This window comes from Bubalus bubalis, chromosome 1 (assembly GCF_019923935.1).
Source record: "Bubalus bubalis isolate 160015118507 breed Murrah chromosome 1, NDDB_SH_1, whole genome shotgun sequence".
NCBI lineage: Eukaryota > Metazoa > Chordata > Mammalia > Artiodactyla > Bovidae > Bubalus > Bubalus bubalis.
The window spans coordinates 125,569,465-125,641,553 of NC_059157.1; the positions used below are offsets into that span (position 1 = coordinate 125,569,465).

The 72,089-nt window shown below is 42.9% G+C and overlaps 1 protein-coding gene and 1 long non-coding RNA gene across 3 annotated transcripts; one reads left to right on the top strand and one right to left on the bottom strand.

Annotated features, from left to right (window-relative positions):
- Positions 1–13,427: 13,427 nt before the first annotated feature.
- On the bottom strand, positions 13,428–48,070 carry ST6GAL1 (ST6 beta-galactoside alpha-2,6-sialyltransferase 1). Of its 2 annotated transcripts, XM_025286764.3 has the most exons (5): positions 47,473–48,070; positions 39,196–39,293; positions 17,726–17,824; positions 16,342–16,516; positions 13,428–14,005 (listed from the first exon to the last, which is right to left on the bottom strand). In XM_025286764.3, exons 1-5 carry the CDS (start codon positions 48,068–48,070, stop codon positions 13,758–13,760), a joined length of 1,218 nt encoding a protein of 405 aa, XP_025142549.3. In that variant the 3' UTR covers positions 13,428–13,757. The 2 variants fall into 2 exon arrangements, with proteins under 2 accessions (XP_025142549.3, XP_025142557.3); XM_025286772.3 differs by lacking the exon at positions 17,726–17,824.
- On the top strand, positions 40,057–48,135 carry LOC112585227. The gene is made up of 3 exons (XR_003109689.2): positions 40,057–40,209; positions 41,215–41,311; positions 48,000–48,135. It is a non-coding gene; the product is annotated as an uncharacterized LOC112585227 (long non-coding RNA).
- The last annotated feature ends 23,954 nt before the right edge of the window (positions 48,136–72,089 follow it).

Sequence of the window (72,089 nt, forward strand, 5' to 3'; positions counted from 1 at the left end):
CGGCATTTTGCATGATGTACTCTGCATATAAGTTAAATAAGCAGGGTGACAATATACAGCCTTGATGTACTCCTTTCCCAATTTGAAACCAGTCTGTTATTCCATGCCTGGTTCTAACTGTTGCTTCTTGACCTACATACAGATTTCTCAGGAGACAGTTCAGGTGGTATGGTATTCCTATTTCTTTAAAAATTTTCCACAATTTGTTGTGATCCACACAAAGGCTTTGGCATAGTCAATAAAGCAGAAGTAGATGTTTTTCTGGAACTCTCCTGATTTTTCTATGATCTAACGGATATTGGAAATTTGATCTCTGGTTCCTCTGCCTTTTAAATCCAGTTTGAACATCTGGAAGTTCTCGGTTCATGTACTGTTGAAGCCTGGCTTGGAGAATTTTGAGCATTACTTTGCTAGCATGTGAGATAAGTACAACTGCACGGTAATTTGAGCATTCCTTGGTATTGCCTTTCTTTGGGATTGGAATGAAAATTGACCTTTTCCAGTCCTGTGGCCACTGCTGAGTTTTCCAAATTTGCTGGCATATTGAGTGTACTTTAACAGAATCATCTTTTAGGACTTGAAATATCTCAGCTGGAATTCCATCACTTCCACTAGCTTTGTTCATACTGATGCTTCCTAAAGCCCACTTGTCTTCGGATTCTAGGATGTCTGGCTCTAGGTGAGTGATCACACTATCATGGTTATCTGGGTCATGAGATCTTTTTTGTATAGTTCTTCTATGTATTCTTGCCACCTCTTAATATCTTCGGCTTCTGTTAGGTCCATACCATTTCTGTCCTTTATTGTGCCCATCTTTGCATGAAATGTTCCCTTGGTATCTCTAATTTCCTTGAAGAGATCTCTAGTCTTTCCCATGCTATTGTTTTCCTCTGTTTCTTTGCATTGATCACTGAGGAAGGCTTTCTTATCTCTCCTTGCTATTCTTTGGAACTCTGAATTCAGGTGGGTATATCTTTCCTTTTCTCCTTTGCCTTTCACTTCTTTTCTCAGCTATTTGTAAGGCCTCCTCAGAAAACCATTTTTGCCTTTTTGTATTTCTTTTTCTTGGGAAAGCTCTTGATCACTGCCTCCTGTACAGTGTCACAAACTTTTGTCCATAGCTCTTCAGGCACTGTGTCTATCAGATCTAATCCCTTGAATCTGTTTGTCACTTCCACTATATAATTGTAAGGGATTCGATTTAGGTCATACCTGAATAGTCTAGTGTTTTTCCCTACTTTCTTCAATTTAAGTCTGAATTTGGCAATAAGGAGTTCATGATCTGAGCCACAGTCAGCTCCTGGTCTTGTTTTGCTGACTGTATAGAGCTTCTCCATCTTTGGCTGCAAAGAATATAATCAGTCTAATTCCGTGTTGAGCATCTGGTGATGTTCATGTGTAGAGTCGTCTCTTGTGATGTTCCATTGATCTATTTTTCTGTTTCTGTGCTGGTACTATACTGTTTTGATTATTGCAGCTTTGGGAACTGCTAATAGGAATTATATTTGGAAAAGATGAACTTTTTCCCCCTTCATGATTTTGTGTTTTGACAGTAAGTATTTGTAACTTTTATAATCAGAAAAGCATTTTCCTTAAAGAAATAAGGAGGAATCCTGCCTGTCAAGACAGTCTCAAGACTGTCACCCACTAAGATTCCACAAATTCCAGCCAAAATGAATCTTTCTTCTACAACTTCATTATTGTGCTTTTACCTTATATGATCATATTCCTTCATATTTGGCATTTGTATAGTATTTTTCTTCTATGCAGTTATAAATGCAAGCCTAACAACAATAACCATACTTTCATTTTCAGAAAATGGCAGCTCTCTTATCTCACTTGAACCTGATAATACTATACACCGACAGGGCAGATCCAGTCTCTCAGGCTCTGATTTCTTGGAGGGCGGGTGTTGGGAGTCTTTGTCACCGTCTCCCAGTGCCTCTCACAGTGGGTGCTCACTGTGCACTTGCTGGGCTGGATAGAATTCCTCTTCCTGGGCAGTCCTAAGATGGCGGAGGAATAGGACGGGGAGACCACTTTCTCCCCCACAAATTCATCGAAAGAACATTTGAGCGCCAAGCAAATTCCACAGAACAACTTCTGAATGCTGACAGAGGACATCAGGAACCCAGAAAAGCAGACCATTGTCTTCAAAAGGAGGTAGAACAAAATATAAAAGATAAAAAGAGCGACAAAAGAGTAGATCGGTCCCAGGAAGGGAGTCTGGAAAAAGAGAGAAGTTTCCAAACACCAGGAAACAGTCTCTCTGGTGGGTTTGTGGCGAGCCTTGGAATTTGAGAGGGCAAAATAACTGGGAGGAAAAATAAATAAATAATTGAAACCCACAGATTACATGCCTAACAGCAACTCCCAGCGATGCAACAGCCCAGACGTTCGCATCCCCCACTTGCAAGTGGGGGAGGGACAGGGAGGAGTCGGCGGCATTGCTTAGGATAAGAACCCGACCTGAATGCCCTGAGGGCAATCTGAGGGAACTAGCTTGAGATAGCAACTCAGACTGTGGGATAGCATCCCAGATCCCACGAAAAGCCCTAACCACTGCCAGGCATGCTCACAAAGCAAAGGACTGAGCAGAGCTAGCTGGCTACAGACTGGCCCATCCCTCACCAGAGACAGGCAGGCGAGGGCAGCTAGAGCCAGAAGGGGGCAATTGCCACCCCAGAGAGGCATCCTATACCAAACTGCAAGCAGACTTCATTGCTAACCAAGACTTCTTGGGATTCTGAACGGTCAACATCTGCCGGGAGGGTCGCAGTCAGAGATCAGCTTTCCAGAAGAGACACACAGCACACCTGAGAAGGTGCGCCCGTTGTACACCCAGAAAATCGAGCGGCTGGGACGGGGGAGGGGATAAGTCACAGCCTTCAACTGGGGGCAACTACACGCGCCAAGGTCCTGGTCATCTGAGCTGCTCGGACCTGAGATGGGCGCAAAACGCAGGCCCAACCAAGTCTGTGCCTTTGTGGAGTACCCAAGAATCTGAACCTGAGCGTCTTAGACCTGGGAAGTGCATGCAAACCAGGGCCCACATCAGACAGTTCCCAGCAGAGCAACCTAGAGTCTGAGCAGTGTAGACTGGGAAAGCACACACGCCGTGAGCAGGGGCAAACCCAGTGTGGCTGAATCACTGTGAACACACGCCAGTGATATTTGTTTGCAGTGTTCCTCCCTCCCCAAAGCACGACTGAACAAGCAAGCCTAAAATAAAGTGACCACCACCGTGCCCCTTGTGTCAGGATGGAAATTAGACACTGAAGAGACCAGCAAACAGAAAAAGCTAAAATAAACAGAGGGAACCGCTTTGGAAGTGACAGGTGCAATAGAGTAAAACCCTGTAGTTAGCACCGACTACACAAGAAGGGGCCTATAGACCATGAGAAGTACAAGCCGGACCAAGGAACTATCTGAAAATGAACTGACCCCACACTGTCTACAACAGCTCTAGAGAAAGTCTTAGATATATTTTTACTATTATCATTTTTTAAATTAAAAAAATTTTTTTAATTTTTTTTGGTTGTTATTTTTAAGTTCCCATTACTCCTTTAATTTTCATTTTTATAACCTACTATTACCTTGCAAAAAAAAAAGACCCTATTTTTAAAGCAAACTTCATATATATATATATATATATATATACACACACACACACACACACACACACACACACTTATAATTTCTGTGACTTTGTGTTTTTTTGTTTTGTTTTTTTTTTGGTGTTGTTTTTTTTTTAATATTATATTTTGAGACTCTAACCTCTACTCAAGATTTTTAATCTTTGCTTTTTGGTATTTGTTATCAACTTTGTACCTTTAAGAACCCAATCTTTAGTACCCATTTTTATTTGGGAGAGAGATCACTGGCCTGATTGCTCTCTCCCCCTTTTGACTCTCCTTTTTCTCCACCAGGTCGCCTCTATCTCCCCACTCCCTCTTTTCTTCTCTGCCCAACTCAGTGAATCTCTTTGTGTGTTCTGGGCTGTGGAGAACACTTAGGGAACTGATTACTGGATGAATCTGTCTCGCTCCTTTTGATTTCCCCTTTTGTCCTCCTGGCCACCTCTGTCTCCTTCATCCCTCTTCTCTTCTCTCTGTAACTCTGTGAACATCTCTGAGGGATCCAGACTGTGGAGAGTACATAGGGAAGTGATTACTGGCTAGCTTGCTCTCTTCCCTTTTGATTCCCCCTCTTCTCCTGGTCACCTCTATCTCCCTCCTCCCTCTTCTCTTTTCCATGTAACTCTGTGTACCTCTCTGGATGTCCCTCACTGTGGAGAAACTTTTCATCATTAACCTAGATGTTTTATCATTGGTGCAGTATAGATGGAGAAGTCTTGAGGCTAGTGCAAGAATAAGACTGAAAACCAGAGGCAGGAGGCTTAAGTCCAAATCCTGAGAACACCAAAGAACTCCTGAATCCAGGGAACATTAATCGATAGGAGCTCATCAAACGCCTCCATACCTACACTGAAACCAAGCACCACTCAAGGGCCAACAAGCTCCAGAGCAAGACATACCATGCAAATTCTCCAGCAACACAGGAACATAACCCTGAGCCTCAATATACAGGCTGACCAAAGTCACACCAAACCCACTGACATCTCAAAAGTTATTACTGGATGCTTCATTGTACTCCAGAAAGAAGAAAACCAGCTCCACCCACCAGAACACTGACACAAGCTTCCCTAACCAGAAAACCTTGACAAGCCACCCATCCAACCCCACCCACAGCAAGGAACCTCCACAATAAAGAGGAACCACCAACTGCCAGAATACAGAAAGACCACCCCAAACACAGCAATATAAACAAGATGAAAAGGCAGAGAAATACCCAGCAGGTAAAGGAATTGGATAAATGCCCACCAAACCAAACAAAAGAGGAAGAGATAGGGAATCTACCTGTAAAGAATTCTGAAAAATAATAGTGAAAATGATGCAAAATCTTGAAAACAAATTGGAGTTATGGATAAATAGCCTGGAGACAAGGATCGAGAAGATGCAAGAAAGGTTTAACAAGGACCTAAAAGAAATAAAAAAGAGTCAATATATAATGAATAATGCAATAAATGAGATCAAAAACACTCTGGAGGGAACCAACAGTAGAATAACGGAGGCAGAAGATAGGATAAGTGAGGTAGAAGACAGAATGGTAGAAATAAATGAAACAGAGGAAAACAGAATTAAAAGAAATGAGGACAACCTCAGGGACCTCTGGGACAATGTTAAACGCCCCAACATTCGAATCATAGGAATCCCAGAAGAAGAAGACAAAAATAAAGATCATGAGAAAATACTTCAGGAGATAATAGTTGAAAACTTCCCTAAAATGGGGAAGGAAATAATCACCCAAGTCCAAGAAACCCAGAGAGTCCCAAACAGGATCAACCCAAAGTGAAACACCCCAAGACACATATTAATCAAATTAACAAAGATCAAACACAAAGAACAAATATTAAAAGCAGCAAGGGAAAAACAGCAAATAACATACAAGGGGATTCCCATAAGGATAACAGATGATCTTTCAATAGAAACTCTTCAGGCCAGAAGGGAATGGCAGGACATTTTAAAGTGATGAAAGAAAATAACCTACTGCCCAGATTACTGTACCCAGCAAGGATCTCATTCCAATATGAAGGAGAAATCAAAAGCTTTACAGACAAGCAAAAGCTGAGAGAATTCAGCACCACCAAACCAGCTCTCCAGCAAATGCTAAAGGATCTTCTCTAGACAGGAAACACAGAAAGGGTGTATAAACTCAAACCCAAAACAATAAAATAAATGGCAACGGGACCATACTTATCAATAATTACCTTAAATGTAAATTGGTTGAATGCCCCAACCAAAAGACAAAAAATGGCTGAATGGATAGAAAAACAAGACCCCTATATATGTTGTCTACAAGAGACCCACCTCAAAACAAGGGACACATACAGACTGAAAGTGAAGGTCTGGAAAAAGATATTCCATGCAAATTGAGACCAAAAGAAAGCAGGAGTAGCAATACTCATATCAGATAAATAGACTTTAAAACAAAGGCTGTGAAAAGAGACAGCGACACTACATAATGATCAAAGGATCAATCCAAGAAGAAGATATAACAATCATAAGTATATATAAACCCAACATAGCACCACAATATGTAAGACAAATGCTAACAAGTATGAAAGGGGAAATTAACAATAACACAATAATAGTGGGAGACTTTAATAACCCACTCACACCTATGGATAGATCAACTAAGCAGAAAATTAAAAAGGAAACACAAACTTTAAATGATACAATAGACCAATTAGATCTAATTGATATCTATGGGACATTTCACCCCAAAACAATGAATTTCACCTTTTTCTCAAGTGCACATGGAACCTTTTCCAGAATAGATCACATCCTGGGCCATAAATCTAGCCTTGGTAAACTCAAAAAAATTGAAATCATTCCAAGCATCTTTTCTGACCACAATGCAGTAAGATTAGATCTCAATTACAGGAGAAAAACTATTAAAAATCCCAACATATGGAGGCTGAACAACATGCTGCTGAATACCCAACAAATCACAGAAGAAATCAAAAAAGAAATCAAAATATGCATAGAAACGAATGAAAATGAAAACACAACAACCCAAAACATATGGGACACTGTAAAAGCAGTCCTAAGGGGAAGGTTCATAGCAATACAGGATTACTGCAAGTAACAAGAAAAAAGTCAAATAAATAACCTAACTCTACACCTAAAGCAACTTGAAAAGGAAGAAATTATGAACTCCAGGGTTAGTTAGAAGGAAAGAAATCTTTAAAATTAGGGCAGAAATAAATGCAAAAGAAACAAAAGAGACCATAGCAAAAATCAACAAAACCAAAAGCTGGTTCTTTGAGAAGATAAATAAAATTGACAAACCGTTAGCCAGACTCATCAAGAAACAAAGGGAGAAAAATCAAATCAATAAAATTAGAAATGAAAATGGAGAGATCACAACAGACAACACAGAAATACAAAGGATCTCTCTTATGAGAGACTACTATCAACAATTATATGCCAATAAAATGGACAACGTGGAAGAAATGGAAAAATTCTTAGAAAAGTAGAGCTTTCCAAAATTGAACCAGGAAGAAATAGAAAATCTTAACAGACCCATCACAAGCACGGAAATTGAAACTGTAATCAGAAATCTTCCAACAAACAAAAGCCCAGGACCAGACGGCTTCACAACTGAATTCTACCAAAAATTTAGAGAAGAACTAATACCTATCCTACTCAAACTCCTCCAGAAAATTGCAGAGGAAGGTAAACTTCCAAACTCATTCTATGAGGCCACCATCACCCTAATACCAAAACCTGACAAAGATGCCACAAAAAAAGAAAACTACAGGCCAGTATCACTGATGAACATGGATGCAAAAATCCCTAACAAAATTCTAGCAAACAGAATCCAACAACATATTAAACAGATCATACATCATGACCAAGTGGGCTTTATCCCAGGGATGCAAGGATTCTTCAATATCTGCAAATCAATCAATGTAATACACCACATTAACATATTGAAAAATAAAAACCATATGATTATCTCAATAGATGCAGAGAAAGCCTTTGACAAAATTCAACATCCATTTATGATAAAGACCCTCCAGAAAGCAGGCATAGAAGGAACATACCTCAACATAATAAAAGCTATATATGACAAACCCTCAGCAAACATTATCCTCAATGGTGAAAAATTGAAAGCCTTTCCCCTAAAGTCAGGAACAAGACAAGGGTGCCCACTCTCACCACTACTATTCAACATAGATTTGGAAGTTTTGGCCACAGAAATCAGAGAAGAAAAATAAAAGGAATCCAGATTGGAAAAGAAGAAGTGAAACTCTCACTGTTTGCAGATGACATGATCCTCTACACAGAAAACCCTAAAGACTCCACCAGAAAATTACTAGAGCTAATCAATGAATATAGTAAAGTTGTAGGATATAAAATTAACACAGAGGAATCCCTTGCATTACTATACACTAACAATGAGAAAACAGAGAAATTAAGGAAACAATTTCATTCACCATTGCAATGAAAAGAATAAAATACTTAGGAATATATCTACCTAAAGAAATAAAAGACATATATATAGAAAACTATAAAACACTGGTGAAAGAAATCAAAGAGGACATAAATAGATGGAGAAATATACCGTGTTCATGGATCAGAAGAATCAATATAGTGAAAATGAGTATACTACCCAAAGCAATCTATAGATTCAATGCAATCCCTATCAAGCTACCAATGGTATTATTCAGAGAACTAGAACAAATAATTTCACAATTTGTATGGAAATACAAAAAACCTCGAATAGCCAAAGCAATCTTGAGAAAGAAGAATGGAACTGGAGGAATCAACCTGCCTGACTTTAGTCTCTACTACAAAGCCACAGTCACCAAGACAGTATGGTACTGGCACAAAGACATAAATATAGATCAATAGAACAAAATAGAAAGCCCAGAGATAAATACACGCACCTATGGTCGCCTTATATTTGACAAAGGAGGCAAGAATATACAATGGAGAAAAGACGATCTCTTTAACAAGTGGTGCTGGGAAAACTGGTCAACCACTTGTAAAAGAATGAAACTAGAACACTTTCTAACACCATACACAAAAATAAACTCAAAATGGGTTAAAGAGCTAAACATAAGACCAGAAACTATAAAACTCCTAGAGGAAAACAGGTAAAACACTCTCCGACATAAATCACAGCAGGATCCTCTATGACCCACCTCCCAGAATATTGGAAATAAAAGCAAAAATAAACAAATGGGACCTAATCAAAATTAAAAGCTTCTGCACAGCAAAGGAAACTACAAGCAAAGTGAAAAGACAGCCTTCAGAATGGGAGAAAATAATGGCAAATGAAGCAATGGACAAAGAATTCATCTCAAAAATATACAAGCAACTCCTGCAGCTCAATTCCAGAAAAATAAAAGACCCAATCAAAAAGTGGGCCAAAGAACTAAACAGACATTTCTCCAAAGAAGACATACAGATGGCTAACAAACAGATGAAAAGATGCTCAACATCACTCATTATCAGAGAAATGCAAATCAAAACCACAATGAGGTACCATTTCACGCCAGTCAGAATGGCTGCTATCCAAAAGTCTACAAGCAATAAATGCTGGAGAGGGTGTGGAGAAAAGGGAACCCTCTTACACTGTTGATGGGAATGCAAACTAGTACAGCCACTATGGAGAACAGTGTGGCGATTCCTTAAAAAACTGGAAATAGAACTGCCATATGACCCAGCAATCCCACTGCTGGGCGTACACACTGAGGAAACCAGAATCGAAAGAGACACATGTACCCCAATGTTCATCACAGCACTGTTTATAATAGCCAGGACATGGAAGCAACCTAGATGTCCATCAGCAGATGAATGGATAAGAAAGCAGTGGTACATATACACAATGGAATATTATTCAGCCATTAAAAAGAATACATTTGAATCAGTTCTAATGAGGTGGATGAAACTGGAGCCTATTATACAGTGATGTAAGCCAGAAAGAAAAACACCAATACAGTATACTAACACATATATATGGAATTTAGAAAGAAGGTAATGATAACCCTGTATATGAGACAGCAAAAGAGATGCAGATGTATTGAACGGTCTTTTGGGCTCTGTGGGAGAGGGCGAGGGCAGGATGATATGGGAGAATGGCATTGAAACATGTAAAATATCATATGTGACACAAATCGCCAGTCCAGGTTTGATGCATGATACAGGGTGCTTGGGGCTGGTGCACTGGGATGACCCAGAGGGATGGGATGGGGAAGGAGGTGGGAGGGGGATTCAGGATGGGGAACACATATGGTGGATTCAAGTCAATGTATGGCAAAACTAATACAATATTGTAAAGTAAAATAAATTAATTAAAGAATTAGAATTCCTCTTCCCATGATAAACTTGTTTCCAGTCAATCCTGACCTGAGAAGGACTGGATGGCAGCATAAATGCACCAGGTGATGGGATGTCATGGGTGCAGGTAAGGCCTTTTCTTCTCTCCTGAAACTGATGCCATTACGCCAGCCCATAGGGATGAATTTTCTGGGTTAGGGTGTTTCTGCCCCAGTTAGAGTGGTAAGTGTCCCTGGGGTCATAATGCACTCCCCATACATCACAGAACAAAGGCTGCCCCGAGGGTCACATGGGAAGTAGAAACCAAAGCCACACAGGGGGTAAGGAGCTGGGAATAGGTGAGGCGGCAGTCCCAGAGTACCCCCTTCTCCGCCTCTTGCTTCTAGCTGTGGAGCCATTACTGGTGTGAGTAAAGCATACTGCCAGGGTGTAAAGCATTCTATAAGAACAGACAGCCTGGAGTTGGGCTTAAAGGGTGCTATTGGTGGGGTGGGCATGGAGGTTTTAGGTGAGTACCACTCTCCCTCTATTGGTCTTTCTTTTTGTGATTTGTGTCTTTCTTCTGCTTAAATGGCTGATAAGGTAAAGAAGCCAGGTTCTCATTCTTCCTCCCGCATTCCTAACATACACACCTTAAAATAAGCAGCAGATACCAGAGTAGGACCCAAGGGAAAAGGCAACCTGTGGAGGTGGCAGAAGCTCCCCACAAGGTCCAAACAGAGAAGCCTGGTGCCACCCCAAAACCCAGCTCACCAGTTGAAAGGACCTAAAAGAGACTTAAGGCTATTGTAAATTTGGCAAGCACAGATCTCAGTTTCCAAACTAATTGAAATCTCTTTTTCTGTCGCTCCTCTTTTGAACTCCCTTTCTCCCAAGGTTTGGGCAGAAATTTCTGTATCTAAACAACTTGGCTATTCCCTTGGGTCATTGTTCCTTTAAGGGTTTTAGACTTTTGGAAACCAAGGTGAGAACTTCCTTTCATTCTGCTTTCTGTCCTCCTGCAGCCCTTCCTTGAGGTGTTGGATGAACAACAGCTTTGTCATTTGAATCCAAGCAAGAGCAAAAGGAAGAAAACAAACCAGTCGCTATCTCATAGATGATATCCTGCTGTGTAAGTAGTTCTTTTCGTGTAGAAGTGACAAGAGGCTAAGGCAGAGGAGCTCATGGGGGAGGGTTTGGGGGTTCAGGATTCCTGTCGTGTCTTCTTCGGAGACAAGAATTAACAATGAGCAGTTGTCCCCTTAACAAGAAAAGAGGGATACCATTTTTGAACAATCATTTATTTAAAAATTTTACATAATCTTTGGATAATTCAGAAATAGCTTAGGACATGATTCAGAAGTTTCTGAGACTGACATCTCAACTCCAGGCCAATATCAATAGCTTATTTGATTGAGATGGAAAGATTTGAGGACTTCATGATAGAGAATGAACAGATGGCTACTGAATAAAACAGAACAGCTTAGAGACAGTGGATTTCCTACAAGACACAGTCATAATTTTTAAATTGCCTGTCACAAATATAAAACATTTAACCAGACTAATGAGAATATCCACATCTTATTTGCAATCTACCCATTTCCAGGTTGAGAAAGCACAATTAAATTAACTTGATCTCTTAATATAACATATAAAAGCTAGCATCTACCCAGTGTAGTCTCAGTGTCCATACCAACATATCTCTCCTGGCGATAGAATGCCACCTCCCTCTGCACTCCATGCTCATGATTCAGTGACTCTCAGGAATTCTTGGGCCCACAGACATGGAAAAGCCTGGGGTCACAGTGGCCAGTGGCCCAAGTGCTCTGCCCTTCCCAGAGCGGATCAGGCCTGAGCAAGGACACGTTCTGCACCCTCCACTCCCTCGGATGGTTGCAAGGGTGTTCCAAGCAGGGTAGGTATTATTGTCTCCCAATAGGACATTACATTCCCTGAGGACAAAGCCCACTCTCTGGCCTGCTTCACAGCAGGATGCTGCCAGGTGTGGACACAGGGCAGGATCTTAGTAAAGGAAGGTAGGAATCCAGTGTGCACTGAGCACCTGCCTTCTCCCAGGTAACCCTCAGAGCACCTGTGAGGCAGGCTTACCACCCATTTTACAAATGTGGAAATAGGCTCAGAGAGGAGAATTTGCCCATGGTGGCATGGCGAGTAATAGGGGAGCATCACTTTGAAAAGCCAGGGCTTCTCACTCCAGAGCTCTTTCTACTGCCTGCACAAGCCGGCGGTTTGACCATGAATGAGTACTCAAGCTCCACAACAGCTGGTCTGGACCTCAAACGTTCAAGACCCATGAGCACATAGGGCTAGCGCAGGAGTCCAGAAGCCTGGTCCAGTCTAGTGTGGCTCCCCATCAGGGGAGGGGACTTAGCACAATGGTCCAGAGTGTGTGTGGATAGACCACAGCAGACAGGCCTCTGTCCAGAGGCTTTGATGTTGCTCCCTTGCAGGTGGGGTTGGGGCACAGTGCTCTGATACACCTGGTGAGAATTAGTCATGATCTCCAAGGTTCTGACCTCTGAAAGCGACTCTTAAGTCCTAGGAAACCACATTCCCACTCCCTGAGAGGCCTTTCACAAAAGGCCCATGAAGGTTAAAAAAAAAAAAGTCAGGAAATTTTGAAGTGTAAAATGCTTGAAAGTAATTTGGGAGTGGGAAGATTAAAGGGAAAAATAGGATGGCAGGAGGAGGTTTGGGGGTGGGCATCAAAAAGGAAGACTTGGATAGGCTGTGCACACCCAGCTGGTAGGCTAGGCTAGGCTCAGGCCAGGCGAGCCTGGGGAAATCAGGGTTTTGGCATCTGGCTTGCCTGGCATCTGTATGGGGCTTCAGTTGATGCCTCAGACATGAGAGGGGTTCCTCAAAAAGTACCTTGAGCCTGTAAACTCAGGCAGATCTTAAATACAGGTAATAAAGGCAGATAGGAACACACATCTCAGATGACTTAGACAAAATCTGCTTGACATGTTTCTCCTTTTCTAAAGGAAAAAGTGGATTTTACACTTCACAGTCCCCAGCTCCATGAAGCCCTCTATCACCCACTGACACGGGAAGGGTGTGGTCCCTCCTGGGTGCAAAAACAGCCATACAGCAAGCCCACACCCACAAGCCCCAGTGCATTAAGCACACTGAATCTATCTGGTCTCTCGCACTGATCTATAGGCAACTTGAGGATGGAGCTGCTGCTGCTAAGTCGCTTCAGTCATGTCCAAATCTGTGCGACCCCATAGATGGCAGCCCACCAGGCTCTCCCGTCCCTGGGATTCTCCAGGCACGAACACTGGAGTGGGTTGCCATTTCCTTCTCCAATGCATGAAAGTGAAAAGTGAGTGAAGTTGCTCAATCATGTCCGACTCTTCATGACCCCATGGACTGCAGCCTACCAGGCTCCTCCGTCCATGGGATTTTCTAGGCAAGAGTACTGGAGTGGGGTGCCATCACCTTCTCTGTGAGGATAGAGACTGTACCTTTTTTCCTGTTTCCCTGGTTCGCAATAACAACATCATTCTCGTGGGGAAAGCAGACCAGTTTTGGCAGCCCTGGTGGGAAAGGTGGATCTTGCATTTACCTAGGTTGGGGGCGGGAGGACCGTTTCTGGAGGGAATGCTAAATAGGTATATATATGAGTGAGACAGGAGGCTCTGGGTTCACAAACCCCCGTGACAACACGGCAGGCTGGGCTGGGAACCCTGCCCTTCAGTTTCTGAAGCCCCAGGGCTCTTGCTGCCTGAAGTGTGGGCTGTGATTATTCAGGAACACAGTCTTCCTTCCCAGGCCCGGGGTGGCCAGAAGACCAGCTGTAAAATGCCAGTGGGGAAGGGTGAGGAGGCCTGGCTGGGGAGCTTATGCTCCGCAGCGAATTGTCCGGAAGCCAGGCAGCGTGGCTTTTCCAAGCAGGTAGATGTCTTCGTCCGTGCCGAGGTTGAGGTGCTTCACCATGTTCTTCTCAAAGAGGAGTGGGTGGTAGGCGCCCATTGTGCAGGCGCTGTCGAAATACCTCTGATAGTAGTAGCACACGTCAGTCTTGCGCTTGGATGGGAGGAACTCGTAAATATCCACCTGGTCACACAGTGACATCATAATGGCAATGCCTGGAGAGGAGAGCAGAGCTGAGTCCTGTGCAACAACCCACCCTGGCTCCCCAGAGTTCTGCCCAGGGAGCCCCACAGCTCATGCCCTGAAAGCTGGAGAGGTATGTCTGGAATGTCTGTCCATGAGTGTGATTCCCAGTGTGAGTTGCTCTAGTAAGCCCATCCAACAGGCTGCTCCTCAGGGTGCAGGGCTCACGAACCTTCGTATGCTCAGCACCCAGGTCAGAGCCCGGTGCCCAGCAGGTCCTCCCTAAACATTAATGAATTGAAGGGCTCCACCATCAGTCAATGAACTGATCACTGTCAAGAAGCTCTATGAAGAGAGCGGGCAAGGTGACTGAGGAGACAGAACCATTCCATGCAGATATTACTTTCTCTCATGTCTGTCTCTTGGATGAGCCTCGTAGCTGGTTATTTGGAAGGTGTTTCTTACAGTAGTACCTGGTGAAACAGTGTGGGGAAGGAAAGCTTCGTGCCTCATATGAGAGGGGGACAGCTGTTACAGGAGCATGCGCTGGTCTGTATTGATGGGCTCAGTCAGACAGAAGAGAGGAGCTGAGAGTGTGTGGTGGGTGGTGCGCTCAGGGAGGGGTACAGAACACAGAGGCGCAGACCCAACAAGAGATGGGGGATGCCTCCCATCCCCCATGCTTGTCCCCACCTGGCTCAGTCATCTCCTGCAGGACACATCCCTCTAGGGGCCTCAGGTTCTCCCTGTCCCAAGGCGGCGATCTACCCACTCTCCCTACCACATAGGCTACTGTTCAGATGCAATAAGATCATGGCTCTAAGACTGCTCTTGTCAACCATAAATATAGGGAACCTTTATGATGAACAGTTCTTACTAACAGCAAAATTGTAAACTGCTAGCAGCAGCTCTGTTCCAGAAGAATTAGACATGGGGAAAGCCCTGTTAACCCCCTCTGGCTGTCCCCACCCTGCTATGATGGGCGAGAAAAGACATATGCAACTAAGTGATGATGGCCCAGCAGTCGTGCTTCCAGATGAGGGGAGGGAGGCTTCTATGAGAGCGAGCTCTCATGAGCCCCCCGGAGCACTGGTGTCGGGGCTGGCAAGGGCGCTGGCCATGCGGGATGGGCAAGGGGGAAGGACTGCTGGTGGAGGGGACAGCACAAGCAAAGGCAGGAAGTAGGGCAACAGGAGAGTGTCCCTAGGATGCTCTCCATCTACTCCTGCTCAAAAGGGGTCCAGGAAGCACCCCCAAGGCACCTATCCAAAAGCTGAAGAGAAAGGCATAAAGCAGATGGGATACTGGAAGCACCTTCATCTCTATCAGGAAATGCCTCTGATAATAAAGCATTTGTTCATTTACTCAAAGAACATTTACCTCAGGCCCATCCTGTGCCCCCACAAGGAAGAGGCAAACACAGTTCCGCCCTGAGGGAGCTGCAGTCTAATAGGGAAGGCAGGTAGGCGATGCCAGTGCCAGGGGGCATCTGGCAGAAAGTGCCTGTGGTCCAGCTGGACTCAGTGAGAGGCAGCGAGGGGCAGACAGGCCGTGAGGGCAGAGGGCTGTGGAGTAAGTCCAAGAAGAAGTCTGCAGCCAGCACTCAGGGCCCTCGGCACTCTGACCCTGGCCCACCCCCACATCGGCACCCACAACTCCATTTGTGACCCCCAAACTAAGTGCAGCTTCACCACTCAGTCTTCTCTCAGGGCCACAGATAGGGTGGTCACTAGGTGAAATTCTGAATGTTATTGATTCTTCCTTTTTCTTCAGATTCTAATATGGCTCAGGACAATAATGGCATTATTACTGATCCTTTATCTAAAATTTTAATATCTTGTCTATCATGAAATTTTTCACTGTGATTTTTTTAAAGACACTATTAAGATATCATTTGTTTCTGAATTTCGTGGCAGCTCCTTAAATTGTACATCTGAAGTAGGTGCCTGGCTGGCCTCACCCAAGTCCCAGCCCTCCTCCTGCCTCATCTTTTCTCTGCTTCCCTTTTTACTCCACATCCACTTGCCAAATCTCCCATTTCCCAGGTCTGGTCCTGTTCTCCACAAAGTTCTCAGGCTGTCTCCCTAGAAGGGGTCCTCTCTCCTATGGCACCAAGCTGGTCACGCTTTCCTGGCACAAACTGAATGTTGCCTCAGACACCTGACCGAATGCTCCCACTGGACACCCTGAAGTTAAGGAAGAAGATTCTATTGTATTGATCTCTGTGTCTTAGTTGGAATTTGCCTCAGCATAAAAATATAGCAAAAACTAGCAACTGTTTGGCAAATGAACAAACGAATGAGACCCCAGAAGAAAGCTACTCTATTGTAGAGACAAGCACCAGAGGTCTTCTCAGACATGGACTCACCGAGCATCCCAGAGGATGGGGGGTTTGGCTGGATCAGCTCCGAGGAGATTTCTTGAATGATGTCCCACAGCTCCCAAGGCATCTGGGGCTTGAGGATGTAAAAGGGCTGATCAGGATGCAGCTTACGATAACTCTTGAAGTTATTGAAGAAACTGTAGTCGGGATTCCTGTACCACTGAAAAAGAAGGAAGAGGTCTCCTCAAGGAGAGCAATGGGCTGGTCTGCTGCCACCCCGGCGTTCATCATCCTCTGAGGACTAGGGGAGGTGGGGAGGGACCACTCCTGGCAGACTCCTGAGAGACATCCCTTCATCGAGATAGACTCCATGCTTCTCCATATCACAGCTCTCACCTGATAGCAGGGCACCCAGCACATAGCCTGTGCTCACAGGGACATTTGATCTTGGTGACCATGGAACAGCTTCAGATCTCAGGATCATAGACTGGGAAAGAGATCAGAGCTGAGAGGGGCTCTTGGCCCTATCTAACCCCACCTCTCTTTTTTAAAGGGGTGAAAACTGGGACCCAGATTGCCACAGCTGTGGACTCACAGTCCTTGACCTGACCCAGGCAAATTTAAGTTCTAAGTGAGATCAGTGCAAAACTGTAAACTGAGGTAGGTAGAGGAGGGTGCCAGGGATCACCAGAGCCTGTCAGATACCGGTGTGTCCAGCATGAGAATTGAGTCTACCAAGGAGAGTGCTCTCTGTCCCTCCTCCTCAAAGCCTTTCTCCTGTGGCCATTGCAGCCCATGCCAGGGAGAGGCCAGCTGACTTGTGTGACAAACAGTGAGAGGCCAGAGAAGCTAGAGCCCAGCAGGACTGAGACTGTCTCCTGCCCTGGAAAAGCTGATGTTGCAGATCTGGGCCCTCTGCTTAGCAAATCGAGTCCCAGGCAGATAACCCTACCACCACCACCACATTGTTTTCCTCATCTGTAAAATGGGAATAACCATGCTTCTGCCTACTTCCTTCTGTTGCTATAAGAGTGAAATGAAAAGTGTCTGGAAACTGAAGTGTGGGACAAGTAATATTATGGTAATATTGTGTATAGGAGAGAGAGTAACAACTGTCTATGCCTGCTACTGCTCATCAGAAATTATCACAAGAACACAGTCCACCCCAGATGGTGGGAAATCCAGCCACTACTACTCCTGATACAGACCATAGTTGGGAGACAAATACATGGCAATGCAGGGCGGGCATGGAAAGCACTAGTATAGAGGAATCCTCCTGAACAACTAATCCAAAAGTGAGGTGCCCTGAAATGGAACCAGTCAGCCCTCAAGGTGGCTAGGTCAACCACAACTTTAAAAACCCAGTACGTCAGGGAAATGTATAGAAAACAGGTGACCCAATCCCAATTTCCCATGGACATCCACTTACCTTTGGGATATCTGAATGGTAAACAGATGGGTCCCACACAATTAGGATTCCTTCATTGTACAAACTGTCTTTGAGGAAGCCCGCTTCTGTGGTGACCAACTGCAGGAAGACACAGACAGGCTGTCACCTGGACATTTACATGTGAGTGTTGGCTTGTAGAACCACCTGTCACATCATAAGTGCCACCTGAGGCCCTAGAGCCCAGTGAAGTGTAAGTTTTGGGGCAGAACTTGTGAGAAGAAGGCAAAGATGACAGCTGGAACTGTGTGGACCTTAAAGGACATTTTGTCATAACCCATCAGCCACATAGCACAAAGGGTTCCACTCAGACTTTTGAGATTATTGGAGAAAGGGTACAGTGAACATGGCTTGGGGTAGAGAGTCCTCTGTGGTCATGCCTCGTATGGAGGTCAGGGGGCTGAGGTTTAAAGTCAGAATCACATATAACCAAAATGATCTCTGAAAAGCCTTTCAGTCACCTATCAAGCCCGGCATGTAGTAGTTACTATTACAAAGCATGCTGGAGACAGGCACGGGACATCTGAGAGTCCAATACAGGCGCTGGTTTCTGCCACATTGGACTGGATGGCAGAATCTGTGCTTGAGCACCAAAGTAGTTGGCCCATGTGGAGGGGCCATCAGTTCAGTTCAGTTCAGTCGCTCAGTCATGTCTGACTCTTTGTGACTCCATGAATCGCAGCACACCAGGCCTCCCTGTCCATCACCAACTCCTGGAGTTCACTCAAACTCACGTCCATCGAGTCAGTGATGCCATCCAGCCATCTCATCCTCTGTCATCCCCTTTCCCTCCTGCCCCCAATCCCTTCCAGCATCAGAGTCTCTTCCAATGAGTCCACTCTTCGCATGAGGTGGCCAAAGCACTGGAGGGGCCATGGCATACACTTAAACATGAGACTCCCCCCAGGCTGGGGGGAGGCTCACATGCGCCTCGCTGAGGAACCAGCCAGCCCCTCTCCTCCCCACACTCTCAGGCTCCCCAACTCTTGGACTAGCCTGGGCAAAATGTGACTGTGATAAGGCTCCACAGGACATCCCTGCTGGATCAATTTTGCAAAACACATTAACAGCCTTCTTAAAAAGTATATTTATACACCTTGACTCAGTAATTTCACATTTTGCCTTTTATCCTAGGAGACTCTAAATTTGGGAAGAAATTATGCACAGAAATGTTAATTAAAGTACTTAATAATATGAAGTGTGGCAGCAGAAGGTGAAAGCTACTACACTTATTACAGAAAGACCCGGCTCAGTTCTTGGCTTTGCCACATGTCCGATGACTGCGAGCAAGTCAGGCGGTCACTTAGGTCCTCATGTCTCATCTGTGAGTGCAGGTAACACTGCCCTCCTATCTCAGGAGCTGTCCTGAGGACCCAGTGGGGGCACTGCAGGGAGTGAGAAAGACCAAGGAGGGACCTGAAGGCTTAGCAATGAAAGAAGTTGTGTCCCTCTTAAGGGACAAAGCTGATACGCGAGACCAGCTGTCAGTCACCTTAAAAGGCATGTGGGAGATACTGCCCAGGTTTAAAATGAGAGAAACAAATGGCAAAAATCAAATCAAGAACTGACTGGAATTGAAAGCAAGAATCACAACAGTAACCCCTCTCCACATCGATCGCTCACCATCACGAAGGCTGAGATCTGAACAGTGTCCCACTGTGGGAAGATGGGTTGTCTCTACAACCAAGAGCGGCAGTCTGCCATGAGCCTTTAAGATCATTCAGCTACCCCATCGCTATACTTTCCCCCCAGATGTAGGAAGGTCCTGGGAGCCTGAAGAACATAATCCCATTTCTTCAGTGTATCTTTGAAAGAAGAAATATTGGTGGTGGGCCCACCTTGGCCAGAGACTGTGCAGTTGTAGTAGGTGCTAAGAAGCCCCAGGCAGTCACAGGGTGCCAGAGTGAGGATGGGCATGAGGTATCAGTGTTAAGGGACAGATAAGGCTAGGCCAAGCCAAGGGACTGAGAAGGGAGAGGGAAGAGGACCTGAACAGAGGAACAACGTGCACACCCCCCAGATGTGAGACTACATGGCAGACTCCTAGGTGTCACCCCATACCCATCCTCTCCTTCCTTGGAAGCAATGTTTACCTCAGCACATGGCTATCTAAAATAAACACGAGCCAAAATAAAAATTTCCTAGCCTAACAGCTAGGTGTGGCTCTGTGACAAAATGTTAGCTAATGGTGTGTAAGCAAGTGTGACTCCCAGAAACTGTTCTTAGAGGCAGGGTTATGACCTTCCTTGTTCCTTCCTCCTTCCTGCTGCAAACGGTGGGTATAACAGCTGTAGCTTGAGCAGCCACCTTGGACCATGAAGTGGAAGTCACATGGTACAATGGCAGATGCACGAGGTAGTAGAAGTCTGGGTTCCTGACTCTCTGGAACACTATACCAGCTCTAGACTTCTTTTACATGATAAGTATAGTTTTATCTTGTTAAACTAGTATTGAGAGGTGGGCAGAGTATTCTTGTCACTTGCCGACAAACCTAATTCTAGTTAGTAAAGTGAAGAGCTTGTTTAGGAATTGAAGATTGTCCAGTGTGGCTTAGACACAAAAGGAGACCCTGAAGGGGTCAGAGAAATGTAGGTAAGTGCCACTCGGGGGAGCTCAGGCTTTCCTCAGTAGATTACAGGACCAATGAAGGCTCGTGAGAAGGATCCAAACAGACCAGTGTTCTGGACTAGAATTTTTGCAGAAAAGGAAACTCAGATAGAAGATGCTACTATAGCATAAGTAAAAATGATGGAGAAACCATCAGCTGTATGAATAATTCATGTACAAATATGAATAATCAAGTCAATAGTATCTACCTAATAGAGTTGCTGCAAGAGTTCAATGACAGTTGAACCTTGGACAATTGAACCAAGTCTGTAGACTTGCAGACTAACTGAATGTTGAAAGTGAAGGAAAAAGAGGTCAAGGTGAGTCCTGGCCCTCAGGCCACTTTCCTAAAACGAGAACATGGAAAGAACAGCAGCTGGTATGTGGGGATAGAATAGAGTTTTGAAGTTCAAGGATGAGACAACTGGCCTGGAGTGCCACAGGCGAGAGGCCACAGGAACCAGAAGTGGGACCCACATCTTCCAACATCAAGTACTGTCCTCTTTCTGTGGGAAACATAACTCACAGCACAGGAATTCAGTGCTATAGTCCAAAGGCAGAGTGGGCATCCTGGCAGACAGGGCTTTGCAAGATAGACATAAGGGGTGGGCAGAGGGACACCCTCACACTATCTTATACATGACTTTTAAGACTGAACTCTACAATTTCACTCCCTGAACCCATCCCACTCCACAGCCCCCCACCCCACCACCAGAAACTGCTGGTATACTGAAAGTGTCCTTTCTTAAGCTATGCTGCTTTCTATGTAGAGGACTGACACCAGGTGATTTATCCCTAACTCATGAGGATTAGAGATAACTGGGATTTTTTAAAATGTTTCTCTCAAGCTGTCTTTTTAGTACACAAAGCCGGAGGCTAGGAGCAGTACTTCCTGCACCTTGATACTCTCCCAGGGTCTGTGGTGTTACTGTCCTCGCAAATCCAAGAGAGATGCAGAAAGTTTTCTCCTTTATGATAAAGGATAACTATGATGATCGCAGATGCTGCTTAAATGATGTTTATTCTAAGCCAGATACTTTTATATGTTAGTTCATTTTTACAACAATCTTAGGTAGCAATTCTTAATATACCCATTTTATAAATAAGGGAGCAGACTCAGAGATGCTAAGTATTAGTAGTTTACCCAAACCATATGGCTAGTAACTCGGGGAGTCTGAATGGGATCCCTTTTGTCTGGTTCCAGATTCTACACTTCTAATCTACCTACTTCACTGCTAAGAAGATAGGGTGGGACACCTGTGGCAGAAAACGTCAAAGAAAGCACTTGATGAGGGTATGAAAGTGTCATGAGGGAGTTCCCTGGTGGTCAGTGGTTAGGAATCCACCTTGCAATGCAGGGGACCTGGGTTCCATCCCTGGTCAGGGAACTAAGATTCCACACACTGTAGGGGAACTAAGCTTGCATACCACAACTAAGTCCCGACACAGCTATGTAAATATTATTTAAAAAACAAGAAAATGTGTCACGAGAATTTTGCTTCCTAAGTTTTCATGTGTCATACAGGAAAATCCTCAAAAGACAGAATCCAAACCCATGATTTTCAGAAGGTAAACTGAGGTCTGAGACTTCCAGATGAGTATAAGGCAGAATCAGGACCAGATTTCAGAGCCTAGCTCTTAGCAGACTTGTTTCTGTTCCCACAGGGTTGTATTCATAAACCACAAGATATTCAAATAAACCAGCACACTCTGAGGATCAGACTGATCTCAGTTCTCACTGTACACAGTGGGGAAATGGTCATTTACTTGAGCCACTTGAGACAAGTGAGAAAGTAACCTAGAAAATTAAGAAGAGGTGAAGGTAAAGTCTTATTTTATCTGGAGAGACGGAAAAGAAAGTGACCAGGGCTGGGATCTGGTGGAAGGAAAGAGGAGAAACCAGCAAGCACCCCTCAACCTTAGAAGAACATAGCTCTGGACTTACCATATTAATTTTGGTACCCCTTTATAAAAGAGTCAAGGATTTCCTCAAAAACAACAAAAAAAGGCTTAAAAGTGCTTGGGGAATTGGGAGACTACTTTGTGTTTAACTCGCTTGTGGTCTTAGGAGGGTCATTGCCCTATCTGGGCCCCAGGTGCCTTATAAGACATGACCATCCTGTAAGGCCCTGCCTGGGTGACTAGACATGTCTGGACAACATCTCAGTCCTTTGTCCAACTGCAGCACAAGGGACTTAAAAATAAAGATCTTCTCAAATGCTCCTGTACTCACCCTCATGCAGAGTCTGACCTGAGTTCGGGGATCCCCAGGGCCTCATGATGAGGAAAGTAAGTCATTTCCAGAGCAACGGACACCCAAGGAGAAAGTGCCAGGGAAAGACTACACTGGGGAGATGGGTTGTTGCTATTTAGACACCCATTTAAAGTAGGCTTTCTAGTCAAAGTTAGAAATAGTCACTGCAGAAAGTTAAAAGAGAATACAAGAATGCACATGCACATACACACACACACATCCATCTATCTATATACATATAGAAGAAAGTAATCATATATAATTGCATTCTTCAGATATTCCCACTGTGAGTATGTTGGTCTTTTTTCTTACCAAATCTTTCTTTCCCTCTGTTACAAACTGAATTGTGTCCCTCCCAAATTCATATGTTGACGCCCTAATCCTCTAGGTAATTATGTTGGAGATAAGGCTTTGGGGAGATAAGATTAAATAAGGTCCTAAAGATGGGGCCCTTATCTAATAAAACTGACGTCATTATAAGACAAGGAAGAGATAGCAGAGATCTCTCTCTACCTTCAACTCACATGCACACGTAATGGCATAGAAGGTGGCCATCCTCAAGCCAAAAAGAGCCCTTGTCAGAAACGAACCTTGACATCACCTTGACCTAGTACTTCTGCCCCAGAAAACTGTGAGAAAATAAATCACTGTTGTTTCAGCCACACTATCTATGGTGTTTTGTCATGGTGGGCCTAGGAAATTAATACACCTTCTGTGTGGGTGTGGTGTGGGTGTGGGTGTAGATACTGATACATCTTAACTATAGAGTCTAGACTTAACAGTTTTGTTAAACTCACACAACAGTCCAGTTTGATGTCTTTTCATTTACTCCTCACATTATTTCCAGGCCCCAAACAGGGCTTGAAGAGGAAGCTCTAGGAGATTATGTACCTGGCCTACAACACAGAGCTCGGAAGGGATGGAGCTACAGTACAAAGTAAGGTCTGCCCAACATCTCATTATACTAAGCAATCTTCTTTCAAAAATGTTAAGGGATGATAAAGTTTGTATTCTGGTTGTTAGATTTGCAAATCTGCCACAGTTGCAAAGCTAGTTAATGCTCTAGGAAGACAAAAGGATCTTCAGGGTCTTGAGGAGATCTGAAAATATGGAGTCTGTGGGTCTTAAGGAAGACCTGACCTTTGCAAACTGGATCTAGATGGGGAAGTGCTAAACAGAAGGGCACCACAAATTGAAACCTACCACAAACCCAAAATCCAAGGGTTCTATCATTCAACCTGTAAACACAGGAAAAGTCATTCAAAGAACCATAAAGTAGTAAGGGAAATAAAGGTTGGAAAGTACTTAAATGTTTGAGCAAAGGAGATTGATAGAATAAGCTGTGAAATTTACCCACAAAGGAGTACTATGCTGAGGCAACAAAGAATGAGGAAGATTTCTGTGAACTGATATGGAGTGATTTCCAGAAAGCACTGGGGAAAAGGAGAGTATAGAAGAGCATATACAGTCCACTGTATTTTTGTACAAAATATGGGAATTTAAAAAAAGAACACATATACACATCTATCTGTCTTTACAGATAGAAGAAATCACAAAACGGTAGTTATATACAAAGGGTGGTAGTGAAATAGGGTGGAAGGAATTCAGTAGGAAGTAATGCTTTTCTGAGTATGCCTTTTTGGGTAGTTTTGAATTCTAGAAGCATGTTAACATTCTGCATATTTTTTTAGAAGAAGAAAAAGAAAAACCTAGAATTGAAACAAAATGAGTACAACTGAATTTCAAATGAATTCATAAAGTGAAGAGAAACAGAATAGCTCATCAAGGTAACTTAGGTACACATTATTTGGCCATAAACCCTTAATTTTGGACAGGGTGTGAAAGAGAACTGCAAACAAATCCTGAACTTTAAATAGGTTTGCTTTATGTAGAGATACACAAAACAATTTTAAAATTACTCTAGATGTATTATAGATATAACCAAATAAATCAGTGTGCTGATGTTGTTAGAAGGATTCTCACTGTGGAAGAAGAGGGGATGCAAATACACAATGGAAAGGCAAGTACCTTTATCTGAATAGACTGAGGTATCAAGTAGAGTCTATCATTTCTAAAACAGGCATATGTACATGCTGGGAGGGATTGGGGGCAGGAGGAGAAGGGGACGACAGAGGATGAGATGGCTGGATGGCATCACTGACTCAATGGACGTGAGTCTCAGTGAACTCCGGGAGTTGGTGATGGACAGGGAGGCCTGGCGTGCTGCGATTCATGGGGTCGCAAAGAGTCGGACACGACCAAGCAACTGATCTGATCTGATCTGATATGGATGTGTACATATACCTACAAGTATGCATATATATGGAGAAGGAAATGGCAACCCACTCCAGTGTTCTTGCCTGGAGAGTCCTGTGGACAGAGAAGCCTGGTGGGCAGCTGTCCATAGAGCCGCACAGAGTGGGACATGACTGAAGCGACTTAGCATGCATGCATGCATTGGAGAAGGAAATGGCAACTCACTCTAGTATTCTTGCCTGGAGAATCCCAGGGACAGAGAAGCCTGGTGGGCTGCCATCTATGAGGTCACACAGAGTCAGACACTACTGAAGTGACTTAGCAGCAGCAACAGCAGTATGCATATATATGGGCTTCCTTGGTGGCTCAGACAGTAAAGAATCCTCCTGCAATGAGGGAGACTTGGGTTCGATCCCTGGGTTCAGAAGATCTGCTGGAGAAGAGAACAGCTACCCACTCCAGTACTCTGGCCTGGAGAATTCCATGGACTGTATAGTCCATAGGGTCACAGAGTCAGATGAGCAACTTTCACATGCATGTATATAAATGAACAAATACACAAGTACGTGTATTGTGTGTATACCAGTATATATTTCCTCTGCCTACTGAAAGGGCCAAGAAGCAAAGATTACTTCATTAGGCATGAACATACCTAGTACCTAAATCTTAGTTTCTAATGTCATTTTTCACTTAAAGGAATCAGAGCTCCTTGGGAAGAAATGGCATATCCCAGAACTAGGGTAGAATAGTATGGGGAAGTAAAACTTACCATGATGTCTCAGCACTCTTGCAAAAAGCCCTAGACTCCTGAGACTTTATAAATCATGATAATAAAATCTACAGCTAATTTGTCTAGTTAACTGCTCTTCTCTGACTCCAAACATAATGAAACTTTGCTTATCTACCTGAGAAGCTAAATGGTTATAACTCCAACTATAACTCAAGATTAATACAGAGATATTCTAAGAGATATTCTGGAGTAGGAAGAAAGAGACCTAGGAACCCAGAGAGAGCTCTAGATAGGTTTATTTATATTCCAAAGGGCTGGAGTAAGAAGGGGACTCTCTTTAGGAGGAAAAGAGGACAGCTACATCCTGCCTTTTATAAGCAAGGGAGAAAAATCACTTCTTTTTGTTCCTTATGGGGTACTGGCTACTCATGTAGGATAATTGGCCTGGCTCTTACTGCATTGCCCTAAGAATAAAAACTAAGGCAGAGAGAGATTAATGCATTTATTATTTAAGGTAAGGGATTTAAATAAAGGGCTTCCCAGGTGCCCCAAGTGGTAAAGAATCTGCCTGCCAATGCAGGAGATGTAAGAGACGTGGCTTCAATTCCTAGGTTGGGAAGATCCCCTGGAGTTGGAAATGGCAACCCACTCCAGTATTCTTGCCTGGAAAACCCCATGGACAGAGAAGCCTGGCAGGCTACAGTCCATAGCATCTCAGAGGAGTCAGATGCAACTGAACACACACATTTAAATAAGAAATCCATCACTGATCTAGAACACTTTGTGTGTATGTTCAGGATAAAATTAATAAATATGAAATATTAAAAACCCAACATATAGGTACTAATGAACTAGAACATCTTGTTATGCCAGAAAGTATAGGAGTATTTTAAAGAAATGATGAGGGCATGCATGTCACAGAACAACAAGAGCCAGTTTAAAGGAACTCCCACTAGGAGTTCCTTTGTCAAACCTGGGAAAAACTGAATACTTAGGTAGTTCGTAACTATAAAATGAATTATAAACCATTGAAAATATAGCAATCTATAAGTTTTTACCAATAACAAATACAGAAAGAAAAGAAAGAAGGGAGGGAAGGAGGAAAAGTGGGAGGAAGGAAATAAATGGAGGATGAGAAGGGAGGCTTCTTGCTTATAGTAAAATTCTGAGTGCTAACTAGATGACATGGAGGAGGGGGAGCTGGAATTAAAAGACCATCATTTTTCAACCATCATAGTAAAGATTGGTTCAGGCAAAACTGATCGCTACATATTAAATGTAGCAGGAAATTTTGATGCAGAGCAGAGTAATGGCATAGTATTAAAAGTGTTCACTCATAGATTCCAAGGGAAAATGTAATTATACAGTGGTCTCATCAGACACCACCACATTTAGGTGCTCAAAATAAAAATCAGCTGAAGGGCAGATGGATATGGATGCCTCCTGATGTGATGTTCTAAGAGGGACACAATGTCATTTGTGCAGTTTTCCAGCGAAGAGTGCAGAAACTGAATTTACTCTTGAGAAAGCATCAGATAAATGCTAAAAAAAAAAAAAAAAAAATTAAAGGACTTAATTTTTTTTTTAATGCTTAAATGTCTTAAAGACAAAGGCCATGGAACTATTCCAGGTTAAAGGAGACTGAAGAGGCATGACAACTAGATGCAGCACCTGATCCTGAACTGGATTCTGTACTAGAAGAAAAATTATAAAAGACATTACTGGAGAAATTAACAAAACTGCAATGCAGCCAGATTAAAGTACGGTATCAATGTAAATGTATGAAGTTGAAAACTATGTTTTGCTTACTTGAGATAATATTCTTATTCCTAGGAAGTACACATTAAACTATTACCTTAGTTCAGGGCACTACAACAAATATACCACAGACTGAATGCCTTAAACAACAGACATTTATTTCTCACAGCTCTGAAGTCTGGGAAGTCCAAGATCAAGGTACCAGCAAATTCACTTCCCATGTGAGGGCCCACTTCCTGGCTTGCAGACGGTTGCCTTCTTCCTGTGTCCTCCCATAGCAGAAAGAGAGCAAGTTCTGGTATCTCTGTTTATGACACCAATCCCATCATGGAAGCCTCACCCTCAAGAACTTCTTTATATCTTGAGGACTTCAAGGTATGAATTTGGGGGAGAAACATTGAGTCCATAACATTCTACCCTTGGATCTCCTAAAATCATGTCCTTCTCACATGCAAGTACATTTAATTCCACTTCAACATCTTCCACAGTTTTAACTCATTCCAGCATCTATTCTAAAGGCTGACATCCAAAGTCTTATCTAAATATTATCTAAACCGGAAAAGAACCAAACGATTCAACCTGAAGTAAAACCTTCTCCTGCTGTGAACCTGTGAAACTGGATAAATTATGTGCTTCTGAAATACAGTGGTGGAACAGGCATAGGATAGAGTCTCAGTCCAAAAGAGAGAAATTGGAATGAATAAAGAAATGACAGGTTCCAAAAAGGTCCAAGCCTAGCAAAGTAAATACCACTATAGCTTAAGGCTGGAGAATAATCTCTTTGGTTTGATGCTTGCATTATGGATGTGGTGGGGCATGAGTCCCACCTACGTGGCTCTGCTGGGTAGGGGTCACTCCACCAAGGCCCTGGGCAGCTGCCATCTGGCCTATTGAAGTCAAGACAATCCTCTCTCCCCTTTGGAACCAAGGAAGCAGCCCTGATGGTCTCTGAATCACCACTGGTATCCCTTGTCTTGAAGAATGGTATCTGTTTGCAGGCAAAGAGCTCTATAGTCTGGTCCCATAGAATCTAAATCTGACAGCCTGCCTTCATCTTGTCTTCTTTAGTTCAAACTAGCAGTGTTTCTGCTAGGGTGGCTGATTAGGTCTGTGGTTCACTCCCAAACTGACCTTTTAAATCAAATGCTTCTTGGGCCATCCCCTTAGAGTTTTTGTCAAAACAAGCTTTCTTATTTTTTGCAATATACAGATAGGCTGGGAATTTTCCAAATCTTAAGTTCTGTTTCCTTTTTGCTAAATAATTCCTTCTTCAATTTGTTTCTCTCCTCTCATATTTTACTATAATAAAAGCATTCATGAGGAATCAAGCCACTCCTCCAACACATCCCCTTAAACAATTTCTAAATCTTGCATCAGTTAGATATCCAGTTTCTTCACTCACAAGTTCTACCTTCCACAAATATTAGTCAGTCAGTTCAGTCACTCAGTCATGTTGGACTCTTTGCGATCCCATGAACCGCAGCACGCCAGGCCTCCCTGTCCATCACCAACTCCCGTAGTCCACTCAAACCCCTGTCCCTCGACTCGATGATGCCATCCAACCATCTCATCCTCTGTCATCCCCTTCTCCTCCTGCCCTCAATCTTTCCCAGCATCAGGCTCTTTTCCAATGAGTCAGCTCTTCACATCAGGTGGCCAAAGTATTGGAGTTTCAGCTTCAGCATCAGTCCTTCCAATGAACACCCAGGACTGATCTCCTTCAGAATGGACTGGTTGGATCTCCTTGCAGTCCAAGGGACTCTCAGGAGTCTTCTCCAACACCACAGTTCAAAAGCATCAATTTTTTTGGCGCTCAGCTTTCTTTATAGTCCGACTCTCACAACCATACATGACCACTGGAAAAACCATAGCCTTGACTAGATGGACCTTTGTTGACAAAGGAATGTCTCTGCTTTTTAATATGCTGTCTAGGTTGGTCATAACTTGCCTTCCAAGGAGTAAGCATCTTTCAATTTCATGGCTGCAATCACCATCTGCAGTGATTTTGGAGCCCCCCAAAATAAAGTCTGACACTGTTTCCACTGTTTCCCCATCTATTTGCCATGAAGTGATGGGACTGGATGCCATGATCTTCGTTTTCTGAATGTTGAGCTTTAAGCCAACTTTTTCACTCTCCTCTTTCACTTTCATCAAGAGGCTCTTTAGTTCTTCTTCACTTTCTGCCATAAGGGTGGTGTCATCTGCATACCTGAGGTTATTGATATTTCTCCCGGCAATCTTGTATGCAGTTCCAAAGCAACTCACACATAGGTATTTGTTACAGCAGCACTCCACTTCTCAGTAACAACAACAACAAAGTCTGCTCCAGCTACTAGAACAAAATACCATAGACTAGGTATGGTAGAAATCAAAAGACGTTGATCTCTCATAGTTCTGGAGGCTGACAAGTCCAAGGTCAAGGTGCCAGCACATTTGTTTACTGATGAGGGCCACCTTCTCAATGTGTCCTCACGTGGCAGAGAGCAAGCAAGCTCTGGTCTCCCTCTTCTTATAAGGATCCTAATCCCTTCATCATGGGGACCCCAACCTCAGGACCTCATCTAAACATATTTCTCTCCCAAAGGCCTCACCTCCAAATACTATCATACTGGAAGTTAGGGTTTCAACGTACAAATTTGGGGAGGCAGCTGTAAACTCTCTGTCTGTAATAAGTTTTTAGGGATTAATGTCTGTGATGTACACATGGTAAGTTGCTTTAGTCATGTCTGACTCTTTGCAACCCATGGACTGTAGCCAGCCAGGCTCCTGTGTCCATGGGATTTTCCAAACAAGCATACTGGAGTGGGTTGCCATTACATTCTCCAGGGGATCTTCCCAACCCAGGGATCAAACCCAGGTCTCCTGCATTGGCAGGTGAATTCTTTACCACTAGCACTCTCAAATGAAAAAAATAAAAGATATTATGAAAGATAGATAGGGCATATGATACGGCAATGGGGTAAAATGAAAAAATAATAAGTGAATCTAAGTAAATGGTATATAGGCATTCTTTGTATTCATCATATTATTGCAACTTTTCTAGAAGTTTTCAAGTTTTTCTAAATAAAAAGCTCAAAAAAAAAAAAAATAAATTGGAGGAAGTTTGGAGGCAATCCATTGAATGAGAAGGTTCCCCGGACTATATTTCACTAGACAAATATTTCTTGCACGTCTACTATGTAATGTAGATATGTAATAGGCACTATTCTGGCAGCTGGGCATTGGGCATCTGTGAACAAAACAGACCACAATGATTCCTCTCCTAATGGGAGAGCTAGGTAATAAATGAGGTGGATAAATAAGATAATGGGAGTGAGAAAACATGGACTTAGAAGGTGTCATCAGAGAACCAGGAAAGAGTCATGGGCCAAGTGTCAGGAAGGCTTCAGTCTACATGGCCTGCCATTGCCCTGCGTGCACCTGTACCGGTCACCTTCTCTTCGCAGGCCTCAGTTATCTCATTTGTAAAATGAAATGATCAAGCAAGACACTGGGCTTCACAAGGGCAGGGAGCATATCTGTTTCTGTTCTGCTGTTGTTAGTGGATGAGTTCTAGCTCTGTTCACAAAGTCTGGCATAGAGCAGGTGATCAATAACTCATTCTGGAATGAATGAATGGCTACTTGATCTCCAAAGTCATTTTTAGCTCTAGGATTTCCAATACTATGACTCACCTTGAAGGATGTCATGTCACCTCAGACATCACATCTCATTCCACAGATATTAGAAGGATAATGAGGGAATTATGAACAACTTTATGCTAACAAAGTCAATAACTTAGAAGAAATGAACAAATTTCTTGAAAGATATAGACTACCAAAACTCAAGAAGTCAAGAAGAAACAAGTAACATGAATAACTATCTGTGTCTATTAAAGAAACTGAATTTGTAGCTAAAAATTTTCCCACAAGGTAAATTCTAGGCCCAGATGACTCTACTGGTGAATTCTACCAAACAGTCAAGAAAACAGTAACACTAATTCTACACAAACCCTTCCAGAAAAATTTTGGAGGAACAATTCCCAACTCACTCTACAATGGCAGCATTACTCTGATATCAAAAACACTGACAGATGTTATAAGAAGGGAAAATTACAAAATTACAAACTTACATCCCTCATGAACATAGATGCAAAAATTCCTAGCAAATGACCTCAAAGTGTAGACAAAAAATTTTTAAGGTTGAGTGAGGTGTAAGCACTAGTCACAGGTGGTAACTGAGCTGAAATGGGGTGTGAGGTCAGAGAGAGGTTATTTTAAACACAGCTATTTTCCACAAATTAAATACAGGTTTTGAATGTCCCCTTCTCAATTCAGTAATGCCTGCACAGAAAGAATTCCATGCCAAAGATATGCCTTATCTAAACTAGCAGCCCCACACTGGAATATACACCCTTCTGTTTTTCACTGCAGTAAGAAAACAAAATGAGATCTACCCTCTTAACAAATTGTTAAGTGCAAAATACAGTATTATTAACTATAGACACAATGTACAGCAGATCTCTGAAACTTTTTAATCTTGCAGAATTGAAACTTTATACCCATTGAATAGCAATTCCCCATCTGCCCCTCACCTCAGCCCCTGGAAACCACCACTTAACAGTCTGTTTCTATGGAATATTAGCTTCAAAAAAAAGGGAAAAAAAGGAAATTGTACCAAATATGACAATAAGGATGAGCCTGGAGGACATTATACTGAGGGAAATAAAACTGTATGATTCCATTTATATGAGGTATCTTAAAATAGTCAGACTCATAGAAAAAGAATATGCTCTGTTTTTGCACTTCACCTTTACTGGCCTTGTGTGCGTGTGTGTTGGAGAAGACTCTCGAGAGTCCCTTGGATGGCATGGATCAAACAAATCAATCCTAAAGGAAATCAACCCTGAATATTCACTAGAAGGACTGATGCTGAAGCTGAATCTCAGATGTTTTGGCCACCTTGATGTGAAGAGCTGACTCATTGGAAAAGACGCTGATGCTGGGAAAGATTGAGGGCAGGAAAGAAGGGGACGACAGAGGATGAGATAGTTGGATGGCATCACTGACTCAATGATGAGTTTGAGCAAATTCTGACAGATAGTGAAGGACAGGAAAGCCTGGCACACTGCAGTCCACTGGATCACAAAGAGTTGGACATGACTTAGCAACTGACCAACAATAACAGCATGTTGGGGGTGGGGTGTCTTTTTCTCTTCATCCAAAGGGAAGTCCTTATGAGCACTGTTTTCTTCTGCTCTTCCCTCACACTAGGCAGGATCTTGTGGGAACTTATTTGATTGACTGAATGGAATCAGGGTAGCTGGCCCCACACCACAACAGATGAGCTACACAAGGAAAAGAAGACCAAGGGCAGCTCTGACATGGTGAAAACCACTTATGACCTAGAGGTTTGGAGTAAGAAGGTACCCTGAGTCCAATATTATCAAGTCAATCTCCTTCTCTGGCTCTGAAAAATAGCAACGACCTGCTGCTGCCGCTGCTAAGTCGCTTCAGTCATGTCCGACTCTGTGCAACCCCAGAGACGACAGCCCACCAGGCTCCTGCATCCCTGGGATTCTCCAGGCAAGAACACTGGAATGGGTTGCCATTTCCTTCTCCAAGCAACGACCTAGAAAAGCTTAAAAGAAAGTTCAGGGGAGTTAAAATACCACCAGCAAACAAACCTAGATTCAATCCACCTCTACTGCTTATCTCCTACCCAACCTGAGCAACTCCCTTAGACTCTTTGAAGCTAGTTCAGTTCAGTTCAGTTTAGTCACTCAGTCGTGTCTGACTCTTTGCAACCCCATGAATTGCAGCACGCCAGGCCTCCCTGTCCATCACCAACTCCCGGAGTTCACTCAAACTCATGTCCATCGAGTCGGTGATGTCATCCAGCCATCTCATCCTCTGTCGTCCCCTTCTCCTCCTGCCCCCAATCCCTCCCAGGATCAGAGTCTTTTCCAATGAGTCAACTCTTCGCATGAGGTGGCCAAAGTACTGGAGTTTCAGCTTTAGAATCATTCCTTCCAAAGAACACCCAGGACTGATCTCCTTTAGGATAGACTGGTTGGATCTCCTTGCAGTCCAAGGGACTCTCAAGAGTCTTCTCCAACACCACACTTCAAAAGTATCAATTCTTCAGTGCTCAGCTTTCTTCACAGTCCAACTCTCACATCCATACATGACCACTGGAAAAACCATAGCCTTGACTAGACAGACCTTTGTCCTCATATAAAATAATGTTCGGTGACCACACCTCATAGGATTATCATGAAGATTAAATATGATAAGACAAATATGGCCCTCAGATAATGGAGGTATTTGTAAGTGGCACTACCTCATATCTCAAGATAAAGTGAAGTGAAGTGAAGTCGCTCAGTCGTATCTGGCTCTTTGCAACCCCATGGACTGGAGCCTACCAGGCTCCTCTGTCCATGGGATTTTCCAGGCAATAGTACTGGAGTGGATTGCCATTTCCTTCTCCAGGGGATCTTCCCGACCCAGGGATCGAACCCGTGTCTCCCGCATTGTAGACAGACGCTTTACCGTCTGAGCCACCAGGGAAGTCCTGTGATCTGGAAATGCCCTGGGTGAAGTCCAGTCAGCATATGTCCTACTGTGCATGGTTTTCTCTTTCCCAACCTGTACAAGTGTCTCTAAGGAAGCCCTGGGCCCAGCAGGGGCTCAGCTCAGTCTCACAAAACCTTTACACTTAGAGTCACAATTGAATTTATTTAAAGACTCACATTTAGCTAACTATAGCTTTCCCGCTGAATCTCATAACAATACCTGGCATATACTTGCCCAAATAGATCTATGAAATTTCACAGTGTGACACCATTCTCTTATAAAAAGCCATCTTCTCAGTAAGGAACCACCTCTTTGTTTTCCATAGCCTTGTCACAGGCCAGATGCACCTCTCTGCAGGTGAGGAGGCTGGGTGCTGAGCAAACAAACCTGGGCCCAGCTGCCATCCAGAGGAGCTCTCCCTCTGAGAAGAGAATGAGCTGCTCAAAGGCATAATTTACCAAGCCCACAGCTCACAGCTATGCCCCCAGGAACTGTGGGGTGCCAGGTGCAGTCTGTGTGTGATGTGGGGACTCACTTTGCTCAGAAGCAGACACAAAACAGCTGAGATAACCAACCCGGGCAAAAGGCAAAGGAGACTGACTGCCAGCTTCCTCGAAAAGCAAGATGAGAAAGGACAATAACAGAAGGGCATCAGTCACACATCAGTATCACAAGGAGCATGGTCACGCAGCTTCCCGTGACCAGCGCCAAAGGAACAGCCTGGATGTTCAGTGCCACTTACAGCAGGACAGGAAGTAGGGTCAGTGTGTCTGAGGAGGACGGGAAATGCTTTTGTTATGAGTGGACAGGGCACCCTGGGAAGCCAGCCACCCTCTTCTCAGCCCTGGCAGAGGGAGCACAGCCATCCAAAAGTGCAGGACAAATGTCGTCCCTCAGAGGAAAACTATGCATGGTCTGCAGCACGCCCTTTTTCTTTATCAGATTCTGACCACAGAGGAGCTGTCTTACACCTCTTAGTTGTAGCAAACTACAGACATGCTTATTCAACCTTGCCCAGTAGAATTTCAGTTAGATTCCCTCCTCTTCCTGCCTACCTCATGGGAAAAAAGATGAAAAAAAAAAAAAATGAGGTGTTTTTTTTTTTTTTTCCTTTATTCAAATTTTGATACAGTTTTGACTTTTTCTCTGAAGCGGTTATAACATATGCCTGGTTCTCTCCTCATATGAATAAAATAGACACTATCTCTATGAGAGTCATGAGTTTACTTTTTCCTGAAAATTATCCTTTAACTTTCTCCTTCTGCTAGGCACCTCTGAAGCAACCCCAAGCTGGCTGGCATCCCTACTAGGAGCCAAGAAACCCACTAGCCTAGGAAATGAGAGGACACGGAGACTGCGCAGACATGGGCAGGGCTTCATTCTGCATTAGTGACCACAGCCACCCTTTTTTGAGTCCTCACTGCAGCACGCGGGCCTCCGAGTGACCTGCTCCACACTAAGCAGTCTCACTGGATCCTACAAAGACCCTGAACAGTAACTATTTCCCTGTTACAAATAAGGGAACTGAGGCTCAGAAAGATAAAGCAACTTGCTCAAGTCACTCACGCAGGAAGTACTGAGGAAGAAATCGGATCAAGGTCTATCTGGTAATTCTCAGGCAAACTTACCTTGGCTTTATTTATTTTCTTTTATTGAGGTATAGTTGATAAACAATATTATATACTGTTTCAATCGCAGCATAGCAACTATGTTTAAAGTTACTATGAAATGGTGGCTATATTCCCTGCACTATACAATATATCCTTGTAGCTTTTTATTTTGTACCTAGTAGTTTCTACCTCTTAATCCCCTTATTTCACTTAGCATAATATCCTCCAAGTCCATCCACGTTGTTGCAAATGGGAAAATTTCATTCTTTTTTATGGCTGTGTAATATTCAGTTGTGTATATACCACATCTTTTAATTCATTTATCTATCTGGACATCTAGGCTGCTTCCATGTCCTGGCTATGGTAAACCGTGCTGCAGTGAACACTGGGGTGCATGGATCTTCTCACAGCATTGTTTTGGTTTCCTTTGCATGTATACCCAGGAGAGCAATTGCTAGAAATTAAAATTTCAGAATCTTTGAGGATTGAGGTTTAATTCATCACTAAACACCCAGAGGACTTCCCTGGTGGCTCAGCTGGTAGAGAATCCACCTGCAATGCGGGAGACTTGGGTTTGATACCCGGGTTAGGAAGATTCCCTGGAGAAGGGAATGGCTACCCACTCTGGTATTCTGGCCTGGAGAATTCCATGGACTGTATAGTCCATGAGGTTACAAAGAATGGGACACGACTGAGCAACTTTCCAACACCTAGAAGAGATGCCCAAGAACGGGGTAGCCTTCCAAATCCAAGAGAATTTTCAGGCCTCCTCCATGCTTCCTCACATGCAGCTGCCTGCTGACCTGTGGGTCATACCACCTATGAGCAAACATAACTGAATTTCTCTCTGAATCCATGGTCCCAACTTCAAAGTGGTCAGCATGCTTAGAGATCCTGCTCCATTCCTCTGGTTTACTCCATCCTCAATGACAATTTCAAACCTTCTTGGCTCAAACCTCCTCTACTAAAACCTCTCTTCCCCTCACCTCCCTACAAAATGTCTCCTTTTCTCTGTATCCTAACTTTGCAGAGAAAACAGAAGCCCCTTCAGTCTTCCACTACAGATTGCCTCCAGCTACTCCCCTCCCCAGTCCTTCTTCCTTTCTGACCTGCTCCTGCTGGGGTTAATCCTCCACTAGGTTTTGGACCAACCACTCCTACCATTGACTTCACTGTCACCTCTTTTTAGTATATTCAATTTCTGGATCAACTTTTTTTTTCCTCATTGACTTAAATTTGTGTGTATGTGATAAAATATATGTAACATAGGAAGAAAAGCTGTGACCAACCTAGACAGCATATTAAAAAGAAGAGATATTACTTTGCCAACAAAGGTCCATATAGTTAAAGCTATGGTTTTTCTAGTAGTCATATATGGATGTGAGAATTGGACCATAAAGAATGCTGAGTGCCAAAGAATTGATGCTCTTGAACCCTGGTGTTGAAGAAGATTCTTGAGAGAAACTTGGACTGCAAGATCAAACCAGTCAACCCTAAAGGAAATCAACCCTGAATATCATTGGAAGAACTGATGCTGAAGCTGAGGTTCCAATACTTAGGCCACCTGATGCAAAGAACTGATTCATTGGAAAAGACCCTGATGCTAGGAAAGATTGAAGACAGGAGGAGAAGGGGATGACAAAGGATGAGATGATTGGATGGTATCACTGACTTGATGGACATGTGTTTGAGCAAGCTCTGGGAGCTGGTGATGGACAGGCAAGCATGGCGTGCTGCAGTCCATGGAGTCACAGAAAGTTGGACATGACTGAATAACTTAACTGACTGAAGATATACTCTTTTGAGCATTTTTGAGTGTACAGCTCAGTGGCATTAAGTATATTCACACTATTGTACAACCTGGGTTTGTACCACCATCCATCTCTAGAATTTTTTCATCTTCCCAAACTGGAACTCTATATCCATTAAACAACAATTCCTCTTTCCTGCCAGGCCCTGGCAACCACCTATCTCTATGAGTTTGACTACTCCAGGGACCACAGGTATGTGGAAGCATACAGTATTTGTCCTTTTGTGACTGTCTTTCCACTGATTTTTAAACATTCTCAATTCTCTCTAATCTAAAACATGAACAAAAACGAGCCCTGGAACCCTCAACTCTCTCTCCAACTATTGCTCTATTTCTCTCTGCCCTTCAGAACCAGAATTCTTGAAGGAACTCTCTGTATTTGCCATCCTCCACCTATCTCACTTCTCCTCATACTCCAGTCTGGCTTCTGGCATTATCACTCTCCCTTCATCACCTAGCTATTGCTGAGGCCAACAGTGACCTCCATTTTGCTAAGGAGAGAATGATGCTTTTCAATCTTCATCTAAATTAGCCTTTAAGCAGAATCTAATGGCGCTGACATCTTTCTTACTGTTCTCATTGCCCAAAGCTCCTGCATGGACTTTTCTTCTCTTTACACCTCTCCAGTGCTCTCATTTGGTCCCACTGTTTGTTGCCACATAGAAAGAGAAGATTTACAAATCCTCATCTGCAGTCCAAACCTTCCCACTGACCTCCAATCTCATTTGCACAACTTGACCTCTCTTCACAGATACATAAAAAGCAGCTCAGATCAAGCATATCCAGAAGATATATATTTCTTTATCTCTGCCCCCCTCTCTGACCAAGCCCCTCACAACCCAAAACATCTCCAATACTCTTTCCAGTCTCAGTGACTCTAGCTGGCCAGTTACACAAGCCAGAAGCCCAGGTGCATCTGTGGCCTCCTCCCTTCACCTCTCACACTCAACCCCACATAGAGCCTATCATCTGCACACATGGAATAGCTCTCAAATCCATCATTTCTCTCAGTCACTTGCATGTCCACTCTGGTACAAGTGCCAGCATTTCTAGTCCACATGATTGTAAGACCTCTTAAACGTGTTTTGCCATCCACTGGACCCACTGTACCCACTGCATCTACTGCAGTGATCACTGGAAGCCAGGGATGTTTACAAAATGCAGGTGTAAGCATGCGTCAAAGAAGAAGACAAGCACCGTGGCCAAGCTCCTTCTTATCTTCAGCCTCGTCCCCCTTTACATGCCCCCACCCCACCCCCCGAGACTCTCACCTCTTCCTGGGTCCTGGTGCCCCCCTGTCTCCTTCCACACAGGACCTTCCCCAGGCCATTGCCTCTCCCCACACTTCTCACCATGACCCCTTACTCCTCCTGCACAGCGAAGACACCTCCTTGCTATTCCTGATTTCCCTGTCTAGGGACACCTCCCCTTTCTGGGTTCTGGTGGCATCTTGACCCTTTTCCTTGTAGTTATCTGTTGTAACTTTACATTTGTTTGTATAACTACTGGACTGTATCTGTAAGTTACATGAGAGCAGGGCTGAGTCTGATTCACTCACCAATGTACCCTCCACAGCCACCTCAGTTCTGCACACGTAAATATCAGAGTAGATAACATTGACACATAAATGCCAGCCACTGCGTGCTTTGTGTGGATCTTCTTACTCCTTCGTCACAACCCCGTGAAGACACTATCATTCTCCCCTCTTCAGAGAGGCAGGAGTAACATATGCACAACTCTTTAGCTCACAAAAGGCAGAGCTGGTTTCGATGGCAGACAGGCTACCTGCAGAGTCTCTGTACTGATGGCTACACCCTACTCAGCGCCACCCATGTTTGTGGAAGGATGTATTTCTGCACAGAAGAAGTTTTACCTGAGAGTTTACCAGACGAATGGTGGTTTTCGTGCCCACGTCTTGTTGGTATTTGACTGTGGGTGCCCCATTAAACCTCAGGACTGCATCGTGATCATCTAGAAACCACAAGGAAACAACACATCAGCAGTGATGACAGTGTGAACATCAGCGATATGAGGAGAGAGAGAAGGTCTGGAGGGAGAGAGGGCAGAAGGAAGAGGAGGGCCAGGGAATAATACTTCCCAATCTTTTTGTCCTCATGGTACTCAGGGGACAGTGACTGTATTTGTATGGCACAGTCAGGTCAGGTTCACAGGCAGAGATCACCAGCTGTCTGCCCAGCCACTGCGAAGGCTAAAGAGGTCCGTACGTTGGTGTTCCTGAAACCCATTCAGTGACGCACAGGGGCAACGTGGACAGGGCCAGTGCATTACTCCCAGTGAATCACTATTCCAGTTACCAAAGGAGCAAACCAGACATTCTCTTGGTATTACCAGTAGGTCATACTTCTATCCTTATCAGAAAATCAAAGATCCTACCATAAGCTTGGCTTAATCCACAAGTGCCGAGTATCCCCATGGCACTCTGAAAAGCTGGCTGGGCATAGCACACAACAGCTCCCTAAGTGTTCCCTTTAGGAATCCAAGCCCCTGGAGGGGTCACAAACCTGGGTGCTGGACGAGATGGAACGAGAAGTCATAGAGCTAAACTAAACCCCATATTTTCTATTAAAAAAAAAAAAAGCTCTTTGTAAGGAACAAAATCTTCAATCCAGCCAAGATCAAGTAGACCATCTTTTAAAAAATCTACTCACTCCCCAGCTCTCATTCTCTGTCCTTGTAGCTGTTCAAGCAGTGTTTGGAAGACTAGGAGCAGATTCTCTATCTACAATGATCAATCTGATGGGGGAAGGAACTGATGACTTCTAAGATCCATTTTAACCTGGAGCCTCTGATCCTATGAGAGCTCCTTTCAAGTTTACGTGATCAAACAAGCTTCAGTTCACCACTGAAATCTGCACAGGATTTAGAGGTCAGTCCAAATCTCTGTTCAATTTCTTTCCATGAGGGATTGATTTTGGATGGTTCATGCAAAAAGGTGGCATCAGGAGAAGAAGGGTAGGAGTGGATTTTGGCTCAATATAAGTGGGTCTAAAGGAGAATATCCACAGAATTAAGGGATGAAAGCCTCCCTCTTTTTGTATCCCTACACCCCAGCAATCTAGATATCTCATTCATAAAAACAACCTTATCCTCAATCCTAGGGAAAAAATTTTTATCAAAATGGTTTAAAAGTTACATTGTTTTATACACGCACACACACACACACACACACACACACAACTATGTATAAAATAGATAGCTAGCTGTATAATACAGGGAATTCAGCCCAGTGCTCTATAACAATCTAGATGGGTGGGATGGGGGTTGGGGATAGGATGGAAGCACAGGAAGAAGGAGATATATGTATAAAAAAAGCTGATTCACATTCTTTTACAGCAGAAACCAATACAGCATTGTAAAGCAATTATCCTCCAATTAAAAATAAAATTTTTTATAAAGTTACATAAGATGTTCATAGTCTAGACATTATCAGATAACAAGACAGGCACAGAGAACCACAAATGGAGCAGCAAGTTTATCTTTAGATAACTCAGATTGCAATCAGTTTTGCTGAAATTAACCACTGGTTTCAAAAGTGACCAGCAGTAGCCATGCTAGAAATGCTGATCCATTAGAAACTTCCCTCAGTCAACTTTCCCATCTCACAGGTGAATAAATTATTAATCTGAGAGTCCCAATAGATAAGAATGGCAAGCTCAAATGCAGTCATTGAGAATCAAATAAAAGGACTATTTACAGAGTTGTGGGTGGAGTTTAATGATGTAGAAATCAAACAAGGAATGGGACCATGCCCTGGGGTTGGATACGGCAGGGAACCCCACCACTACACTGCAGGTGGCAGGAGGCCACCTGGCAGGAACCTCAGAGGGAATCATTACACAGCCTCTCTTTCTTCCTCTCCTCTGACCTCCAGGCCTGGAAGGAAAAGGAAGCAAGCAGGACTCAGAGAACCTGAAAGGGACTGAAACTTTTAGTCAAGGAAGAGAAGCAATCTGCATTCATTCTAAAAGGTGAGATGGGATGGGGAAGGGGTTGGGGGAGGAGACAGATACTCCGCCTCACTCTCCTCCTTCTTAGTCTCAGATTTGTGCCAGTGCTTCCACTATCTCAGTCATTCAGTCATGTCCAAGTCTCTGCAGCCCCTTGGACTATTATAGCCCACGAGGCTCCTCTGTCCATGGGATTTCCCAGTCAAGAATACTGGAGTATGTTGTCATGCTCTTCTCCAGGGGATCTTCCCAACCCAGGGACTGAACCCACATCTCTTGTATCTCCTGCATTGCAGGCAGATTCTTTACCACTAGCACCACCTGGGAAGCCCGCTTCCTCTGTCTAGTTCCAAATGAAAGCCAAAAGGGCAAGAATGCCCAGGTGACACAGTCTACATTTCTACTTCCCAGGAAAGGGTGGAGCATGGGTTTGGAGTGGCAGATAGAGAACACCCAGCACAGGAGGCTTGGGATAGGCCCCTGGCTGACCATGAGAAAGGAGAATGTTTTTGTTCCTTCAATAAATACTGATTAAACACCTACTCTCTGCCTGGCATTGGAGACAATGGTTGTGAGCAAGAAATCAAGGTCCTTGCCCTTAGAGACTTTGAAATCCACTGTAAAGAGAAAGGCAATAAATAAGCACAACAACCTATATTCAAGATAACTACAGATTGTGATCAGTACTGTGGCACAAAAGTAACCTATAATGGAAAAGAATCTGAAAAAATATACATATATATGGAAAGGGTCCAGGAAAGTAAATTCCAGCCAGAGGACACAGCAGTGTCAAGACCCTAAGGAGGGTAAGGACTTAACTGGGAACAAGTGAATGAGGGAAAGAAAAAAGAAAGGATGCAGTGGAAGAGACTGGAAAAAAGCAAACCATGCAGGCTGTGGTATGAAGGTATGAAGTTTGAATTTTATTCTAAGATTTAAAAAAAAATTCGAAGAAGAAAACTTTAAAACAGACCACTAAATCTAAGCTCATAAAAAAAGGGATTAGATTCTTATTTGTCAAACTGTCCTTTGCTATTGCTATTGAAGACTAAAAAACTTTCAGTCTCAAATAGGTCTTCAGGAAATCACCAGGAGAAATCCACAGCTGCTGGGTCCACGTATAATAACTCCAAATAGCTAGAAATTATGGTGAAAGAAATTTTATCACTACTTGGACCAAGTATTTTTTTATATTTTCCAATGAGCTTAATGAATCATATAACCATGTATGGAAGACCATATTCTGATTCCGACTAGGAAAACTAGATATGACACAGATTGGGGTGGGCAAACTATGGCCCACAGAGTAAATGTGACCTGCCTTATCTTTGTAAATAAAGTTTTATTGGAACATAACCAGATACATTCATTTATTACTGTCTGTGGTTGATATTCAGGCGGTAAAGAATCCGCCTGCAATGTAGGAGACACGGGTTCGATCCCTGGGTCAGGAAGATTCCCTGGAGAAGGCAATGGCAACACACTCCAGTATTCTTGCCTGGATGCCTGGAGAATCCCATGGATAGAGGAGCCTGGCCATCTACAGTCCATGGGGTCACAAAGAATCAAACATGACTGAGCAAATGAGCATGCACGCACGTGGTTGATTTTGCACTAAAATAGCAGTCATTTTAAGAGACACTGTATGTCTTCAAAACAAAAAATATTTGCCATCTGGCCCTTTATAGGGAAAGTTTGCTGAACCCTGATATAAACAATCATGCTGTCTGAGCTACTCAATATCCAAGGGTGTCTTCCCAGTCATCACTCTACCCAGGAACTCCATCTGTCCAAAAATATGCCCAAACTCTACCCACTTTTGCCTTCCATCATGTGGTACACCTGCTTCACTTCAGCCTTTCCTACTGGTCCTTCTGATTTTTTCTTTTTTTTTTTGTTTGTCCCTGTTATTTCCTTGCCCTTCAAATGTAAACTTTGCTTTAGGTTTTCTCATCAATCTTCTTTTCTGGATTACAACTATCACCTTAAAACAAATGACTCTTAATCTCCCACCCTTACACTTCCCTGGAAGCAAATATCCAACTGCATAGATACCCACAAACACTTTAGACTTAGAACATCCAAAATGGAACCTGTCTTCCTCCAGAAGAATGCTCTCTGCTGATATAACATAGCCTGCTCCCAGGCCAGAGACCCTGGCTTCTATCCCTACCAATTAGACTCAGGGTCATGTCTAATTAGAACCAAGTTCTGTCTCTTCTACCTCACCATGCCTCTCAAGTCAAACCTTTTCTTCCCACCACCACCACCACTGCTCAACAGGCCTGGCACTTCCCATTGGATGTGGCAATAGTCCCTAACAGCAGAGAGATTAGATTGCAATCCCCTGAGACAAGGAGACCCAGAGACATATGAAACCTCTCTGAAACACACATGATCCCAACACTTGCTTGCTCAAAACCTTCTAGGCCTCTCCATGGCTTAAAGAACCAAATTCAAAGTCCTTATTATGACGGTCAACTTCCTCTAAGAACTGAACCCTGACTACCCTTCCGACCTCATTTCTCAGCCCTCTTCACCCTGTGAGACCCTACCTCCCAGCCAAACAGGGTTATTTGTGATGCTTAAACATGCTCTGCACTTTTTTTTTCCACGCAGCCTTCGCTTCTTACTTTTGTCTCAGAATGCTCTTCTCCTCTCTTCTAGGAGAGAAAATCAGAAGAATATGAAGTTATTATTTTAACCTGACAAGGGATTCATTCATTATTATAAAACTACAATCACCATGGGGCACAAAAGAAGAGTTTAGGCTAAGTGTGGGGGCCTTGGAGTCAAACACCCCAGTTTCAAGTCCCAGTCTACTATCAACCAGCTGTGTAAGCTTTCTGAGTGTTAATACTTGGCTCATCAGTAAAACGGGGACAATAATTGTACCTACCTCGTGGGATTACTGGGAGGATTAAAAGAGCAAGGCTTGTTACTCACACAGCAGTTGCACCATACGTGTTACTCCTATTAGTTATAATATTTGTTAAGTGTGCTACTGCTTGAAATGAATATTCAAACAAATCTAAGATACTTTACATGTGTATGTATCAAAAACAATTAAAAATTACTATGCCCACTGTTGGCTGGTTTGTGGGACTGCCAGAGACACAACACATTGTTACAGTTCCTCTGATAAACAGTTTTGTAATGCCCCAGAAAAAGAGCCCTAAAACATATGTTACTTTGGTCTTCTAGCCCCACTCCTGAGGGTATTTCCCCTTTGGAGGGCAGTAGTAGTCACTTACGGAGAAGGCAACGGCACCCCACTCCAGTACTCTTGCCTGGCAAATCCCATGGATGGAGGAGCCTGGTGGGCTGCAGTCCATGGGGTCACTAGGAGTCGGACACGACTGAGCGACTTCACTTTCACTTTTCACTTTCATGCATTGGAGAAGGAAATGGCAACCCACTCCAGTGTTCTTGCCTGGAGAATCCCAGGGACGGGGGAGCCTGGTGGGCTGCCGTCTATGGGGTCGCACAGAGTCGGACACGACTGAAGTGACTTAGCAGCAGCAGCAGCAGCAGCAGTCACTTAAGTTATCTGCACAAAACTCATTAGCAGTACTACGTTTAAGAGCAAACAATTTGAAACTATTTGATATATTCAACAGTTGGGAATAAGCTGGACAAATTCCAGATGTGATGGGAAGGCTGTGGGCCTGGCAAGCTCAGAGGCCTTTAACAGAAGGCCTTTCCTCTCGCTTTCCTCTTTGTATTCTAAGTTCCTACTTGGTACTGTTGATGAATCCATGAGGGAATAAAAGAATACATGAATTAATTTCTTAACATATTTGTTAGACTAAATGCCCAAGGGAAATACCCAATAAAAGGCAGAACATTTGAAGTCTAGCACACGATTTTTGTTCAGTTCAATTCAGTCGCTCAGTTGTGTCCGACTCTTTGCAACCCCATGAATCACACAGCACGCCAGGCCTCCCTGTCCATCACCAACTCCCGGAGTTCACTCAGACTCATGTCCATCGAGTCAGTGATGCCATCCAGCCATCTCATCCTCTGTCATCCCCTTCTCCTCCTGCCCCCAATCCCTCCCAGCATCAGAGTCTTTTTCCAACGAGTCAACTCTTTGATTGACTCTAACGATTTTTGTTAGATCTCAGGATCAAAGTCCTTCCATGAAATCACATATTTGAAATGATAACTGCAGTCTATAGAAAAAGATTATTTTAAAGTTTAGTTAAACCCCTCCAATGTTTTATGAAGTACATAAAAATAAAGATTATAGTTCCAATTCATGGAAGTATTAGGTTCTACCTGAAACTTCAACACAGTTCCAGCCAGGCAGGCAATAGTGACTTGAAGAAGAGGATAAGCTAACACCTGGAATATTCTAAACATTACCATTAAAAGAAAATTTGGGGAAGGAAGAAAGAAATCTAGTTCCATTATAGATGAAATAAAAACCAATTACATTTAGCTTCTAGAAAATGAAGTCCAAAAGAAACCAAAAAAGCAAAAGCAAAAGTTGGGGTGGGGTTGGTTATCTTGGCAGCTTTTATTCCCAAGTGCTGCCCATTTGGGGAAGTATAAAATATGATTTCATCACTTCTTTCTGCTCTAGAGAATCTAATTTGGGTCTACTTTTCTTCTTTTGAAAGCCTGTGCTCAGTTTCAGACCATTTTTCCTGGCAGTCATATGAAGGAAATAAAAAAGGAGACATATGACCTCACCTGCTCCAGTACCTTCCAGGGCCTGACAGAAGAGCTAGGCTTCCTGTGCTTTGCTTTCTTTAGCATAATTCATTTCACAATCATGGAAAACACATTCTCTCAGAACAATCGAACTAAGGCATGTTAAGCAAATCCATAGTGCTGTGCTATATCCATGTTTCTGGATCAACTTTCTACTTTTTTAAGTTTATTTCTATTGAAGTATAGCTTTTTTTTATTTTTTTATTAGAAGATAATTGCTTTACAATGTTGTGTTGATCTCTGCCGTGCAACAGCACAAATCAGTCATAATTTTATATATCTATATATATATCTATATATCTCCCCTCCCTCTTGAGCCTCTGAAATATAGCTGATTTACGATGTTGCATCAGCTTTATGGGTATTGCACAGTGAATCATATACATACACACACACCCCATATACATATATATGCATGCTACATCACTTCAGTCGTGTCCAACTCTGTGTGACCCTATGGACCGTAGCCCACCAGGCTCCTCTGTCCAAGGGATTCTCTAGGCAAGAATACTGAAGTAGGTTGCCATTTCCTCCTCCAGGGGATCTTCCCAACCCAGGGATCAAACCCCAGTCTCTTATTCCTCCTGTACTGGCAGGCAAGTTCTTTCCCCTCCTGGGAAGCCCATGAAATATATATATATAATTTTTTTCAGATTCTTTTCCCTCATAGGTTATAAAATATTGAGACTAGTTCCCTATGTTATACAGCAGGTTCTTGTTTATCTCTTTCATATAGTGTATATGTTAACCCTAGTTTGTCTATCTTAATGAACTATGAAAAATTTCAGGAAAAGCAAATTTATATATTCTCATCAGTGATTTTTAACGATTTTGGGGGTCACAGACCCCTTTGAGATACAACAGAAAGCTATGGACTCTCTCTTTGGAACAACGCAGGCTGAATTATACAAATACGCACGTTAAACACACATAAACAGCACATAGTTTTTATATGATTGTAGGGATTTGTGAACCTCCTGAAGTTGGTCCAGAATCCCCAATTAATTCCTTTCAAAGAGCAAAACTAAAAATTAGTTAGGTCATTGAGGCCAAAAGAGATTATTAGTTGCTAATTAATCAGTAAATTATAGAATTTCAGAACCTGAAGATAAAGTAGAGATCTATGCTTTAAATATTTTTAAATGTTAATGCAGTGTTTTCCTTCTTGGTAGCAAAGGAACTTTCTTTTCAAACAAAATTTTCTGTAGGACACCAGTATTTAAAATGGATCAAAATAGAGCTATTCGAATTAATAAAGCTGCTGGAAGACTGGATCCCCATTCTCTCCATTGCCCCCCTTGCCACCTCTGACTCGTGAAGCACATCTGAGAAACACCAACTGGGCTTCTCCACCAGTCCACGAGCCATACTGGGACTGCTAGTCCCCACCCCTGTCCACGTGCCTAGATGGTCCAAATGAGCACTGGCCACTCAGATAACAGTCTCTACACAGCAGAACCCACCTATTTCTCGGCCCAGCCGGGAGGACTTCAGAGATCCTGCTGAAGAGACCACAGCACACCTGCCCCATGGCCCAGCCTTGGTCCTAATGTCCTCCTGAGGCAGGTAGCCCTCCCAGTCAGAGGTGTTGAAGGGAAAATCTGTGGCCTCTATCATTGAAATGTTGACGTGGTCCCGGAGGTGGCAAAGCAGGGCCTCTGCGCTGAACTTGACCCCGGGCCCCGGCCCCTTATACGTCACTTTGTACTTGTTCATGTTCAGATAATTCTTCCGGATAGTTTGCAGCCTGGGGGCAAGGTTTTTGGAGGAGCTGTCCTTGTCCCACACCTGGAAGGTAGCCTTCAACTTGGCCTTGGGACCACCGGGTGCCTGGATGTTCCTCTGGGGGTTGTGGGTGCTGCTGGAGGACACAGGTTGGGAACTAGAGCTCACGGCCACTTTCTCCAGGCCCTGCAACACCTGGTATTCCTTGTTTTGCAGTTTAAGGAACTCATAGTAATTCCCTTTCTTCTTTTCCTTCCACACACAGATGATGGCAAACAGGAGAAAGATGAGCACACAGCAGCTGAAGAATTTTTTCTTCAAGCTGGTGCGAGTCATAATGAAAGATGTGTTCAAGGAAACCACGCTGTTCTGAGCAGGAAAATATGCCTAAAAAAAAGACAAGGCAGAAAGTGATGTAAAGAACAGCCAAAAGTAATGACGAGCTAAACAATGGCTTTAGAGTGACGAGAACTGAATTCCAGCCCATGCCTATCTCCCATTTTCAGCAAGCCTCCAAAATAAAAAAAAAAAATCACCCTCAGTTTGGGCTTGAAATGTAGAAAGTCATCCTCAGACACTCTCATCTTCCTCTCTGAGCCAATGAGCACTCTATGGACTTACCCACCACACCTTTGTACTCCCTGAATCTTAGTTTCCTGTCGTCTCAGTCTGGCTTCCTGATTACTCTCTGAGCTTCCTGAGGTCGAGAACCACAACTTATACACTCAGTTCCTAGGGCCTCACACTATTTGTTCAAGGAAGGCATACATGCTTGAAAAACTAAAAGAGAACAGCAGAGCAGGCTGACGTGTCTATGTCACAGGAAGCCAAACTCCATAAAAAGGCCTGGCCTCCTTTTAAAATTGCCAGGAAGAGACCTCTCACCATAAATGGTGTGGTAGGTGCACAGTGCATTTCTCTAAGGGCTCTGGTGCTAGATTCCTGTGCGAGAAGAAAGCCAAGGGTTAGCTTCACAATAGAACATTCAGGTTTATGGAGTTCTGCATGTGGCAGGAAACTGACTCTCCTCATAGCAGAAGATGGGATCTCCTAACAAGATAACAGATATGTGACCAGTTAAGGAAATGAAAACAAAAATGCATTAAGCACATAGGAGGTTATTTCATTTAATTTCATCATAAACCAGAGGGCATCATGATACACAATATCAGTGAGCACCATGTTAATAATAACCTAACATGAAGGGCATCTCCAGAGCTGTGCAGAAAAGCCCTAACCATCACCAACCATGATGGTGCCATAATCTCCATTTTTATAGATTAACCACCTGAGGTGCTGAGAAATTAAGAGAAATGCCTAGGATCACAGAACTGCGTAAATAGTAGATTGAGATTCAAATCCAAGCGCACTTGCTTTCCTAACCCATGACCCTTTCACTGCATCATGTCCAGGATGCTGAAAGTTCTAGAAAATGGACTTCACAAATTAAATAGAGCCTGAATAGGCCCCTTTATATCTGAGTAAAGACCTACTTTGCTTTCCCAGAATTTATTGTCAAACTGAACGGAAAATGGAAGAACTTTGAATTCAAATAATGTCTGTAATCTTCTGGAAAACATTAACTTATTCCTTAAGTAACTAGGTTTATTTACCATAATGAGTTAAAGCAACTACCCCTAGGATTTTGCTAACTGATTAAGAATCTATACAGTAGTAATTAACACAACATTGTAATCAACCATAATTTTTTAAAATTAAAAAAAAAAAGAAAGAAACAGATCTATAGTCGACTTCCAGGAAGCCTGCTCCTAAGGTTATCAGAGATAAGGTGGTAGGAGTACTGAAATGGGTATCACAGAACCTGGCTTCTTGTCCCCACTCTTGGTGGCCTTAGGCAAGTCTCTTAACCTCTCTGCACCTGTTTCTGTGGAGTAATCATCTCTGCCATGTCTCATTCACTGGTCCTGGGAACACCAAAGGAGAATGACATTCATGGACTTTGAACTAGGTAAATATAAGGCACAGAAGGTTAGAGTCCACCCCCGCCAGCGCCCATGGGCATGAGAGCCACATGGAGGCAATGTGGAACAGTAAACAATGGCAGAGTGGAACACTAGCCATGACTCATCAACCTGAACTTCAGTTCCTTCATCAAGTATAACTGAAGTACAGTTCACTTATAATGTTAGTTACAGGTCTAAAACAGTGATTTGATATTTTTATAGATTCAGTTCAGTTCAGTCGCTCAGTCGTGTCCGACTCTTCGCGACCCCATGAATCACAGCATGCCAGGCCTCCCTGTCCATCACCAACTCCCGGAGTTCACTCAGACTCACGTCCATCGAGTTGGTGATGCCATCCAGCCATCTCATCCTCTGTCGTCCCCTTCTTCTCCTGCCCCCAATCCCTCTCAGCATCAGAGTCTTTTCCAATGAGTCAACTCTTCGCATGAGGTGGCCAAAGTACTGGAGTTTCAGCTTCAGCATCATTCCCTCCAAAGAAATCCCAGGGCTGATCTCCTTCAGAATGGACTGGTTGGATCTCCTTACAGTCCAAGGGACTCTCAAGAGTCTTCTCCAACACCACAGTTCAAAAGCATCAATTCTTCGGCTCTCAGCCTTCTTCACAGTCCAACTCTCACATCCATACATGACCACAGGAAAAACCATAGCCTTGACTAGACGGACCTTTGTTGGCAAAGTGATGTCTCTGCTTTTGAATATGCTATCGAGGTTGGACATAACTTTCCTTCCAAAGAGTAAGCGTCTTTTAATTTCATGGCTGCAGTCACCATCTGCAGTGATTTTGGAGCCCAAAGAAATAAAGTCTGACACTGTTTCCCCATCTATTTCCCATGAAGTGATGGGACCGGATGCCATGATCTTCGTTTTCTGAATGTTGAGCTTTAAGCCCACTTTTTCACTCTCCACTTTCACTTTCATCAAGAGGCTTTTGAGTTCCTCTTCACTTTCTGCCATAAGGGTGGTGTCATCTGCATATCTGAGGTTATTGATATTTCTCCTGGCAATCTTGATTCCAGCTTGTGTTTCTTATGTACCATTATAACATTTTTGACGATAGTCTCTATGCGGTATATTACATCCCTGTGACTTATTTATAACTGATACTCTAGCCAGCCAGCCACACCAGCACACTGAAGTATAACTGGTAGTTTATACCTCAAACCCCCTTTACCTCTCTCACACTTCCCCCTATCATCCTTCCCTCTGGCAACCATTAGTTTGTTCTCTGTAACTCTAAGTCTGTTTCTGTTTTTGTTTTTGTAGATTCCACATGTAAGTGAAAACATACAGTATTTGTGGGTCTCTCTCTCTCTCTCTCTGACTTATTTCACTTAGCGTAATATTCCTTGGGTCCATCCATATCACAAAATGCAAGGTTTTATGGTATGGCTTTATTCTTTTTAATGGCTGAGTGATATTCCATTGTGTTTGTGTATATACAGGTATATATCACATACTCTTTATTCAGTCATCTGTTGATGGACATTTAGGATGCTTCCGTATCTTGGCAATTATAAATTATAGGTAATTCTGCAATGAACATTGGCAAGCATAAATCTTTTGAATTAGTTTTTTGTTTTCCAGGATAAATACCCAGGAGTGGAACTGCCTTGATTACACAGTAGTCCTATATTTAATTTTTTAAGCTAACTCCATACTGTTTTCCACAGTGGATACACAAATTTACACCCCCACCAACAGTGTATGAGAATTCCTTTTCTCCACACCCTTGCCAGTATTTATTTCCTCTATTCTTCTCCTGAGTTTGGTGAGCATACTTATAACCCAGAATTCCAACCCAGATTGGTCTGACTAAAAGTCCATGGTTTTTGCATTAGTGGACAGGCATTGTGAAAAAGTACAGTGAAAAGTCAGTGTTGACTTAAGACTCAGAATTCAGGGTCTCTAATGAGATAACTGCTGGACAATCACAAAATAAACACCCTCACTATCTGTGCGGACACTGCCACTGTGCACTATTTTACCATTTAGGTGACCCAGCAATTGGATTTATGAGACCCAGTACAACCCTGTGAGATAAGCAGAGCAAATTTTATTAGTTTCATTTATAACTAAAGAAACTATGATTTTGTAAACATAAATAATTTTCAAAGTTGCGTGAGTGATTTGGTAATGATGGAGTTTGGACTTAACTTTTATATGTATAAGTGAAATAAGACAGGAGGTAGGGATGTGGAACCTGGTTCACTATCTCACTGGGCCAAGGCTCAGAAGGGCTTGTGTTCAGCTTCCTGCCAAACCCTGCCCTCAAAGGTCAAGTTTCCTGGTAAAGAAGAGTTCTCCAAACCTTCAACCATACACACAGTCTTACAACTTCAAGAGCACCTCAGCCTTTAAGGTCAGTGCTCTGGAGAAGACTCTTGAGAGTGCCTTGGACTTCAAGGAGATCCAACCAGTCCATTCTGAAGGAGATCAGCCCTGAGATTTCTTTGGAAGGAATGATGCTAAAGCTGAAACTCCAGTACTCATGCAAAGAGTTGACTCATTGGAAAAGACTCTGATGCTGGGAGGGACTGGAGGCAGGAGGAAAAGGGGACGACAGAGGATGAGATGGCTGAATGACATCACTGACTCGATGGACGTGAGTTTGAGTGAACTCCGGGAGTTGGTGATGGACAGGGAGGCCTGGCGTGCTGCGATTCATGGGGTTGCAAAGAGTCAGACACGACTGAGTGACTGAACTGAACTGAACTGTCATGAGTGCCATGGGCACTCATCTGAAACCTCATGTCAGGGCTCCCAGTTCTCTGAACACCATCCTCTGTTGAGGCTCCAAGTCCACCACTGGCTAGACCCTCTGGTCAGAGGGACTTAGAGAGTCAATCTCATCTCTCTAGCTGCTACAGAGAGACACAGACTGAATAAGTTTCATCTAAACAGCCCAGACAGAAGGAAAGGAATAGTAAATATTTTTCCCCAAATTCTTTGGGAAAATAGTCCAAGTTTTTAATTTCTCAATCATTTCTCTGATTGCCTTCTTACTTCTCTACAATTTTGCACTGCTGGAATCTCTCCTCTTGTCCATTTGCCTGGCAACCAAACAGCCTTTCCGTTTCTGGGCTCCTGTGGAGGCCATCTCCCCTTCCCTACTGTTCTTGCTCCCTGCTATTTGTCTCTAGTGTTTAGTAATGCTTGCTTTTGATTTTCGTCTTTAAGCCATGCTCTACAACATGTGGGATCTTACTTCCCAGACCAGGAATTAAACCCCTGCCCCCTGCACTGGGAGCATGAAGTCTTAGCCACTGGACCACCAGAAAAGTCCCAGTAATGTTTGCTTTTCATACTGACCCCCTGCTAAAGGGAGACTCCTCCTGGCTCATTTCTGAAATTCCAGTGCCCCCTCACACCTGGAACACAATGGGTATTCAATAAAGGATTCTTGAATTGATTGGACTTATCAATGAATGCTAACAACCCCCACCTGGCTTCTAGAGGAATAAGTAACAACTCACATTATCACTTACAGAGAATAAGCCAACACTGAACCAACAGAAAGAAAATCCCAAAGGAGGGCTCCCCATCTATATCACTATATCACTACATGCCGGGTATCACATGCAGGGTTTGGCCAGAATAGGTGCTTTAAAAAGGTAGATTGAATTACAGAATAAATTTAAATCTTATATTTATAGTTTATAGAAATAGGCAAATCACCTATCAACACTAGGGACTGAAAAATAAATAAATAAAAAACACGAAGAAAACAGCAAAGCTGTAGCCAGACATTGAGCCCCTGTGGCTTCTTACCAGCGCACTCCACTGTGCCTCTCCTAAACAGAGTATGGACCCCCATGCTGCTTCCACATCCCACTCCTCCAGGTGTTCCTTACCTGCTTCTAGCTAATCCTCCTGGGCTGCAAGCCCTCCAGGTCCTCAGGAACGAGCACTGTTCTCCATGGATGTCTATTTTACTGGGTCTGGAGGCCAAGGCTCATTCTTCTCAGGATGATCAAAAACCATCTACAAAAGAGGACGGTAAAACAGAGTGAAGCACCAGTTTCCAAGAGGAGAAAGGTTAAAGATTAAAAAGATAGACGGGGACCTCTGCCAAACTCCAATGTGGGCCCTGGTATGGCTCAATCCAAGAAGCCCCAGGGGCTCAGAAGAAAAAAAGAGACAAAAGTCAATTACAGGTGCAATGTTCTGGGCTCATAAACAGCACAGAAATCCTAAAAATAGTCCAATACTAATAAGAGCATGACAGAAAGATGAAGCAAGCACCATACACCAACCTGGGAAGAAAGAATTGTTTAGTCTCTGGTTTGGGCATACATAAATAGCAATTTTAAGAAGACAGGATTCAGTTCATCCAAAATGAACTCTAAACAGACCTTTTAAAAGTTATTTATTATCAAAGAATATTTAATGATATATGAAAGTTTTATATTCATATTTTTCATATTCATTTCATATTTCATATTCATTTCATATTCATATATTTAAATTCAGAAAAAAATTTTAAATTCAAATGTGAGAAAGAGGAAAGACTATACCAATATATATATACACACACACAAACCTGGAAGGTAGAATAAGGAGTAATGAGCATTTTCATTTTTTTAAAAATTTTTGTATATTTAAAATTTTTTAAAGTATACATGCATTACTCTTAGAGTTACAAAAAATTATAAAAATGTTTTAGAAGCTAAAAATAGAACTCTATACTTGTCAGCTTCCTTTCTTCTGATGGAATGTAGAAAAATAACAAAGGAAATTTAATAGTTGCATGAAAATTCCAACTTCTATACAATAAAAATATTGTAATAAAAAGGAAAATAAGACTCAAGGTGTGCAAAAGTTTCACAGTAAAAGCCTTTAAAAATGAACAGGCAATCAACACAAGCAAACAAATCACAAAACAGAAAATACCATTAATAAACATATGAAATTATGATTACTCTTGAGAGAAACCCAAAAGAGGTAACTGGAATATTAAGATACTAGTTTATAAAATTAACTTTAACCAGTAATTTTCAAAATGATAATACTCATTGACAGGCAGATTATAATGAAATTGGTATATTTCAAGAGAGCAGTAGAAATTAATTTAACTTTTTTTAGAAAGTAATCTTACCAAAGAATTAAGGGCTTATGACTATGAACCAAGTTATTGTACTTCCAGGAAATAAGATTGAATAAATAATTCCAAGGGGAAAAAGTTGTATATTTCTATTTCCTCACATATAAGATAATTCCCTACCTTACACAGCTTTGGTGAGAATTGGAAGAAGATTCATGAAACAAAGAATGAGTTTTATGAAGCAATTTGCATGTGCAAAAAGAAAAAACAGCTTTCAGTTTCAAAGAGATTTATTATGGTGAAAAAAATCTAAAATTAATAATTAAGCTTACAATAATACTGAAATAATTAAACTATGGTACTTACAATCAGATAGAATATATATATAATGGTATATGAATTTTAAGTAGCAACATGAAATAAAATGCTTAAAATATTATAACAAAGAGAGTGAAACAAAATGTTACCTGTACATACATCACTGTGACTAAAAGTTCTACATATTTAAATATCTAGGCTGGGGTGTCTGAGCTTTTCATGACCAGGAGGCAGGCAGGCAGATCCTGGACACGATGGACAGGACAGAAGTGAGAGGTGCCATTCTGCTCTTTGTCAAAAAACAGTCAGGGCTCCCCTTATCCATTTAGAGAAGCACTGGCTCCCTAGCAGCCTCCTGGTACAGTCCAAAAATTGCCTCTGATAGCTAGCCTTCTTTTCATGTCATACAAGTTTCCTCTGAGGTGAGGGAGGGGGGTTTGTGATTATGCAAGCATTCATATTATTATTGGATTACCATTTGTCTCCTCCTACTAAAAACGTGAACCCTGTAAGTGCTGGTTCTTCACTACTACCCTCAGTGCCCAGATGCATGTCTGGCATATGGGAGATACTCAATGAGGCATGGTTTCAATCCCTGGGTCTGGAAGATCCCCTGGAGGAGGAAATGGCAACACACTCCAATATTCTTGCCTGGGAAATCCCATTGTTTAGGTAGTTAGAATAGGAAAAAGGAGTCCAGAATGGCAGTGGCTAAAAGACAAGGGAAAAGCCCACAAAAATAGAACAAAGGAAGGTCCAGGACCAAATGAGGGCCTCAGGTAAAACAAACAGCATTCCTGGCTAGCCCAATTTACATAGGGCAGGCCCAGGGGAAGGAGAAAAAACATACAAAAAGAGGAGCCAAAATTGTGCTGGGGGCTTCTCTTTGTGTCTTTTGGGTCGACCTGCCCTAACGCCTTTTCCTTTGCTTTAGAAATAAAACTGAGCTGTAACACGGAACTGTAACACTGGTCCGTCTGAGGAAATTACAAGGGGCTGTAACACTGGGCCGTTTGTCGCTTCAAATTTTTGTTGTGACAAGACAGAACCGAGGAAATTTCAAACTCCCCCAACACCATAAATAGAGGAACCTGGCAGGCTGTGGTCCATGGGATCGCAAAGAGACAACAAACAAGGATTATTTGTTGAATGAATGAATGAGGGAGGGAGGGAAGTGTTGCCCGTCCTTTAGAGGTCTATGCTTACCTCAGGCACCACTGATGGACAGGGTTCCTGCTCAGTGGCCTCACAGACAACACTCTGGGCAGTCACGGCACTTAGGATGCCACTCCCACCTGTATTTGCCACTTCACTGCCACCCCCTCAATGCTGGGCCATGAGACCTGTGTTTGGGTTCATTGCACAGACATCAGAGGAGTGCAGCAAACCCAGTTCTTCCTCCCTCACATCACATTTACTCAGAACAACTTGCCCTCTAAGGAGATTAAAAATCACTCTTGATTTCTAAAAATCAACCAATTGAAACAAGTGGTATAATCATTGATCTATATGTACTGTAGGTGGTGAGGGCCTTCCAAAAATAGTCACTGCTGGTCATGAGATACCAGCAGTGGTGATCTTCAACCAGCTACAGAAACAGTAATTGAATTCTCAACTCTCTGGGAGAGACACTTTAACACTCACGACAATAATAGTTACCAAGTGTGTAGTACTAGCTACATGTGAAGCACTGACCATAGCTTAAGAGTTAAGAGTAAGGACTTGAATTAGACTGAGCTGGGAAAGAGTTCAAACTGCCTCTCACCAGTTTACATGACCTTGGACAAGCTGTTCAACCCTCTAGGAATCAGTTTTTTTAATCTGTAAAATGGTAATAATAATAACAGAGCCCATCTCATGGGATTATTTAAAGAATCGAGTTAGATAAAACACCCAAAGGGATTACAATAGGAACTGTGACAAAAATTATCCACATCACTTCATTTAGTCCTCACCATCCCGCCCTCCTCACCATCCCACGGTTGAGAGGATACCACTGCTATCCCCATGTTACAAACAGGGAGACTGAGACAAGAAAGAAGAGTGATTTGCCCAGAGTAACTCCGTTGTAGCACTCCAAATGCCTCATGCTCTTCCATGAGTTTGCAGTCCTGCCCAGAGAGCTCCTTCTGCTTGAAATGTCCTTTCCTACCCTGTTCACATGGGACCACAACCTCCCCCCTGAACCTCCTCTACTAGCTCAAGTGCCCCTGGACTTTGAAGCCTTTCTTGACGCCACAGAGATCGTCACAGCTCTACTGTGCCTGTGCTGGCTGTCACCAGATCACATGTTTGCAGGTCTGTCCCAGCCTGTAAGATCTATCTCTGGCCCCCTGCACCTAGCCAGGCTCTGCACCATAACTGAGAAGTGCTCAGTCATGTTTGAATGAAAGAAAGAATCTAGCTCTGACACCTCTCCTCCCCTCTCCCCATGCCCTTCAATTTTTAGAATCACCCCCACCATCTCCCTACCCATCACCTTCAATTGCTGGAGTTGTTCATTCTGCCTGCTGAACATGCTGAGTGACAGGAAATTCACCACTTCCCCAGGTCAAATGTGGCTGTGTGAGCAGCTCTGCCTGTTAGAAAGGTCTTAAAATGAAGAGCGATCAACCTACTTGCAAAAATAAACTCAGTGTTTTAAGCTTTGATCTCTAGATTCATACAGACTCAGAATGAAAACCAGTAATGCTTGCTGAGCCTATGCTCAGTGCTGGGAACTCCACCACATGCACCCACTCATTTCATCCTCATGACAACCTCGTGAAGGCCACACTGCCTACTGCCCACCTTGCTGCCCACCTTCTCCTCCACCCAGGACACTCTTCCTCATTTCTTGAATATGCTAGCTCCTGGCTTACTATAATTATTTCCAACACTACTTCTATCATAACTGTTCATAGCATTAATATTCACTTACAGAATTATTCTAGTCCTCTGGTCTCTTTATTTTCTTGGGCTTCAAAATCACCGTGGAGAGTGACTACAGTCATGAAATTAAAAGATACTTGCTCCTTGGAAAAAAAGCAATGAAAATCTATGCAGTGTATTAAACAGCAGAGACATTACTTTGCCAACAAAGGTCCATACAGTCAAAGCTATGGTCTTTCCAGGAGTCATGTACAGATGTGAGAGTTGGACCATAAAGAAGGCTGAGCACCAAAGAATTGATGCTTTTGAACTGCAGTGCTGGAGAAGACTCTTGAGAGTCCCTTGGACAGCAAGGAGATTAAACCAGTCAATCCTAAAGGAAATCAACCCTGAATTGATTTGGGTTGGAAATCATTGGAAGGACTGGTGCTGAAGCTGAAGCTCCAATACTTTGGCCACCTGATGTGAAGAGCCAACTCATTGAAAAAAACCCTGATGCTGAGAAGATTGAGGGCAGAAGAAGGGGACAACAAATGATGAGATGGTTGGATGGCCTCATAAACTCAATGGACATGGGTTTGAGCAAACTCTGGGAGATAGTGAAGGACAGGGAAGCCTGCTGTGCTGCAGTCCATGGGGTTGCAAGAGTTGGACACAAGTGCATGACTGAACAACAACAACTGGTCTCTTAGTTTTTTGATCTCCTCAATTCCAAAGACTGTGACCTCAGCAATGCACTCCAAGGTTATATCTTTGATCTTGTCATTTCCAAAAAATATACTCCCTTCATAGTCTCAATTTCAGGTATCCCCTCTCTCATCACCACTCTCATCTCTGCAGCTTAGTCCAACCAGTACCCAACTCCAACAGTCTTCTGTGTTTGATCCTACCACCTTCTCACTGCCTCTCACTTCCTCCCTGCCCTCCCTTTCCTTTCTATCCACCTCAGATTCCCTGGTCAGTCATTCAACTGACCTCTTTCATCATGCATGGCTGGATAACCCCCAAGTCCGGTTAAATTCAACTCTCTGTGCTACTGCAACCTGCAAGTATGCAGCTGAACATGGTTAAAGAAAATCACACAACGATGCTTACCAATTTCACTTCACGTTCATGACTACTAACTGCAAGTAGTTCCTTAATGCTTCATAGCAATGATATGGTACATGTCCAGTCAATTCATCTGCCACTCTCCTAGAGGACTGTATGACTTCCTCCCCCTAGAAATTCATCTTACCCTCACCTGATGAACTTGCTACTTATTCACAGAACAAAAAAAAAGGAAGCTAATAGAACAGAACTGTCACACACATGCCTTTGTACAACAGCTATTCACCTTACCTACACTTATGCCCAAATGATCTCATTACTATGAATAAATTGGCTTCATTCAATACTTGAAATATCCAACTTTTTCCATAGATTCTACACACTCTTGTCTACTTAAGGATGTCCTTAAAAATCCCTCTATTTTTCTTCTGCATCAATAGATAGCCTTCTGTCAAAGATCAGCAGCATATAGACATGCTATTATTTCTCCTTTTTTAAAAAAAAAAAAAAAAAAAATCTCTAATTGAAGCAACCACCGCCTGACCCAGATCAGTCTTAGCATCACTAACAACGGGACACCTCAATAGTTTGTGCTTTATGAAGTGAGACAATGTGAAGCACACAGCACCACCTATGAAAAATTCTTATCCAAGATGTTTAATCTGTATATGCAATTCTAGTTTTTTAGGAAATACAAGAGAAAGAAGAACAAGTCAAAAGACACCCTAATTTATCAGATATATCCAGAAAGTGGGACACTCTACAGAACAACTGAACTAGTTTCATCAAGTCAATGGGCACCAAAAAAACCCCAAATAGCTTAAAAAAAGACAACAATCACATGCAGTCTGTAGACCTTTGGTTTGAACAGAGCAATACCAGTGACAAACTGGGTTATCTGAATATAGATTAGGTATCATATTAAGACATCACTGTTAATTTTGCTAGGTATAATAATAGGATTATCATGATTATATATGTGATTATGTTAGAAAAAAACTATGTATTTGAAGTAGAAATGAAATTTACTTTAAAGTAATTCAGCCAAAAATAAAGCAAATATAAAAAAAATACAATGTTGTTTTGTTCAAATATATTCAAATTAAGCTATGTAAGGAATGAGGGTGATTTGCAGACTCTTCTTAGACAACATCATTTGAGATTAAGGAGAGTTTCAAAGAGCTTGAAAACAAAAAAGTTATGGTCAATAGTGCTTCTGTTTTACTGGAGGAATTAACTGAAAAAAGATACAGGACATTACAGAAGTTGCCTATTTAGTCACTACGTGAGTTCTAAATAAGCTCCTTTTCCCTGTCCCTCCAATGAAAGCTCTAGACCTTTTCCTTCCCTTTACAGTAAAACTGCTTGAAAGAACTCTCTGGAGTCATTGTTTCCAATTCCCCTCTTTCCCTTCTCACCTGAAGCCCCTCCATGAAGCTTCCCTCATCTCTGTAAGACTGTTCTTGCCACATCCCAAACACCTCCATGACTCCATGCTACCAATTGGATGCTCAGGGCTGTCTTTGTCTTATTCAGCCCATCAGCCGTACTTCACACGGTTGGTCACATCCCCTTTCTGGCTTCCAAAACCCACATTTTTTTTCTCCCCTTACTGTTCACTCCTCAGTTGTCTCTGACACTGGTTTCCGCCCCTCTCCCCCACCTCTACACACACAAGTGCCCCAACTTCTGGACTTTGTTCTAGTGATACTCCCTCTCTCCTGGACGTGGGCACCTTGTGACCTGTTCCCTGTCTACTCAGTCTGTAGTTTGCACCCAAAACACCTTTGCTGATGTGAAATGAAAATATTTCCTGCCATAGTAATCAACAAGAAATGTCACAGCCATCAGGGATTTCTGGCCTCCAAATGTGAATGAGGGCTCCCCAAACCACCATCCAGGGGATGCTGCCACCCCTCATAGTGACTGCTGAGCAGCTGGGGGAGTTCAAGAAGCAAGATGAGCAAGGAGACAGGATTGGCCCCAGATAGCTGAGGTGCACACAAAAGGAATGAACTCAGTGAGCCCAGAGGCTTGCGTCTCCCTGTAGGTAGAAGGCTAAATTCCTTAACTTGATTCCTCATCTTTGATGTTCAGGCTGCCTGCTCCCTTTGTTGAAAACTTATAGAGCCTGATGTCACCCCTGCCTCCTTGGAGCAGTTTTCTCAAAGCTACTGAGATGCTGTCTCCCAGGCTCAGAGTCTTAAATATTCCCACTAAATAAAATAACTCTCGACTTTCAGGTCGTGACTATACTCTTTTGTTGACACTGACATGCACTAAAATGAGTTCAGAAACAGGTTCTGTTGGTGAGCTTCTGCAGAAAGAAGTCTCTAATACTTAAAAACAAACTAAAAGGAAGAGTAGGGCTCAGGTTGGGAGACTAAAAGAACATAATATTCACTTCACTTGTTAGTGTACTCTCTATAATCTGCAGAGAGGAGGCAGCACTGCAGAGAACAATGATGATCAGATTTAGAGCACATTACTGAAATGATTGTTAAAATGTAGATTCCTGAATTCTACCCTCAGTCATTCTGATCCAAGTAGAGATAGAGCTAGGAAAACTGCATTTAGCAAGCACCCCAACTGATTCTGATGCCAGCAAAAGTGCTAGTCTGAGAAAGCTTTATCAAGATCCAGGACGGGAAAAGCATAGAAACTGAGTGTAATTGAAAGAATAATTTTATGCTTGTTGAGTCTAATAGTAACTTTAAAATATGGCTTGTTATTGTAAATGTCTTTTTCATTTCATTATTCTAGTAACTCCATTTTATTGTACTTTAAAAACTATGGATGTGGGAGAGGTTAGGGCAGAAATCCTGTCCTTCACCACCACTAGTTTGAGAAGCCCCAACTTTGGAGAAAGAGCTCAGGCTCTGGCATCTCAAAATCCCAGATTCAAATCCTGGCTTTTCTATCTGTCAGATGTTGCCGGATGTGAGACCAGTTTTGCCATCATCTGTAAGCCTTGTGTCTTCATCTGTGAAGTATGGATAATAATACTTTAAAATTTGCCTCCACAGGGCTGTGCGGACCATCTATTGATAGACTTCATCACTCTGTTCTGGCTAACAATTACTGTACTTTTACCATGTGCTAAATACTTCATCAATACAAAAGGTAAAGTTCCTGCAATTGAGTGAAGGTCATTTAACCCCAGCAGCATCAATAGTGCTCAAGGTGTGTGCAGCTGGTTCACTTCCCAGGGTCCCTAGCAGAGCTGGTCCAGGCTGCTGTTAGACACAGCATTTCAGGTCCCGACCACTGAGCTCCACTGTATGGGAGCCAGCAGAGGTCAGAACCTTAGTCGTCGTGTCAAAACACTTCTGACAAGTCCAGTTTTACTCAAAAGGACAGAAAAAATCAGAAACGTGATAAGCAATGGAAACCAACCTGTAGCTGGTGACTCTGAGGGGGGAGTCAAAGGAAACCATGAGAGACTCACCGAGTACCTGAGGGGCTGCACTGACAAGTGTTTGCCTGGTGGGGAGGGGGATCTTGCCAGATCAGAGCCCTAAAGACAAATGGGCCTTTGTTCCTGCCTGTTCCAGACCCAGACTGCAAACAAACAAACAAACAAAATGATCTCTTACCGGAGATTAGATCTTTTCCCAGCCAGGCAGGCACTAATGGAGAAGCTGTGAAATGGCTGAGTACATTTCCCTGAGGTTTCCTAAAACATGGAGATCAGAACTTTATCTGTGAGGGGTGTTGAGTCCCCACCACAGAGAGGGCAGATACTCCATGGTGCCAGACCAGAGCCAGCCTCTTAGAACAGGTGAGGGGAGCTCTGAACTCAGGACTAAGAGAGTGGACAAAGGGGAAAAAAATCACAGGCCATTTGCTTGTGATTTGTCTTCAGTCTTGTGTCTTTAGTGGACACATATTTGTAGAAATTTTTGCCTTCCAATTCAATAGGTGCCTGGTGGAAAGTAAGCACTTCACAGCCCATCAGCTCTCCTTCTGTATGACGCCCACCTCCCAGTACCAGCAGTAGAAGCCCCAGCCCCAAAAGCCATCTCCCCACTCTTACCAGCTAAGACAAGACTGCTCCCCTCCATCAGTCGGGGGTGAGCCGAGGAGGAAGGAACAAAAGGGCCTGCAAGGAGGGCTGAACAGACACAACGCTCCTCCCAAGCAAGAGACCCGCCTCTCTTCCTTCACACCCCAACTCACACCCCACAGAGACACAGAGAGGAAAAAAAAAAAAAAATAGGCCTCTTTCCTCCTGAGAAAGAACTGTTTCACCTCCTCCCCATCTTGAAAAACCAAGTTTGTAGTGACTATTACGGAAGCTTTTACACATACAAAAATGGACAGAAAACACCATAAAGAACCTCCATGTTTTCATAACCCAGATCCAAAGATTATCAGTATTTTGCCAACCTTGTTTTATCCATCTCACACTCCAGTAATTTAAAGCAAATGCCAGGCTTCGTGTCAGTTCCCCATACCAGGTCTTCTTAATTGGGGTGCCATGAGAAAACTAAGTCTTAATAGCCTAAGATATCCATTTATGTAATGAATTAACTTACCTCCCTGGCATCTCTGGAGAAAGAAATGGCAACCCACTCCAGTATTTTTGCCTGGAGAATCCCTTGGACAGAGAAGCCTGGCGGGTTATAGTCCATAGGGCCTCAAAGAGTTGGACATGACTGAAGCAACTTAGCACAGCACACTTTGGCATCTAGAATAGTATTACCTGCCTCGGGAGAACTGAGAGCATAGGCCCTCAACATCATTTTCTGTGGAGCTGAGTTCTGTATAATATTACTCACCCGCTACGTGTTAGGTTCTGTGTATGTACATACATGCCCACAATGTCATTATCATCCAATAGCCATTTCACTTTCAAATTTTTGCCAATTCTCCCAAAAATGTCTTTTACACTAAATTCCTTGAATGAGGATCCCATCAAGGTGGGCACATTTTGTTTGGATGATACACCACTCTCAACTCTCTTCTAATCTATAACAGTTCCCTACTGCTTTATTTTTTTTTCTTTTTCATGATATACACTTGTTGAAAAAACTGTCATTTGTCCTTTGGAATATGCCACATACTGAATCTGGTTGAGACTTCCTTGTGGTATCAACTTACTCCCCTTTGCTCTGTGTTTCCTGTAAACTTAGTGTTAGATCCCAAGGCTTCTTGAGATGCAGTGTTTTCAAGTTCAATGATCCTCCCACTGTTTTGATATTCTAAGGGGGGCTAAATCCTGATCATCTAAGGGAGTTTGGGGTGGGGAAATAAACAGGGAGGTCTCCACATTGCAGTGGTCCCAGAGCTTAAAGAACAACATACTCCAATACTCATAATAGGTCCATTCATTCAGCAAGTACTCATTTTCTACTGTGAGCCAAAGTGGAGATATGACAGTGCAGAAACCAGCCAGAAATCTCACGCCCCAGAATATGCCTCACAGTGAGGGTAAGTAGAGAGTAAGACAAAATAAGAACAGTGTGCTTTGTAAGTAGATAGAAAATAAAAGCAGGGAAGATGGAGAGGGATAGTAGGGGCTAGGGGGCAGAGGATCCCTTGTAAATTAGATATTCAGAGATAGCCTCACTGAAAAGCATTTGAGCAAACATTGGAGGGAGTGAAGGAGGGCTCAGGCAGATTTTTGAGAGAAAAGGGTTCCAGATGAAGGACCAACAAATCATTAAGCAGAGACACGCTTGACCTGCTTGAAGACCAGCATGGGGGCCTGGGGAGAGAGGGTGAGGAGGAGAACAGAGCAGGAAGGGGCAGGGAAGTGGTGGCTACAGATCACAGAGGGGTTTCCACTGGTATAAGAACTCTAGCTAAGAACTCGAACTCACTCTACACAAGTCTTGGCTGACTTAGGTTTGAAAGGGATCATTCTGGCTGCTACATTGAGAATCAACTGTGTGGGTGGCAGGTTGGGAAAAGTTAAAAAAAAGAAAGACCTTTTAAGAGGCTACCGCAACAAGCCAGGGGAGGAAAACCCAGGATCCTGTTAACTAGAGTTCTTCCCAGGCACTTGCATTTTGCGTTACCAAATTTAATTCTTGCAAACATCCAGTGGGGCGGGTATTAACAATTCTTTTTTATGAGTGAAGAAACTGAGGCTCAAAGAGTTTAAGCCATTTGCTTAAGATATTGTAAATGGTCAAGCTTAAGATATTGTAAATGGGGTGTGAGCCAGACTGTCCTAACTTGTAAGCCTGGTTCTGCCATCCAATATATGTCCCTCTACTCAGTCTGTCTGTTTACTGTCATGCCTCTGCTTTACCAGGTCAACTAGAGTTGCCAGTGACCATTTTGGAAACTTCTATTGACACTTCATGCTCTGTGCTGATCTCCACCTCTTTAATTTCTCAGTGTGCAAACTTCACCCTCGTCTGTACTTCAGGACCCAAACTTTCTGTCCCCAGACTAGAATCCTTGATACCATAGTGCCTTCAGCTAACCACCTTCAAGAAGTAGTCTCTATGTCCTGGACTCCAGAAACCTCCTTGTAATGGGCTTCCATTTCTGTCAGATCAGGAACTCCTTTTTTTTTTTTTTTTCACTTTTTGGTTGTGCCACACAGCATGTGGGATCTAACTTCCCAGACCAGGGATGGAACCCACAGCCTCTGCATTGGAAGCATGAAATCTTAACCACTGAACCACCAGGGAAGTCTCCTCAAACTCTTGAGTCACTTGAGTTACAACTCAACTCTGCAATGACTCATTTTCTTGTTTCTTCATGTCAGTGATAGCTGCCACCCTACCAAAGACGTGCTTTTTCTGCCATATAGACTTGCTGCTTAAAGTGGTGGCCCAACCAGGGATTACGTTGATATTCTTCAGGAAGTGTGTATGCGTGCACATATATACACATCCTGCATCTAGGTGGAACTGAGACTGTTTGACTAGTTATCAGCAATAAAATGTGACCAAAAATAACACGTGTCACTTCTGGGCAAGGTGAGTAAGAATTGAATCTATTCATTCTATTTGTTTACTGTAACTAAATGAGCTACTAAGTAGAGTGTGTGTGCATGCGTGCCTGCTTAGTTGTGTAGTAGTGTCCGACTCTTTGTAACCCCATAGACTGTAACCCACCAGACTTTATATATTTATTTCTACTGGTCTAAGTAGAATTCTGAGAATTCATTAGAATTCTTACCTATAGATTCTTCATTGTCCACACAATTCTCTCTTCATCCCAGCATTTCATTAGCACAGTAAAATAACAGTTCTCCCTAGTTTAGCCAAAGCCACCAGTTTCTAAATTCTTTTACATCCAGTGCCTTTTTATTTGTTTACCCCTGCCATGACCCCCAAATTTGGAAAACCGTTGACAGCCAAATTTAACTAATAATTTGTGTTCTTGTTTGTTATCAAAAGGACAGGGCTTCCCTTATGGCTCAGTTGGTAAAGAATCTGCCTGTAATGCAGAAGACCTGGGTTCGATCCCTGGGTTGGAAAGATCCCCTGGAGAAGGGAAAGGCTACCCACTCTAGTATTCTGGCCTGGAGAATTCCATGGACTGTGTAGTTCATGGGGTTGTAAAGAGTCAGACACAACTGAGCGACTTGCACTTTCACGAAACATTCATCAAATGGACAAGGATGTTCCTGCCAATCAGGGGCTCTGTAACAACCTAGAGGGGTAGGACAAGGTGGGAGGGAGATTCAGGAGGGAGAGGAATATACCTATGGCTAATTCATATTGATGTATGGGAAAAGCCAAAGCAATATTGTAAACCAATTATCCTTCAATTAAAAATAATTTTTTTTTAAAAAGAGGTTCTGACCAGCATAAGACTGTCATTGTTATCACAATCAGATGACACAAGCTGAGCTTGAAACAAAGAAACTTGATGATTTCCTTGGTCTGAGCAGATTTTTTGGGACAAATGTGCTTCTTCCATTTGACTTTTTGAAACCCTGAAGTGTCTGATGGGTCTCAGGAAACCCTGGGCAAGGAATTCTGGTTTGTCCATGACCTGAAACTGACACCAATAAAATCATAACTTTCTGATCTCAGCTGGCCTCCTAAAAAAACAGGTTCTACCAGTTGACTATATATGGAAGAGTGCTTTTTAAAAAACTACCCCTATCTGCACCCAACTGTGCAAAATTTAGGCACTCTAAGTTTATCTGGAAGAATCTGGCTCCTAAGTGCTTAAAAATAAGGAAAATAGCAATGTAAAACCAGAATTTTAGTGACTGCCAGATCAAACAGGGCTTCCCTGATAGCTCAGTTGGTAAAGAATCCACCTGTAATACAGGAGACCGCAGTTTGATTCCTGGGTTAGGAAGATCTGCTGGAGAAGGGAAAGGCTACCCCACTCCAGCACTCTGGCCTGGAGAATTCCATGGACTGTATAGTCCCTGGGGTTGCAAACAGCCGGACACAACTGAGCGACTTTCACTTTGTTCTTCCCTGGTGGCTCAGACGGTAAAGAGTCTGCCTGCAATGCAGGAGACCAGGGTTCAATCCCTGGGTGGGGAAGATCCCCTGGAGAAGGAAATGGCAACCCACTCCAGTATTCTTCCCTGAAAAATCCCACAGATGGAGGAGCCTGGCAGGGTACAGTCCATGGGGTCACAAAGAGTCGGACACAACTGAGTGACTTCACTTACTCACAGATCAAACCGACACAAGCCTCCCTCCTCATCACCTCAGCTCTCAGCAGTTGAGCAGCAGTTATATCAGAAAGATGGACCCTGGGGACAGAACACCAGTGCTGTGATAGATGGGCAGGGTAATTAGCTGCCCAGAATTCTCACACACTAAAGAGCAAAGGAGGACTAAATGGCAACAACACAGGAGGGAAAGAGTGCTACTGAAAAAACAAAGCTTAAGAATTTTGTCTTAAATCTTGGAAACAAGGTGTGATGACCTACATCACAAAGTTTAATAATATTGTCTTAAATCTTGGTAACAAGGTGTGATGACCTATATCTCGCTCTTCAAACCCCAGTTTAAGTGTATCTTTAGTGAGAACAATGATGTCTGATAGTTGTCTTCCAGAAACCCCACCGCTGGGGATTGTGTCAGGGGCCATTTCCAATTTCCCCCCATGTAGTTTTACCTGTTGGACAGGAAGAATTCAGGCCTAGAGTTCTTTAACACTTCCTAAATACCAGAATCAGTGAAGTGATCGGCCTCTCTTTAACATCACCAAGGTGATGACTGTTTACCCCTCTCATCTTAGCAAATTGATGTCAAGGCCAAATGGGGCACCATGCAAAGAGAAAAGCAAAGAGAATATAGAAGAGAAAGAGTTTGATCAAGTCTGTCCTCAGAAGTGCTCCCCACGTCTAAATCCCATAGCCATGAAGTTCAAAGTGGGTGAAGGGAACTCCTTAGAAAACTGCTGCTCTTGCCTGAGCATTAACAGCACTTAGGAAGCATTTTAAAAGTACAGATGCCTTACCCATGCCATTTTTCACAGAACTAGAACAAGTAAAATTTATATGGGAACACCAAAGATCCAGAATTGCCAAAGCAATACTGAGGAAAAAGAACTGAAGTGGAGGCATAACCTTTCCAGACTTTAGACAATACTACAAAGCTACAGTAATCAAAATAGTATGGTACTGGCACAAAAACAGACATATGGATCAATGGAACAGAATAAAGAGCTCAGAAAAAAAACCCACACACCTACGGTCAAGTAATCTTCAACAAAGAAGACATAAATATATAATGGGGAAAAGACAATCTCTTCAGCAAGTAATATTGGGAAAGTTGGATGGCCTCATGTAAATCAATGAAGTTAGAACACACCTCTATGCCATACTTAAAATGGCTTAAAGACCTAAATATAAGACATGATACCATAAAACTTTTAGAAGAGAACATAGGCAAAATAGTCTCTGACATAAATGATAGCAATGTTTTCCCAGGTCAGTATCCTAAGACAAATATAAATAAATGCAAAAATAAACAAATGGGACCTAATCAAACTGATAAGATTTGCACAGCAAAGGAAATGATAAAAAAAAAAAAGAAAAAAAGACAATGTATAGAATAGGAGAGAATATTTGCAAACAATGCAACCAACAAAGGTTTAATTTCAAAAATATACAAATAACTCATACAACTCAGTAACAAATGATCCAATCCAAAAAAAAAAAAATGGGCAGAAGATAAGCATTTCTCCAAAGAAGACATACAGATGGCCAAAAGGCACATGAAAAACTGTTCAACATAGCTAATTATTAAAGAAATGCAACTTAAAACTAAAATGAGATGTTACCTCATACCAGTCAGAATGGCCATCATCGTGAAGCCTACATATAATAAATGTTGAAGAGGTTGTGGAAAGAAGGCAACACTGTTGGTAGGAATGTAACTTGATGCAGCCACTATTGAAAATGGTAAAAACTACAATAAAAAGTTATCATATGAACCAACAATCCCATTCTTGGGCATATATCCAAAGAAAACTATAATTCAAAAAGATACATGCACTCTAATGTTCAGAGTGGCACTATTTACAATAGCCAAGACATGGAAATAACCTAAGTATCCATCAACAGATGAATGGATAAAGATATGGTGTGTATGTGTGTACACACACACAAAGGAATATTACTCAGCCATAAAAAAGAATAAAATATTACCATTTGTAGCAACATGCATCGCATGGACCTAGAGATTATCATGTTAAGTGAAGAAAGTCAGAGAAAGACAAATATATAATATCACTTATATGTGGAACCTAAAAAATAGTACAAATGAACTTATTTACAAACCAGGCTCATAGACATAGAAAACAAACTAATGGTTACCAAAGGGGAAGATGTGGAGAGAGATAAATAGGGAGGATGTGATTAACCGATGTACACTACTGTTTATAAAACAGATAAGCCATAAGAACTTACTACATAACATAGGAAATTATGTTCAATATCTTATAATAACCTATAATGGAAAAAATGTATATACATATATAGATATATATGTCTAACCGAATTGCTTTACTACACACCTGAAACTAACACAATATTGTAAATTAACTATACTTCGTAAAAATACAGCTAGATGCTTAATATTCTCCTAGGTAGATTCTGATTTAACTGGCCTGAACCAATAAACATTGACTTAGGCCTTGAAGAATGTGACATGCACAGGGGTGGGTCCTTGGGTGGAACAGGACAAGCTCCAGGCCTTTCGGGATGGGGCAGGGGTAATGCCAGTTCAGCGAAGGTGGACATGGTTGATGGATCAACACAGGAGCTCAGACATTTTAAGTCCCTACTTAGCACAGGCTTTTCCATAGTCCAGGGAACTCGCTGCCTGTGATGAGCCAGAGTTACTGAGGAGGTGGGGTGACAGGGCCTCAGCTTCAATCCAAATCTCCAAGACTTTCAGGTCAAATGTCATTAACTCTGGGCTCCCTGACCAAAGTGAAGATGTGAATAACTCTTATCTGTTACTAACCCTTACATCAAAGTGGACCTTTCAACTTTCTCTCCTCCCATCTGTGACCTTGAGCGTGATCGCCAGATGACACAGGCAGCAGTGGTGTGAAAAGTCATCTCCTGGACAAAGAGTGGTCCCAGAGGAAGGCTCACACTCCACTCTGCTGTTGGCCCATGGTCAGTCCCTTCTGGATGGCAAGAGCTGATTTTCTGGGGGTTTTCACATCTGCCTCCCTGCCCACCTCACGTACACACAGATCACTTGATTATTTGCGCCTGTGTTGGCAGATGGAAGGTTTGGATCTTTTACTTTAGAGATCAGATATCAGCACTCACTGCTTAATCCCACCCCCAGATCTCCCTCCTTTCACTGTACTCTGGGGCTGGCACTGCTATCATTTGCATTTCACAGATAAGGAAGCTGAATCTTAAAGAAGTTAGAGGGCTTCTGGTAGCAAGTGGCAGCGCCAAGATGTAAATCCAGAATTGTCTGACCATGCTCCTAATTCCTGTACTCAGATGTTCATCTTGTTTGACTTACACTCTCTCAGCCACAGCAGAGCCCACTAACCCCAGAAGCAAATGATCTTAGTGAAAAAGGAAAGTAACTGTGCCATAGTTCTGAGCCCAGGGCACACTCAGGGGCTGGACACTTACCATCTCACTGAATCCATCAGCAGCCCTGGATGGTTGTTGTCCTGACACTTGACCTTTGGCATTTACAGAGTCAACATTTGGGATTTTGACTATCTGAGTCCCTTAGTCTGCAAGAGAAGTCACCTCCAGACCACAACTCAGGGTACAGAGGGGTTCCATACCCTTCAGGTCATGATAGAAATAATTGCTCGTTTGTAGGGCTTCCCTGATAGCTCAGTTTGTAAAGAATCTGCCTGTGATGCAGGAGACCCCAGTTCAATTCCTGGGTTGGGAAGATCTGCTGGAGAAGGGATAGGCTACCCCCTCCAGTATTGTTGGGCTTCCCTTGTGGCTCAGCTGGTAAAGAATCCACCTGCAATGTGGGAGACCTGGGTTTGATTCCTGGGTTGGGAAGATCCCCTGGAGAAGGGAAAGGCTACCCACTCCAGTATTCTGGCCTGAAGAATTCCATGGACTGTATAGTCCATGGGGTCACAAAGAGTCCGACACAACTGAGCGACTTTCACTTTGTGAGCTATGGCTCCCAAAGAAACCAGACTGCTAGTCTGTGTTAACGAAAATTTATACCCAATGATGAATTTCTTTTAATAGACTTACAAATGCCTACAGCTCCATATTCATGAAATCAATAGAGCACACAGATCACTTAAGTTGCTCAGGACACAGATCGCTTAAGCCTGACTGCATAAATGGGGGAAACTCTGTGCTCTGGTAGCTCTGGTGCCTGATGTCCTTATCCATCAAATGAGAGCAGAACACCTCACCTTAGGACTACTATCAATAAATGAGAACTTGGTAAGAAAGATGAAGATGATGTGGAGCATTTCCAAAGATCTCCAGAGAACTCTCATATGAATGTCAAGTCTACTGTTTGAACATTTTATACAAGAGGAAACCAAGGCTGGAGGAGATCATATGATTGGTCCAGGAATGTCTGGCTCTAAGCCCAGGGTGCTTCCCTCCCTAGAAGCCAATAGCAAGTCATCAAAAAAGTGCCAAACCCTGCATGCTGACTCGGTCATAGAATGTGACTTAGGAAGA

Coding starts and splice junctions, on each gene's coding strand:
- ST6GAL1 (XM_025286764.3), bottom strand. CDS start 48,070: ATGACTCGCACCAGCTTGAAGAAAAAATTCTTCAGCTGCTGTGTGCTC. Junction 39,294..47,472: donor CCGGCTGGGCCGAGAAATAG/GTGGGTTCTGCT, acceptor TGTGGTTTCTAG/ATGATCACGATGCAGTCCTG. Junction 17,825..39,195: donor TTCGTCTGGTAAACTCTCAG/GTAAAACTTCTT, acceptor GTCTTCCTGCAG/TTGGTCACCACAGAAGCGGG.